At 38.9% G+C, this 72,089-nt stretch overlaps 1 protein-coding gene across 1 annotated transcript; it reads right to left on the minus strand.

Moving 5' to 3' along the window:
* Positions 1 to 24,070: 24,070 nt before the first annotated feature.
* On the minus strand, positions 24,071 to 24,520 carry LOC129494341 (oligosaccharyltransferase complex subunit OSTC-like). The gene has a single exon (XM_055301200.1). The coding sequence runs from the start codon at positions 24,518 to 24,520 to the stop codon at positions 24,071 to 24,073; it is 450 nt and encodes a 149-aa protein (XP_055157175.1).
* Positions 24,521 to 72,089: the final 47,569 nt, after the last annotated feature.

A 72,089-nucleotide genomic window follows, 5' to 3' on the forward strand; every position in this document is an offset into this window, starting at 1 on the left:
CTGGCTATCAATGAATCCAACATCAAGACACAACAGTCCTGAATGTGGATGCAGGCTGGTGGGTTCAGTCAAATTGTTTTTGGTTAGTCTATGAACTGGGTTATGGATCCCAAGAGAAGGAACTGAAATCATCAAACTAATTTCACATGATGTACTAAGAACACGGTACCACATGAAAGAGCTTAGTGATTAGTTTACCAAGCCATCTTGCTCTATGTAAATGACCTGTGATAAATGACTGGTCAGCCAAAGGACCAGAAATCATGTATTATTTCCGCAGCTTGAAGTGAAATGCCATTTGTATTTATCATTGTTCTGAAACAGCACAGTAGATTGCGTGGGACAAAACTTTCTGCAAACACATAAGTAATTTCTTAAAAAAATAACAATATAAGATTTTATCAGAATTTCTTTACTTGGATTATCAATGGTGACTTGCAGGTGGTGTTATTGTGCTGGCAACTATGTAACTCACAGAGAAATTTACAAGAGTTCTGAATGTGGAAATACTTATATAAGGTCAGGCCTGTTTTGCCTTGCATTTAGAATTTTCATTATAGATCCTGAGAGTCAAAAAGCACACCCTTAGTTCTAGCATGATACATTTCCTGATTTTGCATTCTTCTGCTTTACTTTAATTTTTCTTTTAGTTTCTCTGGATATTAGTGTAATTGAATGAATGGGGGGCACTGTCCTCACCTAAAAACTTACATGAATCTTAGGGCAGCCCTGTCTAGAGAGAATGGAAGTAACACAACATAAATGAGGCCATTTGATATAATAATTCTATAAATATTACCTAATGAATTTACCATTGAGGGCCTCAGATAGCTGCCATTTATCATTTTTTGAGCACTTGCTATGTGCAGGTGGCGTGCTGACAACTTTAGATAACATTGTCTTTCTGATAATGACAAATTTCTGTGCAGCTGGTGTTAGTATTCCTATTTTACAGGTAAAGAGACACCAGCCCCTAGAGGCTGAATAACTGGACCAGGATCACAGCGTAGTGGAGCTAGGTTGAACCTAGGTCCGTCAGACATGAACTGCTGCCCTAAGCCATTATGGTGCACTGCCCTGCACAGAGACTAAAAAACTCAAAGAAAAAGCGGTAAGGAGTTTGTGACGTGATGGGAAGAAGCACAGTAGAGTGTGAGCTAATTAAGTCTGGAACCTCATGAGGAGTGTAAGTAAATACTTCAGAGTGAGAGAAGGTTCACTGGAACTAATGAGGGAGGGTCCCTGGGCCCTGGAAAGAGCCTGGTTCCTGGAAATTTCCACACTTGAGAAACTGCCAGCTGAATGGCAAATGATTATGATTCTAACAGTCTCGGTTTGGCTTCCTGGGTTATTGGTTGATCTGGGGCTGCACTCAAGAAAGATAGAAGAGTGGAATATGAAGCGAAAACAGGGAAGAACATAAAATAGAATTCATGAAAGGAACTGAGTGTAATTCAGAGGAAAGACAGTGGCTTCAAAGTTACATCATAAAGGGAAAAAACAAGCTGATTTCAGGTTGGAACACAGATATGCTCCTCCTATGTGTACACAAAGGTACGTCTGTGAGTTTGTCTTCAAGGTTGACTATGTGTGGGTGGGTCTGTAGCAGTTCTTGTACCCTGTCCAGGTTCAATTGGCAAGGCATTATTCTCTGTCCCATAGGATTGTAATCCTCTCACTTTTTCTCACCTCATTTTATCTTATCTAGTTTGCTTTAAACCCTCTGACACAATGCTTTGCAGACTTTAATGTGCTTACGAGTCACCTGGGAAAGAACGTTAAAGTGCAGGTTCTTCTTTAGCTAGTCTGGTTTGAGGCCTGAGTTTCTGCATTTCTAACAAGCCCCCAGCAGCTGTGGATGCCCTGCGTGAGGAACCACACTCTGAGCAATGGGGTTCTAAAAAATAAAATCCTCCTAGCACAAGAGAATGAGGATGATTTCTTTCTGCCAAGAAAACACTTCTGTTTTGTCACTACACCCCATTTACTGTATGTTCTAACTTGTGGCTAAGGCTGAGGACAGGATGGACAGCAGGTGCCACACCAAATCCCAGCCTGTTCCCAGTGTCTGTTTCTCCCCTATCCTCCTCCCTTTGCTTGATCCCATCTGGATGGCTGGCCTGCCTTCCTCTCCCGAGGGAATTCCACTGGAACAGCTGCTTCCGCCTCATGTGTATCAACCAGTGTTCTTATAGAACCGTTAGAACCTAGAGCTTGGAATCGAGCATGAGAAATCAGCTGCCCTGGGCCTCGACCCTCGGCAAGTAAATGTCTGAACCATTCAAAGAGAGAGAATGGCCCATGTTCCTCACCCAAACCACCATCCTTTCTTTTGTATTTTCTTAACTGTTCACATTTTCAAACATTAGCGTGGGCCTAGTTCAGTTCGAGACTCAGTCATCAAGACCATATTTGGATTAATTTGGTTCCAGGTCAAACATTCCAATTTCACACATTTATCCCATGATTTCCTAATGCTATCAAATGACACATCGTTTTATTTTTTCCCTTTGTTTTTCTCTCTCAACTAATTTATTTAATGGGTCCAAAATGGGTGATTAGACCATAAAAACATGTGGTATCCTAATTGGATTTTGAAAATGTGTAAACATGGCCCTCCAGTGGCTTCCTATTACCATCTGGACCAAATAGAAACTTCTGACCATTGATTCCAACTCTCCTCTACCTACCCCACCCTGATGCCCCTCTCATTTGTTAACTTCTCTTCTCGGAGTCTCTCTGCTCCAGCAAGGCTGGGCTCGTTCGTTTTCAGAACCCTTTCCTCAATTTCTGCCTCAAGGCTTCTGGCTGAACTGGTCTACAGAGGAGAAACAAGTTTCTGCTGTTCATTTTCTATACCTTTCAGAAGGGTTTTCAGATGTTAGTTCAAGATCTGAACCTTTAGGAATATTTTCAAAATTAACTCCATCTATTCTTCAGTACATTGTGGTCCTTAGTTTACTTCAATGCCTTCCAATTATTTTGGGGGAAAATGTGCATTAGTCAGGTATTCTTCTGTGGCTCATTGAGTCATTAACAGACAGTTACAGCATGTTTTCTGTATTGGGGACTAATTCAGGTGGTGCAGATCACAGTGAAGAAGCAGGCAAGTTTTTGAGTATCAAAAGAGCTTACATTCAGGTTTGAGAAGGTAGATAATGAGCAGTAAGCAAATAAATGAACGATAATTTCAGATGCTAAAGAAGTACTTACTGTTGGATGTTGTGAGGCTACAGAGCAGGGAGTCAGCTTACTTCTGGTTTGAACTCTCTCTCTGAATTCATAGATATGCACATCAAAGTTTGCATGTGGGTGAAACATGTTGAACTGTCTAAAGGGGAGGTTCTTTTTGAGACCTGTTGTGCCTGGGAAAACATCACTGAGGAGACTGGCCATCAATTTTATTGGTGAAGAGTTGCCTTCCCCTAGTCTTCAGTGTAGCCGAGTTTCAGAAACATTAATGTCTCATTAGTTTCTCAAACTTAATTGGACTCATCTGGGGCACTTGTTTAAAATACATACCCAGATGTTCCAGTGCAATTGACCTTTGGACTATATAATAAAACATTATGATGCTTTAAGGGATAATCAGAACACTGAGATGGATGGATGAATGGATGGCTGGGAGGAAGAGTGACCAGAAGAAGGGATGGGTACCCAAAGATTTTTAGGCTGTAAGTTAGTAGCCAATTCACAAGAGGATTCTAAGCAAGTAGACATATGATGCAACATAGAATCCATGACTCTAACTTCATCCTGTGGCTCTGAGCCTATGATTTGAGAAGATAAGCCCAGATCCATCTCCTTCTAATTTTCATGAAGCAAACGTTTATTCTTTGAGCCTTCAGTATAAAAACCATTTTGAGAATGAATAATTAAAATAGACTGTGTGAAATGTAATCTTTCATTCAGTTGCCCCTCATATACCAAAACAATTACATTTTTAGAATCACATATTTCCTGAATAAGTCACTTGTACCAATTTTGCTGTTACAACAAGATATTTAATACCACTGGAAACAAAGATATCCCCATATTCTGACAAGACCCTCAAGCAGCCACCGTGCATTGGGAACTGATAATGTCATCCCTCAGGGTAACCATAACCAACAGGCAATAGGAAAGTCTTTTACAAAGCACCATCCTACCAGGCCCTCCATTGTCTGGGGAAGATGGCAGGAAAGAGGTGAGGTGCTTATCAAGGGCCTTGTGGGAATTGCAGTGCATATTCTCACTCCTGAGAGCCAAGGAAAAGTGTATTTCCCCTCTTGAAACAAACTGAGGGGGACTCTTGGAGAGTCATTTGTAATGAGTGGGGCATCTGCAATAATGGGACACTGACATCTCATTCTCCAAATGGAGGCTTCCTGAGCTTACAAAGTTGGCAGACCCTCCCTCAACATGTCTCCAGAAGAATAGGTGCCAGACTTTTGGGGGGAGCCTGATGTCTACCCCCGAGGTATGGCACAAGCATACAGAATTATGCAATCTGTGGCCCTCTCTCAGTCTGGAAATTTCTGAAGGCATGAATGAATATAGAACTTGGAAGTATTGTGGCAGAAATACCTGGGAAGGGTAGGGTGATCTCCAACCCACCTAGTTTTCTTTCCATCCCTGGGTGATGTGAAAGGGGACCCCAGCCTTTCACTGGCTCCACCTAAAGGAGCTCAAACATTAGTGGAGGAGTTAGAGCCATGAGTTTCCTCCAGCAGCCACCAAGTGAAGACCTGGAATATCCACAGAGGGTTGATGGCAGGAAAGGCTATTTTGGGGTGAGTGGGGCAAGCTTAAAAGCACACATATGACACCTGTGTGATACCACTAGTAGTAGACAGAACCAGGAAGATCACAGCAATGTCCAAAAGTTCCTCCCTCCCAAGGCAAGTGGACATTTAAGGAAGGATTTCTCTGAGTCCCTAGCCCTCCTTCAGTCTCCCTGAGGAGCTGGGTCTATAGGAGGGAGGGAATAGTATTGATCCAGAGCCAGATCTTGCCCCCCACCCTCTTTGTAAGCAGCCAGAGTCACAGCTCTAGCTGTAAATTGGATATGCAATTAAGGGTTTAAATTAAGCCACACTAAGTTTTAATTACCAAATGTGACCAGGAAGTTATGGAATACACCCAAGATTTTGTTAAAGGAAGAGAAAATAGTGGATTCTACATAGCACAATCGAACACAGAAACTTTAAAAAATACATACAACAATTTCATTTTTTCTTTGGATTTCAGTTGCAATTCCTTCAGGATCCCATTGTCATAAAAGCCTTTACTTCAAGCAATTTCTGTTCTCTCATGGTCAAATAATCCAAGAATGCTAATTTCCCACTTCATTTTCTTACTTTTTGCATATTTCTGGGATTGCATAATGTAGTTTCACTCATTGATCACCCCACATTAAATCTTTCATCAAAAGTTCAAAGTCAAGTATTTGGTCATTTGCAAGAGAATCTATCTGGCACTGAAGACTAGGTCTCCAGAGTGAGGGGATTAGATGATGTGCCAAAGCATTGCATCCGGTTCCCTGGGTGATATCCTAAGGCATGCACACAGCAGGAACAATACTCCAGCCAGACCCAGAGAGGAGCACATGAGTTCCCATTTGGAACACATGCTTGAGTCTACCCTTGTTTATATTTAGCCACTCTTGTATATACATAGCTTTACTCTGGATTAAGGAGGCCTTGACTTCATGTAAAATGCTTTTGGAAAAGCCCGTTCAACCAGGGCCATCTCCATAGATCAAACAGGATTGTGTAGCCTGATCAGGGCAGTAACAGTGGGTCAAGTTAGCGTACAAATCAAGAAAGGAGACCCACTCATTATTTTTGTATGATGGCTCGTGAGCCAAAACCTCTGTTTTAGTGTTACCAAAGCTAAGACAGAAAGAAAATGTATCTTAAAATAAAATAGCATTTGTGTTTCTGCTCTTTAATTTTAAAAATAAATTACGAACCTCTAAGCCTAATAATATTCTTCCGTATCAATAAAATGAAAAATTCTAGGAGCCTCCCTGAGGCCCTCTTCTTCAAATTTATATCAGCTATATAACTAATAAAGATGTGTGTTATAATAGATCCCTTCACTTCAGTGGATAATTATGTAGCTTTCAGAAATCACTTCACAATCTTAAAATAGTTATTCTTCAATCAGCCAAGATATTCAATCAATAAATGCCATTCCATGTGATCATTGCTGTGACTGCCAAACTGTGAAATCTTAAAATGTAGGGAAAAAATAAAGAACAAGAGGGGTGAATATCCAGGACAGGACCAAGAATTTTATGGCCGGAGGCCTTTCAGGTAGACTGGCCAGATTCCACATAAGTCCATTCATATCTGGAAGTCTTTATCATTGTCTTGAGCCTGGAAATCAATGGCCATCATCCCCTGGAGAGTCTGAAACCTGAAACAACCATATTTCTCTAAGCACTCTTAGAAGAGTGCTTAATTTTCCATGAGAACTCACCATTTTGACCTGGCTCCTTGAATTCAAGGAAAGGGTGGAAAGTCGAGTCCAATAAATGGATAACATTCAGGAACTTCAAACTTCATTATTTCTGATGGCAACCCAAAGCTTTTTCCATTGTAAAAAAAAAAAAAGTGAGGTATTTTGTGTTTAAGTAGCTCTTTCAAAGAAGGGAATGAGAGCATGCAGCCCTCTTTACCCTGGTGAGAGCCTCATATTCTATATCTTGTGTCTTTGTTTCGAGTCCAGCCCCTGGTTGAGGGTCAGCTAAGGAAAGACAGAATGAGGTTCAAATTCTTTAATTAGTTTTGTCAGTGATTCTCTATGGTTGGCAATAAAAGAGATACTTTCTGGGAGATCAGGTTCTCCTGCTGGAACTTTGGATAGGATAAAGCCCTTGAAAGGCCAAGATCATTTTCAGCCCATTGTTCTAGCCTGTCTCTGAACGGAGCTTTTTGCTAAAGAGCTTTAGAGCCAAAATCTTTATGTCATCTCCACAATCATGGCCTATAGGCACCAATAAGAATGTCTCCTCCAGATACTAAAGCACTGAGACCTGCCATCTTAAACAGGCTTCATAAAACTGTGTATTCCGTGAGCCAACTAGGCAAAAAAGAAAGATTTTTTTATTTGGGAATGTTGTGAATGGGGCATTGCAGTCTGGGATACCTATTTCCTGGAATGTTCAGAAGTGGAGTCCTCCGAAGAGAAAGTACTTACTTACAAAAGGGTGAGGGCAGGCTCACCGAGGATGCTGAAAGTTGCTTAGAAGTCAATATTGGAGAGGAGGGGAAAAAGAAAAAAACTTTCATAGAGGCCTCTTTGGAATGGCTGTACTCTTTCATACAACAAGTTCTATCCTCTGGTCTCTACGCAGGGTCATTTTAAGACTGACCACTTAGCCTGACAGAAAGGCAGTAACCTTAAAAATACGTAACTGCATTGATACAGTCATGTACGGAGACAGAAATTCTTCATATAACACAGGATAAAAATATGATTTCAGCTCTATCTCAGAAGTGGGACATTGCAAACTCAGGCAAAATCCACAAAGGAGAAGTGACCATGTCTTTCCAGCTTATGGAGCAGCTGGAGCATGTCTAAAAGGAACCACACCCGCTGCCTCCTCAGTGAGTCATAACGCTTCTCCTTCCTTGGGGAATACCAGCCTTACTTCCTGACAGAGGAGAAGGTTTTCTGTGGAGGCACCTTTTCTCTCCCTTCTGTGTGAGGTCATAAGGGAGGGAGAAGGTATCAAATCTTATACTGATATCTAATTTCACAAATGTTTCTCTTGGGCAATTTGATTTTCCTCTACAGGTCTATATCTAACTCAGTCACATATCAGGAGGGAAACATTCACTTTGTAAAGTTACCAAATCTCCTTTGAACTTCACTGTCCAGGAAGAAAATAATAATAACAACAACAATAATAATAATAATAAATACTCCCTGTGAGTATCAGTCTTCTGATTTCAGGCACCACATGACTCTCAAAACCATCTTGCATCCCTATCATGTTCACCAAATAAGAAACTCAAACATCAAGACAAAACAATAGCAAAGAGAGAACGTAGAAAGTAGGCATTTGTTTGCCACTTTTGAGAAATGCTCATCTATATCTTTTTCTTCCTTTGGAGATACACGTTTTTGTGTTGTAATTCAGGGCCATGTCCACTGATGTCATCGACGACAACATATCTTGGGAGCTTTCTTCCCAGTAGAAGGAAGCAGGCACTATGTTTTAGTGAGAAGAATAATGAGATATAAGTGATTTCTTTTCACACACACACATAATTTGTAGACTATTCGACTATATGGTGACTTTTCCATACTATCATTTGGCTCTTATTTCAACAACTGGGCAAATGTTCCCAGAGATCAGGGAGGATGGGAGTTGCAGTCACCAGTGGTCCCTGACTACTATCCTCTTCCACACCCTGCCATTGGACATCTTGTTCTATCTTACCCAGTTGTATTTGTGACTTTGCCCACAACGTCACCCGTTCCTGATGTCCGCACATACAGGCTGGCCAGTTATCTCCCAGCCTCCCAATTCTGCAGGAGAGTTTCAAGTTTTTGTGCTGGGTCTTTAAATGAATTCTCCCGCCCACCCTGCTTAGGATTGCTCGAAAAATAGCAAATAGCAACAATAAGCCTCTCTCTACTTTGCCAAAAAAATTGCCCGGGACTTTTCAGAAGCCACATTCAATTTGTGAATAAATGAAATGGATCTTCTGGACCAACCATGACAATAAGCACTGGCCTACATATTCAGGGCCTGCAAGAAGTGGAGGCAATGGGCCTAATGAGAAGCAGTCAGCGAATCTAATGAGAATCAGACAGAAGGCCTAATGAGACATTTAACATGCTCTGCCTCTCCCTCCTCTTTTGTTCCGTTTTCATGGGAATCTGTGTTTGGGGAGCTCAGTTGCACTGGCTACAAGCAGATACATATGGCCTTAGTGGGACAATCCAGGAAACAATACAAAGACTTGAACATGGCCAGGGACAGGGAGGGTGGAACATACCCGAAGGCCGGGATAATGTGGGGAGGTGGGTTTTTAGTTTACTTACATTTTAATTGTATCTCCACCCTTCTCAGAATACTATGTAGTCATAGAGCTATTGCTGACGATACAATAAACAGGCAGAGATTTCCATCGCATTACATCACTGCCGTGAGGGGAAATAGAGATAAGGCAAGTATGCTGTGCTGTTTCTGTGGCTGACTGTTACCATTCAGAAAGAAACGACTGGAATGCAGGTGTTGCACAAACGAGGATGGATACCTGGAATAGTCTCCTTCTGAGGCAACGTTCCTTGAACACTAGGTGTTTTCATTTGCTGACCTTGGATGGAGCTGCCAGCTAGAGAGATCGCTATCTAATTATGGACTGGGCTGGGCTGAAGGTGGGGGCAGAAACACAGACCTTACTTAGTTACAGCTCTGCATCTCAATTACCTATGATGGAGGCACGAAAAGGAAAAGATGTGTACGTCCATGCCACTGTCTGAAATCTTGTCTGACCCGTGGATTTAACAGTTTTGGAGCAGAGCTTGATTCAGAGAAAGTGGGCAAGATTTCTGTCTTATTTGTTTGCAAGCAAGCACAAGAAATTTGCATTGGCTTTTGCTGGCCTATCAAGGAGCAGTTTCTTTGGATATACGTGCTCTTTGTTTTATTTGCTTGCCCAAATATATGCTTTTTTAAATTTTTTAACTTATTTTTTTTATTGCAGTTCAATTTGCCAATATATAGCATAACACCCAGTGCTCCTCCCGTCAAGTGCCCCCCCCAGTCACCCCATTCCCTCCCACCTCCCTTTCCACCACGCCTTGTTCCAAATATATGCTTTAAATGCAACTCCATCCCTTCTCTGTCCATATATTTTTTTATTTACTTACTTACTTATTTATGACAACGCTTCTTTTGGTTATCAAGGTCCAGCTTCTGCTTGCCCACCTATATGGGAATTAAAGACCCGAAGGTAAATGAAACGGGCCTGCTCTTTGGTGGCGCCACCTAGTGGCCTCCCATGGCAACACGGTTCTTGGCTGTCAAATGACTAAGGCTGGAGATGTCCCATTATCTAGGTTGGTGTGGGGAGGATAGAGCAGAAGTGCACCAACATTTATAAGTTCCAGGTGCTAGTCTCAGAATCCACACATGTCAGCATTTTAAAAACTTAACAAAATTTCTATGGAGTAAATCTCTAAATGCTGTTATTCATATTAGCTAGAAGTCATTGAATGTTTCCTGTGGGCAGAGTACTGTGCTAGATGCTTTATGTACCATTGGCTTGTTTTTCCTAGTAATAACACTATGAAGTGCAAATTATGTGGTCCTTTGAGCCTAATTGCTAGGATCTGTAATGGGCTCTAGCCATTACTTACTGTGTGACCTTGAACAAATTACTTAATCTGTCTGTGCCTCAGTTTCCTTACCTATAATAGCAAATACATCATAAAGTAAGCACTTGTAAAGTGCTTCAAAAAGCATCTGACACAAAGTATGCATTCAGTGTTTGCCAGCTGGTAGTATTAATAATAATAGTAACCATGGGTCCTGCCCCGCTGCAGCTAAATGTTGGTGGACAAAAACCCTATTGTACTGACTGGTCTCAAATTTCATGTCCAAAATCTGAACTGGACACTCAATAGTCCCAGGCAGCTCTGCATGTATTCCCTTTTGTGTTCCCTTTTAGACTCCTTAAAAAACTATTTTCTACCCATCTCTCCTCATATCTTCTACACGATGGCGACTCTCACCCTCAGCTGATGACCTTGCCTCATTATTGAGAAAACAAGTGAGTAGCTAGGAGCTTTTTCCTCTCTCCTCCACCATATTTGCTGACCACCTGTTCTGTGCCCTCTGCCTTTTGCTCAGGGATGAAGTTCCCATTCCCATCAAATGGTAACTGTTCCAATTACACACCTGGATCTCATGCCCTCTTGTCTTTTCAAAGACTTGGCTCCATTCTTTGCTAAATCATCAAATTCTCCTTTTCTACTGGATCACTGCCATCACCATCCAAACAGGCAACCTTAAAATATTCCTACCTTGAGGTTACACCCCCTCCAGTTAACATCCCATTCCCTGCTTCTCACTGTTTTAGAGAGAATGAAAAAAAAAAATCTCATCCCATTAAGACCTCTATTCCTACCATACCCTTGAGTCTGCCTCTGTCAAGGTCACCCATGTCCTCCATGACACCACCAAATCCACTGGCGGCCTCTCTTCTCTTTCCTTCTTAGCAAGATTTAATGCATTTTGTCTGAGTTGCTGTGACACCATACTCCCCTGCTTTCATTCCTCCCTCACCAGCCTCCTCCAATTGACCGTTATATGTAGAAGTGCCCCCCTGAAAGTGCCATCCTGGCCCTCTTCTGTTCTCTCTCCTTATCTTTAACTTAGAAAATTCATCTACACACACCACTCTAAATTCACCTATAGAAAATTTGAAGAGAGGGATGCCTGGGTGGCTCAGCATTTGAGCACCTGCCTTTGGCCCAAGCCGTGATCCTGGAGTTCCAGGATTGAGTCCCACATTGGGCTTCCTGCATGGAGCCTGCTTCTCCCTCTGCCTATGTCTCTGCCTCTCTATCTGTGTGTCTTTCATGAATAATAACATCTTAGAAAAAAAAAAGAAGAAAGAAAGAAAGAAAGAAAGAAAGAAAGAAAGAAAGAAAGAAAGAAAGAAAGAAAGAAAGAAAAAGAAAACTTGAAGAGATATCCCCAGCCCTGGCTTTTCCCTGAAACTCCAGACTCAGATCCCTACTCCTGACTTACCATTTCCAAGGGGATATGTAATAGGCACTTCAAACTGCCACAACAATAATTTTGATACCATCATCAAACATATTTCTTTTTCACCTTTTTTCTTCTTAGTATGTAGCATGACTGTTCACCTAGTTGATCCTGTCAGAAGCCTTAGAGCCTCTGGTGAGGAGCCACTTTCATGCATCTTTCCCTTTCCTAACCTTAAAAATGTGTTTCACTTGTCTTTACTACTCTCCATGTGGATATTTCCCACTAGCAGGAGCCCCATCATTTCTCACCTGGCTGAAATGTGTCCCCTAACTTACTATCCTAATCCCATCTCCGATGTCTACAATCCATTAGCCACACAGCAGCTAGAGACATTACCTGAAAATGTAAATCAGATCATACTAGGTCACACCACTTCTCTCCCTTAAATCCATTGATAGTTTCCTCTCTCATTATAAGTAAATCCAAATTTCTCACCCTGTCCAACAAAACACAATATAGCATAGTGTCTTTAGGAAAAATAATAATGAAACTTTTCCTTAATTCTGAGTATTCTCCATTATCTTCCCAACAAATTCATTTTTTTTTTAACCTAAGTCAGCCAGAGTCTAACTTAGTTGCTTACAACTAAGGAGCTGTCACTATATAGACTAAGAAAGTTATTCCATTTAGTGTCAGGCTCTTTGCAGGAAGACATTCAGGATATGGATAAATTATGGATGTATCAACCAGATTGCAAACTCCTTCCATCCCAAACCAATAGATTGTTTGTGTGTGTAAAGTATAATGAGAAATACACGAGCATATGCAAACAGTGATACTTAGTAGGAACTTGTTGAGTTGCTTTAAATTCAACTTCTAATTTCTCTACCAAATCTGCCTCCTCCCAAATCTCAGAGATAAAGCACTCCTAAATTTTCCTGGAAAGGAAAAGAACTGGCAAAGAAAAAGCCTTTGCTATTAGACTATTAGGAAGGAATCAATGAAAGTAAAAGTGCTAGAAAGGCAAGCCTGAATGTCCTACTATGGCCCTGCTCCTGGAAGCTTTGCTCTCTATAATAAGTTTGAGGAAGGAGCTTCAGGAAGCAAAAAGAGAAGCTTTCCACTATATTTATTTGTTTTTATTTAACAAACACTTATATAGGATTAACTGGGTGCAGGGCACTACTCTAATTGCTTTATAATCACTAAGTCATATAATCTGTAGTTTCCTCAATGAACATGAAGCAAGTATCAAACACCTTTGCTTAACCTCTGCTGGCCTGCCTTTTCAAGGTGAATGTTCTTCAAAGACCAAAAGAAATTTGAGCACAGAATTTTTGAACTTGTAACTCCAATGTAGCAAGCATGAAATATCTGAAAAATGAAAAAAAATTAAAGCTTATAATGCTAAGGGTTGATATACCATTTAATCTTCTCAGTGATGACTGGTCTTGCTTCAAGAAGACATGAAGACTACTTTGAAAATAAAAAAATTGATTAAAACTGTGAGCAACAGGAGAGATTGTCTTTCAGGCGGCCCCCTCACCATGAAAGATGTTGGGGAGGAAAAAACTTTACCCTTTAATATTCTTCTGGCTGGTCTGAGATTTAAACTGACATGAGACAGATTAAAGAAGAGAATAAGGGGATCCCTGGGTGGCGCCGCGGTTTGGCGCCTGTCTTTGGCCCAGGGTGCGATCCTGGAGACCCGGGATCGAATCCTACATCGGGCTTCTGGTGCATGGAGCCTGCTTCTCCCTCTGCCTGTGTCTCTGCTTCTCTCTCTGTGTGTGACTATCATATAAATAAATAAAAAGAAAGTATATAAAAAAAGAAGAGAATAAAATTTAACTACATATGTACAGGGAATCGACATAAACACGAGAGATTCCAAAGAGAGGCAAAATGAAGTATATCCATCATTCTGGACTAAGGAGAAGGGGTTAGGGATTCCAGGCTTCACAGAGAGGGAAGACAATTCACAGGAAAAATGGATAGAATAAATGTTCAGTAAACAAGTGTTTGCTGAGCCATTCAGAAACATAGGACTTTTTTTTTTTTTTAATCAAACAGGCTTCATTAGGTTCCTCCCTGTACTCCATACCTAGTTCATATGATACTGTAGTTATCTATGGTGATAGCTCCCTTCCTGGAATAGGTCTTCTGTATTCTTTTAGGCAGTTAGGGGGGAAGGCAAAAATAAAAACTTTTAAAGTCTTCTGTTTTTTCAAAATAATCAGCCTGAAACGATCCACGTGTCAAAGAGACACATTTTGGGATGGCAAAGTTTGTTTCCCCATAATGTCTTCCCACCCAAGTTTATGATGGCCAATCTCCAGATTTTCTCCAAATAAAGTTTAAAGTATGTTATTTCAGCAGGTCACACACAGCAATGCCTGTCCTCCCACATTCTGTGTATACATAAGATGTGTTACATTTGCATTGGGTATATATTTATATGTGCAAGTGCCTATCAATGCTTAAATTAACTGTTAGAAAACCATAAATGTGATCCTTTTGTATTTTGTTTTCAACAAATGCCTCTCATAATGAAAGTCCAAGTTGAAGAATCATTTAAAAGTGTGCTGAAGAGAAATCACCTTAAGCTTTTGTGAAATCCACTGTCATGAAAGGAACAATGGACAAGACTCATGGCAGGTAAGCTAATGGGAAGAAGCCCATTAAAGACCAATCCTGGAGGCTCAAAAAATCACTGGAGGACTTTCTAGAAAATACCAATACTCAAGCTGTACCTGGACCAATTAAACCAGAATCTCTGGGATTGTACCCAGCCATCAGCTTTTCTAAAAGTTTCCTAGGTGATGCTGATATGCAGCCAGAATTCAGAAAAGAAACATTACTACCAACTGGGTACTAGGTCTACTAATATCTCCAAATAATGTGACCAATGCTTTATGTCTATAAGATGCTATACAGTCGTTATCTCTTCTATATAATCCTATTCCTCTCTGTCTTTATTCTGAGACAACTTTTTAATTTCAGAATAATCATATACTCAATTCACAAACCTAGTTTCAAAGTCATTGAGGAATTAAATCCTCAATGAGAAAGCTTCTCAGAACTGTAAAGAGATCACTGAGAGATCCTAAGACTGGATCCCAGAAACACTCTAGTAGTACTGATCCTATCTAGAAGTAGTGGTCCTACTTCACCGAGACACCAGGGGCAGCTCTTCACAGGACTGAATGGATGTGTAGGATGAGGGAGGGAGAGAGCACACTATAAGGAAGGAAAGATACTGGGAGAATGTTACCCTCAGGACATGAAATTTGAAATAGGTGGGACAGGCAGTTAAGATAAAGATCATGAATCACGTGAGGATTTGAGGTGCCAGCTTTTAATAGGCTGCCAGCTATGTGAATCGAGTATGGCACAGCCTTGAGTTGTTAAAATTGGATTGGACATCTGCAGAAAGTGGAAAAAAAAAAAGATCTTGCCTGTCTTCTTCACTTTCATTCTGTATTTTACTCATCACATTGACAGTTGGGATTAGTACTTTCCTAATTCAATTGTTTTTGTAAATCCCCATTCATCTGATGATTGATTACAGGTGTCTATAAACTGAGAAATGACAGAGTAGCTTGGCCTCCCTTTGCTCCTTCCCTCAGTAAACCAGAGGCCTGGAAAGTCTTGGGGCTGCCTCGGGAACAGTAACACACTCTAAATGAGGAGCTGAAGGAAGGTGGAACATTTAAATTAACCTTCAGTGGAAACCCCAACCCACTTGTTATGGTCATTCTTGGCACAAAAGGCCTCTCATGTTGGCTAAAATCCAGAAACACAAAAATGGTAAAATAGCAGGACAGAAAGTTGGCATAGACCCTGTGGTGATTTCCCTGTCCCACTGACTCCCCTGCCTTGGAATTCTGTCTAGACTTGGCTTCAAGGCACATTCTTTCAGCCTTTGGTAGGCAGAGGTGTCCGACTTCTGCAATGTGTACATGATTTAAAAAGAACTAAGAACAGTCTCTCAACAAACCACTGCTTTCTAAAGGTCAAATCTCACTGCTCCAAGTGTGACCGGGAAACACAAATATATTCCAGACCACTCAGCCCACAGGTGCAGAAGCTGAGGGCTGCAAATTTCATGTGCAGATTTGCAGGGTCCTCTCTCTGAGTCTCCAGATGCACAGGGAATGTTTTATGTACAGGAAGACAGAGGCTACGCAGGGACAGCTGGGTTTCGGAGAAAAAAGTAGGGACATGTAGTTAATTCTACCACAAATCCCCACATTCAAGCCACCAACATAGGAGGGAGAAGGGAAGCATCCAGGGGGATTTCATCCACATACTTATTCCAAAAATTCTGAGTGCTTACTACATGTCAAATATTTTCCAATGATATTTTCCTGTCTGTGACAAAATTTCTCACACTAGAGAAATATGTTCTTGCCACTCAGAAATCACTGTGCAATTCAGGGAGTTAGAACATGGACATGCCATTTGCCCCTGATTTATGATACCACCAAGAAAGTGATGGTATGATGTTCCTTTAATCTAACAATCCTAGTCGCTTTTCCTGAATGCCCTGGAGAGAAACATTCCCTGAGGAGTAGATTGCACAAAGGAAGCAACCTGCCTGAAGGAGATTGAGAAATGTTTAAATTGAAATGCAACAGTTGGACCCTTTTGTGCCCAATGGATATGTTGCCAGGAGGCTGTTGCCTTGGAGAGCCATAGGTTTTCAAATTCTCCACAAATAGAAATACAAAAAATTTTATCTGATGATGACAATAACGATGATTAAAGTAGGCTAATAAAAATATAGAAGGAGGTAAGAAGAATGAGGGGGAAAAAGCAGAAGAATAATCTAAAACTATAAGGTGAAGGAAGGATTCAGGGACATTGATATCGGGACTTCATTCATTCAGAGATATTCATTGAGCACCTATAGTTTCCAGACGGTGCTAGATGCTGAGTATATAATAGTAAATAAAGAAATCAAACTGTCATGAAACTACCATATAGTAATGAAGAGAGAATACTGAAAAAAACTATAGGATGTCATGTGCTGAGATAGAGGAGGAGGGAAAAAGAATTCAATGTGGATCTATGCCTTGGGTGGGTATTAATTTGTTTAATAGATGTCAGAGAAAGATACACCTAGAAGAAAACATTTGAGTAGAAGCCAATGGCTAAATAAAGAATCATTCTTTGGGCACAGTTGATTCTTTGACTTGCTCATCTTTTCTATTCCCAGCTCAGTATCCCAATTTCATTACTATCAGGACCATACTGTTCATGAAGTCTAAAACATCTTCTGATTATTGGACCATGTAGACCAAGACACAAGAAGAGTTTATGACCAGTGAGTCTTCCATGCCTTCCTCTGGCCAGGTCCCAGATCTCTTGCTCTGTATGCCTGGTAGTTTCTGAGTTATTCTTGCTTCTTCCAAAAACATCAAGAAGCCAATCCAGAGCATGTGCTCCAGTCTCTTCAGAATAAGGGTGAGGGATTTCTTAATTCAGATTAACGAATTAGAAAAGAATATTAGGGAGTCAGCAGGCTTCCAGAATCAGTATAACTCTTTGGCAGAGGAGAGGTATGAATACTTTCTTTGTTCTTTTCCCTCTTTACGTTGAATTTTTGGAGTATTCTCATTCTAGTATCAGCATTATGGAAGAAACCAACTCCATCCTCTTACTCAAATGTGCTTTATTAAAGCAATAAGAGCTCTTTAGCTTCAAGCTAAATTCACACTGCACACCTCCAGAGGGCCATCTATCTAGTCCACCATTTGGAGTCTTGCTTTGACTGGCTCTGTCCTGACCAGCGTCCTGATCTTGGGGGCAAGGATGACCAGCCATGGGAAACAGCATGGAACATGATAGATTTTCTGAGCAGCTTGTGTACCTTTCTCTCTCTTGTATATATAGGCCCCACTTAATGGCTTTTTAAAATCTTAGACATAATTTTATAGTTGGGCAATTGGGTAGCTAAGCTGCCTTTGAACTCTTGTCCCTGTAATTCTTCACAATTGTATAAAGTTTTCTTTGTTTTTCAAAGTTCTTCCATCTATTTTCTCACTTGTTCCTCATAATAGGGTTGTTAGGAAGCCTGTGCTATTTGATAACCTCCATTTTATAGGTGAAAAAATATGAGTCTCAGGGAGGTCAAGTTGCTTGTCCAAGAACCTGAGCAGGTAACTTCAGAGGTCTGAGAGACATGCAGTTCTTCTGAGCCTGAATCTATTGCTCTTCAATTCCATCTCAAAAGTGCAGAATCCTGGGATTGGATTCTGGCCACATGTAAAATTCTTGCCTATGGGAAACAAGTCCCCTTCCTACCTACCTTATACCCAAAGTGTAATTTGATCTTCCTGGACTCATGAAGGAAACTGCAAGTGAAGCTGTTTCCTGTGCAGTGAGATGTGAACATCCAACAATGGTGAGAATTGGTGACATTGAGAACCTTCCATTTCCTACCTTCCCTCCCCAGAAGCCCACCACCCAGGCCTTGGTCATGATTCCACCAATGCTTTCTGACTTATGAGCTCAGCTCCATTCATAAAGGAGTTTCCAGTTAAGCTACACAGGATGAGCAGGAGTGGTGGGGCATCCCCTCTGCCTGCCATAATTAAGCCTTTTCCTCTATGTAGTAGCAAACACAACACACAGAACATTGAACACATCCAGAACTGACATTGAATGGATAGTAGAGACAGCTTCTAGAGAATGAAAGTAAAGATGATGAGATCCATCCTCATTTGTGATCTAGAACTTTGCTACCTAAGTGATCCACAAACCAGCTGATCAGTATCACCAGGAGGAGGGGGCTAGTTAGAAACACAGAAGCTCAGGCCTCATCCAAGACCTCTCAACCGAGAATCTGCATTTTAACAAGATCCCCAGAGTCAGACTAGTTGCACCCCCTCTGTCTCTCACCCTCTTTCCCTCCCCACTCCTCTGTATTGTTGTGTCTTTTTCACAACACCCCAATCTCATAATACTCATGCTCTTCAATATATTACTTAAATTCTCACAACTTATAGGTATGGTTTTTCCCCCACTTTACTGGCACTGAAACTGAGGATCAGAGAGTAAGATTGCCACTAAGTATAACTGCACTTGGGATTTGAAGCCAGGTTTGGCTCATTGCAAACCTATAAACAGAACTATTCTATATAAGTCCTCAGTGGCCCCCTCTTTCCAGGGGAACTCTTTTCAGAACAGAGGAAAGGCAGGATGCCTGGGTAGCTCAGCGGTTCAAGGTCTGCAGTTCAGGTTGTGATCCTAGTCCAGGGATCAGAGTCCCACATCAGGCCCCCTGTGAGGAACCTGCTTCTCTCCCTCTGCCTATGTCTCTGCCTCTCTCTCTGTGTCTCTCATGAATAAATTTTAAAAATCTTAAAAAAAAAAAAAAAAAAAGAACAGAGGAAAGGTAATTCTTACCCGTCCTGAAGGGTCACAGAGGGAGATTTCCTCGGGCAGTTCAGGGCTCCCCTCTATGGTCACAAAATGGCTATAGGAACTTCAAGCTTCACAATTCAAAAATCATCCAGAAAAAAACAAGGTTCTTCTGATCTATCTACTTGTCCTGGCATCTCTTATCTGTTGGTTCTTGGCCCAAATGGTCTCATCCCCATTCTTGTACCCATCACAGGGGCTGAAGGTGGAAATACTGACAGAGTTAAACCTATTTGGGTGTACTCCTAGAGCTGTGAGTGGTGTCTTTCTACACAGTCACATGGTTAGGGGATCCCTGGGTGGCTCAGCAGTTTAGTGCCTGCCTTTGGCCCAGGGCATGATCCTGGAGTCCCGGGATCGAGTACCATATCGGGCTCCCTGCATGGAGCCTGCTTCTCCCTCTGCCTGTGTCTCTGTCTTTCTGTGTGTGTGTGTGTGTCTTTCATGAATAAATAAATAAAATCTTTAAAAAAATCACATGGCTAAACAGGAGGAAGAAAATATCTTCCTCCTTCACCTACAAGAGGTAAAATGAAAATGTAACATGGACAAAACAAAACAAAAAAAACCCTTACATCCCTAAAAAAAATTAAGACTGTGCTAGAAATACACTTATGGACAAGACCATGCATTAACTAGAAAAAAAAAATCAAGTCACAAAACAAATTTTTTAGCACTATTCTATGTCTTTTAAAAAAATGATTTCTCTTTAAAATAGGGTACATAAAAGAATGCTAAAAAATAATAGGCTGTAAGAAACTTTTATTCTTGATGCTTTTCTTAATATTTTGGCTTTTCTATTCAACAAACATATATCACTTATAGACTGCATATTTAAAACAGTTTTAAACATACTTTTTTCCTTTAGCATCATTATTATCCTCAATATCAATATACAGATTTTAAGACATATATATATTTCTATAGCATTGTTTAAGATGAATTTTGTTGAAACATCTCCTGTTGGTATTATTATCTCAGTAGCTTATGCCATTCTACAAGAGATCCCCTCTAGAAAAGCATATCTTCCCTAAGAAAAGTGAAACCCAGGAGTACCTGGGTGGTTCAGTCAGCTAAGCATTGGGGTTGTGATTTCAGCTCCAGTCATGATCTCATGACTCTGAGATCAGGCTCTGCATTGGGCACGTAGCCTGCTTAAGATTCTCTGTCTGCCCCTCTCTGAATAAATGAATAGATGATAGATAGATAGATAGATAGATAGATAGATAGATAGATAGATAGATAGATAATAAGAAAAATGAAACCCAGATCTTGGTAGCACTTAAAAGAGAATCTTCTCATGGGAAGAGGTCATGAGGCAATCATCCCACCTTCCTTCCCCTGGGAGTTGCCTCACCTGTTGTTCTGTGGCCTTTAACACTTCTGCCCATATTCAAAATAAACATCTTCATCTTGTTACCTCTTTGCATAGCCGAAAAAACATGTTGAACTTTTTACAAATGATATAAAAGAATTTACTAATGGATGAGGAATTAGGAAAAATAAATAAGCTTAAATGACAATGATTCCATTACGTATGCCATGTTCTTGGGGGAACATAGATGGGAGCTCAAACAAATGAAACCATCTAGAAACAAGAGGGCTGCATCCTACCTCCTAGATCCATCCCAGCTTTCTACTGGATTCCTTTTCTCTTTTCTTAATTGAACCATAATTGACATATATTTGTTTCATGTATATAACACAGTGATTCAACAGTTGTATTCTTTGCAGACTGATCGCCATAATAAATCTCATACCAACTGTCATCACACAAAGTTAATGCAATATTACTGACTGTAATTCCCATGATGTACGTACATCACATCCCCATGGCTTGCTTACTTTATACCATGGCTTACTTATTTATAAATGGAAGTTTATACTCCTTGATCCTCTTCACCTATTTCACATACCCCCAAACTCCCTCCTTTCTGGCAACCACACTCTGTTCTCGGTATCTCGGAGCCTGGGTTTTGTTTGTTTTGTTTTTATGTTCCATTCATAAGTGAATTATGTGATATTTGTCTTCCTGTGTCTGATCTGTTTCACCTAGCATAATACCCAATGGATATATCTTGACTATTATAAATAATGCTGCAATTAAGAGGTCCATGTATCTTTTCAGAGTAGTGTTTTTGTTTTCTGTGGATAGGTACCAAGACATAAACTGCTGGATCACAAAGTACTTCTATTTTTTATTTTTTGAGAAGCCCCCTTGATGTTTTCCTTACAGGCTGCTTGGTGCATTCCTACCAACAATGCATGAGTCTCTCTTTTCTCTACATCCCTACCAAGAGTTATTTTCTTATCTTTTTGATATTAGCCATTCTGACAGGTGTGAGGTGATATCTCATTGTGGTTTTGATTTGTGTTTCCTCAATGATTAATGATACTGAGCATCTTTTCAGATGCCTGTTGGCCATCTGTAGGTCTTCTTGGGGAAATTGTCTGTTCAGGTCCATTTTAAAATAAGATTTTTTTTTTATTTGAGTGCTAGAAGTTCTTTATATATTTTGGATATTGACACTTTATCTGATATTTAATTTGCAAATATCCTCTTCCATTCAGTAACTTGCCTTTTGGTTTTGTTGATGGTTTCCTTCACTGTGGAGAAGGGTTAGTCTCATGTGCTTATTTTGCCCTTTTGTTTGTTTTGTAGACCTTACCTTTGGAGTTGGATAAAGGAAAATAATTCTAAAACTGATGCTAAGGAATTTACTATCTATGTCTTCTTCTAGGAGTTTTATGGTTTCCTGTCTTACATTCAAGTCCTTAATTCATTTTGAGTTCATTTCTGTATGTGGTGTAACTTTCATTACATGCATGATATATGGTCCAGTTTCATTCTTTTGCTTATAGCTGTCAAGTTCGTCAAACACCATTTATTGAAGAGATTGTCATTTCCCCATTGTATATTCTTGCCTCCTTTCTCAAATATTAACTGATCACATAAGCATAGGTTTATTTCTGGGCTTTCTATTTTGTTCCATAAATCTGTGTGTCTTATAATATGTAGATGGGTCTTGTACCAGTACCATGCTGTTTTGATCACTACAGCTTTGTAATATATTTTGAAATCTGTCACTATGTTACCTCCAGCTTCATTCTTTCTCAGGATTGCTTGGTTGGTTGGGATCTTTTGTGGTTCTGAATAAGTTTTGGGGAGTACTTGAGTGGCTCAGTAGTTGAATATCTGCTTTTGGCTCAGATCATGATCCCAGGGTGCTGGAATCAAGAGCCCTGCATCAGACTCCGACCACAGGGAGCCTGCTTCTCCCTCTACCTATGTCTCTGTCTCTCTTTGTGTATCTCTTGTGAATAAATAAATAAAATCTTAAAAAATATATAAATAGATAAGTTTTTAGATTATATTTTCTAGTTCTGTGAAAAATAGTATTGGTATTTTGATAGGGATTGCATTAAATCTGTAGAATGCTTTAAGCAGTATGGACATTTAAACTACATTAATTATTTCCATCCATGAGACTGGTACATCTTTCCATGTGTGTAATCTTCAGTTTCTTTCTTTTTTTAATTAATTTTTTTTATTGGAGTTCAATTTGCCAACATATAGCATAACACCCAGAGCTCATCCCATCTTCAGTTTCTTTCATCAGTGTTTTATGGTTTTCAGAATGCAGGTCTTTCACCTCCTTAGTTAAGTTTATTCCTCGGTATTTTATTCTTTTTGGTGCAGTTGTGAATGGCATTGTTTTCTTAATTTATCTTTCTGCTACTTCATTAGTAGTATATAGAAATACAACAGATTTCTGTATATTAATTTTGTATGCTACAACCTTACTGAATTCATTTATTACTTCTAATAGTTTTTTTGGTGGATTCCTTAGGGTTTTCTATTCATAGTATCATGTCCTCTGCAAATACTGACAGTTTTACTTCTTCCTTACCCATTTGGATGCCTTTTATTTATTTTTTCTTCTCTGATTGTTGTAGCTAAGACTTCTAGTACTATGGTGAGTAAAAGTGGTAAGAATGAACATCCTTGACTTGTTCCTGATCTTAGAGGAAGCACCCTCAGCTTTTCACCATTGAATATGATTACCTATGAGTTTATCATATATGACCTTATCATGTTGAGGTATGTTCCCTCTAAACCTACTTTGTTGAGAGTTTTCATAAAGAATGGATGATGTTAAAAAAAAAAAAGAATGGATGATGAATTTTGTCAAATGTTTTTTCTCCATCTTATTGAGATGATCACATAATTTCTATCCTTTATTTTGTTAATGTGGTGTTAGCACATTGATTGATTTGTGGTATTGAACCATACTTGCATCCCTGGAGTAAATTCCACTTGATCATGGTGAGTGATCCTTTTAATACACTGTTGAATGCTATTTGCTAATATTTTTTTAATTAGAAAAATTATTTATTTCTGCTCCTTTCATACATCTTATTGTGCAGAAACAGTCTCACACATATCTGAATAATGTACTGTCACACTGTTTAAAGGCAAAGCACCATAGGTAAAGCTGATCAGAGTTCTCAGCTTATGGGATCTCGCTCCCTGATTTTACATTAATTTTTGAAAGTCAGAAATGTCATCTCCACAAAATGTTAAGGGGGCTGTAAGAAATAATCACTTTATTCAATATTATAGTTGTGGAAATGGGAGTATATTTTCTTTAAGAAATGAAAAACTGAGAAGAAAATACCACTAAACATCATTGGTGTGTCAGTACAGGCCAGCAGGAGAAATACTGTGGGAAGTTTGTCTCTTTGATACCAAGAAGACATTCTAGTTCAAGCTTTAATATGATTCCTATTTCTCACGAGATGCTTCTTTTCTGCTGCTTCACTCTTTTTCCATATTTCACATCAGAGGATTGGTACAGCCTTTAAAACTACATTAACAGGAGCAAATCCAATATCCACAGATTTCTTGTCAAAAGACATTTTTTAACCCATCAAGTAGCCTGGCAGTTTCATTCTCATGAATACTCTAGCCATGAAAAAACTCAATAGGACACAGACGAATCCAATGAATAGAAGAAGAAATCTATTGAGTTTTGGAATGTTTGGTGCATTCGATTGGTCCAGGATTATGAAACCTAAACCTCCCATTGTAAACAGGAAGCTGGATGCAAGTCCTTCCATAATATATTGTCCATTTACTCTGTAGGACAAGAAAGCTACTGGTCTCTGATGTCCATGTTCATCAGTCATAGAACCAACACTTGGAGGTTCAACAATAACATCATAAATTATTCCTCCGGTGATGAGGAAGTAAGACACCACCACCAGAGCGTACACCGTCATGGCCGACGGCATGTGCACCCAGGGCAGCTTCTTCAGCTTCAGGTTGGGGCATTCGAGCACTAAGAACAGGACGCGGTACGAGGTCTCCATGTTGGTGGCAGCAGGGGTTTCTCTCTCGACCTGTTTGCTAATATTTTGTTGAGGACTTTTGCATCTATGTTCACCAGGAATATTGGCCTGTAGTTTTCTTTTTTTGTAGTGTCTTTGTCTGGTTTAGGTATCACGATATTGCTGGCCTCATACAATGTGTTTGGCAGCTTTTCTTTCTCTTATTTTTTGAAATAGTTTCATACTATTATAGTTAGAAAAGATGTTTGATATGATTTCAATCTTCTTAAATTTATTGAGACTTGTTTTGTGGCCTGACATATGATCTATCCTGGAGAATGTTTCATGTGCACTTAAAAAGAGCGGGTATTCTGTTGTTTTCAGATGGAATGTTCTGTGTATGTCTAAGTTCATATGGTCTAATGTGCTGCTGGAAGACTCTGTTTCCTTATTGATTTTCTGCCTAGACGATGTATCCATTGATACAAGTTGGGTGTTAAAACCCCCTACTATTATTGTATTACTGTCAACTCTCCCTTTATGTTCATTGATATTTGTTTTATGGATTTAGGTGCTATGATGTTGGGTGCATAGATATTTACAATTGTTATTTCCTCTTGTTGGATTGCTATCTTTATCATTATATAATGTCCTTTTTGTCTCCGTTACTGTCTTTGTTTTAAGGTCTATTTTGTGACTGATACCTCAGCTTTATTTTCACTTTATTTTGCATGGAATATCTTTTTCCATTCCTTCACTTTCAGTCTGCATGTGTGTTTAGGTCTGAAATGAGTGTCTTCAGATAATATATGGATGGGTCTTGTTTTGTTGCCATTTCATCACCCTGTATCTTTTTGATTGATTTAGACTATTTACATGTAAAGTAATTGTTGATAGGTATGTACTTATTGCTACTTTGTTCATTGTTTTCTGATTGTTTTCATATTTCTTCTCTGATCCTTTCTTTATCTCTTGCTCTCCTTGCTTGTGATTGATGACTTTCTTTATTATAGGTTTTTGGGTTTGTGGTTACCATGAGATTTATATATAACATCCTAAGTATATAGCTGTACATATTAAGTTGGTGGTCACTTAATTTGAACACATTTTAAAAGAACTTCATTTGAACTGCCCCCTCCTTGTTTTATGTATATGTTTTAATATTTTACATCTTTTTATTTTGGAGTCCCTTTAACTAACTTTTTAGATACAACTGATTTTAATATTTTTGTCTTTTAACCTAGTATAAAGCTAGTATAGTTTTATACGTGTTTGCTCTACTGCCTTTACTGTATGCTTGCTCTACTCATGAAATTGTTTCCTTTCTTAATTTCTTGCTGCTAATTATGGCCTTGGCCATTAAAAGAAGTTCCTTTAAAAATTTTGTAGGGCTAGTTTAGTGGTGATTAACTCTTTTAACTTTTGTTTGTCTAGAAACTCTGTATCTCCTTTAATTCTGAATGATCACCTTACTGGGCAGAGTATTCTTTATTGGGATTTTATTTATTTATTTTAATTTATTTTAGTACTTTGAGTATGTCATGCCACTTTCTTCTGGCCTGCAAAGTTTCTGATGAAAACTCTGCTAATAGCACTGTGGTATTGCCCTTGTATGTAATAAGTTTTTTTCTCCTTTATCTTACTGCTCTTAAGATTCTCTCTTTATTAGTAACTTATAACATTTTAATTATAATGTGCCTTAGTGTGGGTCTTTTGGGATTTCCTCTGGGTTTCCTAGACCTGGATTTCTGTTTCCTTCCCCTGACTAGGGATGTTCTGAGCCAAGATTTTTTTCAAATAAGTTTCCTGCCTATTTTTCTTTCTTCTCCTTCTGGAACCCCTATAATGGGAATATTATTCCACTTTATGTTGTCCTATAGGTCCTTTATGGTATTTTCTTTAATTTTTTTCCTTTTTCTTTATTGGGATGAGTTCTATTGTTTCATTTTCCAGCTCACTAATTTGTTCTCTTTCTTCCGATTTGCTATTGAACCTGTCTAGTAAATTTTTCAGTTTAGATATTGTATTCTTCAGCTCTGTTACATCTGTTTTGTTCTTTCTTATCTTTTCTCTTTGTTGAAATTCTGTGTTCATTCTTTCTTCTCCCTAGTTTGATGAGAATCTTTATGACCATTGCTTTGAACTCTTTTGGGTAGATTACTTACCTCCATTTCATTAAGGTCTTTACTAATACTTTGTTGGTCTTTTGTTTAGAACACAAAAGTCCTCTGTCTTCTTGCTTTGCCTGTTTCTGTATGTTTGTATTAGGTGATCAATCTCTCTCTCCCAACACTGAAGGAATGGCCTTGTGTAAGAGATGACATGGGGCCCAGGATTGCAATCCTTACTACCAGAGCCAGGTGCTCCAGGGATATCCCTTGTGTGGACTGTGTATGCTAGCCAGCTGTGGGAGGGCTGTGGCTACAGGTGCAGGGGGTGGGTCACTTGCCCAGCTGTGGCACAGCTGGAGCACCAAAGAAGAAGGGTAAGGACCTTGCCCAGCCAACTGTGCTGTAGCTGGACCTTAGAGGGCTGAGGGCAATCCACCTGTGCTAATGGGTTAGATGAAAAGTCTCAAAATGGCTTCCACCAGCACTGGGATTAGAAAGGTAGAATGAAATTGCAAAGAAAACAAACAAGTGTCTAGCAGTGCTTCCATCCCTGGAGAGAATCCTAACAGGGTTTTAACTCTCTAGCCATCACTTTAAGATTAGTGACTCTACTTCACATATAGTTTAGGCAGTTTTCAAATTGCTGCTTTGGCATTGGTTCTCAGGGTGAGTTATTGTTGTAATCCTTTATGAGTGTATTCTCCATTCCTTACAGTTCTATGTTTCTCCTGGACATCATTTCTATTGGTTTTATGTTTGGAGAGGACTGTCTCTCTGACACAGGACTTAAAAGCTGGGGTCCTGGAGTGCCTAGGTGACTCAGTCAGTTAAGCAGTCAGCTCTTGGTTTCTGCTCAGGTCATGGTGTTAGGGTCATGATCACAGTGCTGTGAGATCAAGCCCCATGATGGGCTCTTCACTCAGTGTGGTTTCTGCTTGTCCTCCTCCTTCCCCTTCCCCTTCCCCTTCTGCTCCTCTCCCAGGCATTCTCTCTCTCTCTCTCAAATAAATAAAGTCTTTTTTTTTTTTAAGTTTGTTTGTGAGAAACAAACCCCCATTCCTCATGGAGTGGTTCCATATTTTTGACATTTCTCCCGATGGTGTGTTGCCACACCTGGGTAAGAGTGTTTCTCTGCCTCTCCTATTTTAATGTGGCCCTTTTATTCTTTGCTATGCAGGTGTCAGTCATTTAGTTTTTAGGACTTTTTAGAGGAAATTATTTCAAATATATCTGTAGATTTGTTGTGTCTATGGGAGAAGGGGGGTTCAGGATCTCCATACACCGCCTTCTTGAACCACCTCCTTCCTATTCTCTTTTTGAGAAAGAGATAAAGAGTTTTTACAATGTATTAATCAATATCTTGGTTATAAGAATGGTTTCTGCATAGACCCCAGATTGTCAACAGAAGTATTTATTTTATTTATGCTGGCTCCTTTTTGGGGATGATAAATAAAAGAGTAAAATCATGGTTCCTGCTCTCAGAAGCTTACCATTTCTGGTGAGATATCCAACAAATGCCTGGAATTCATGTCAGAAAACCAAAAAAGAAATATGTAAAAGCTTTCCATTTATCATTTGGCTAATAGTTGGATGGTCTACTTCCTTCACCACTGCTTCCTCAAATCATAACTGACCCTTAAAAACAAGCTGTATTGGTCACCCTCTTTCAGGAATCCTTCTCTGATCCCCTCTCCAACACCATAGAACTCCTTTTCTTCTGAACTACCAGCATATACTGTGCTTCTCCTGGTGGACATTTCACAGTTTAATACAATGATTCTTCACTGGGTTAAATAATTCTTCACTGGGCTATGCTTCCCTCCAAAAAGCATAAAATAATAGCAACAAAACAATAAATGTCCTTTATTGAGAACCTATAAACTGGACATTATAATACATCCTTTCATAGTAACTCATTTAGTGATAGTAATTATGAGTTTCAAAACGATTGTGTAGTTCATCAAAGTCACACAGGTAGTAGAAGACCCCATATTTTAAGCCATATATGTTTTATTTCAAAGGCCCTGATTTGAATTACTGATGCCTTTTGATAATTTTCAAACTATTTCCCATATCCCCTTCTCCTCCCACTCCACCAGCCTGGAATGTGACCACTTCATCATGTTCACATACTTTTGTCAACCAATGGTGAATCCTTGGGATTGGTGACAAGGTGTTAGATACATCCTTATCAGATGCTGAGGTGAAATAATATTGAGAACCGTCTTTTTGATCCTATTTATTATCTCTCCCGGATTTGTTACCCTTGTAAGAAAGAAACTATTTTCTTTATCTATCTGCTGCCTTCCCCATATAACATCAATCAGTATGTGCCCTAGAACAATGTTTTGCTTCTATCATTTCTGTATAAGTTTTTAAATAGCATTTTTGAATAAAGAATACGGAGTAGATTATATAAGTGAAAATAATACAAGATATGAGGGATGACTTTGTTTTAGGTAAAGAGGCTTCCTGGAAGGTGACATTTTTCATTTCTTTTGGCTGTGAGGACCTTGACTTAGCAGAGGTGAAGGTTAAAGGCAGTCTAGTTTAAGAGAATTGCATAATGGTCTGAAGTAAAACATTCCTTGATGCTGAAGAGAAATGACAATGCTGATAGATTTTCTACAGCTATAGAACAGATGAGCAAGAAAGCTTAATTCTGGGAATTTCTGTTTTCTATCCCAGGGATTATTCCTTGGGCCATTATCACTTCAGTGGATGAAGGTACTTGCTAAAAATAAGCTACTAATGTTTTCCTTAGAATTAAAGCACACGTCAGAAGAGACTAATGACCCAATGCTGTACTGTTTTCTTTTCATTTCAGTTGGCCTCAAACAAATAAACCTGATAAATATTATCAGAGTCACATATGCTCATTAAGGGTTATAGTCAGTGGCTATGTTTGTTTTACTGTGTAATAGATGATGAAACCATGGTGATGAGTGGACTAAACTGGAAGGGTTTTTGTTTTTTCCCATCTTAACACTGGAGACTTGCTCTTTGTTTTTTTTTTTTTTTACTTCCTTGTATTAGAAATAGAACAGCTTACTAAAACACTTATTCATTTTGACATGTCTTAAAGCAGTGCACATTCACATCTTCTGATTTAGTTCAGTGGTACATAGTAGATGTTCAAAAGTCATTCTTAAATAGAGCACTGAATGTTAAGTAAGCACTTTTAGTGGCTAGACTAGTGTGAAAGCTTTCAAATAAGAAACAGTATTCTATAATAACTTATTAACCCACTATAATTGAAGATTTTGTTGGTAATTATTTTATGGATTATAGAATAAAATTTGACTAATGCTATATAAAACTTATGTCATAAAAAGTCAAGGTACATTGTACTGGCTCACTGCTTTTTTCTTTTTAAGGTTGCAAACCAGTAAAAGAAAATAAGCACTGTATTTATTTCCTAATGAAAATACTACACATTTTCATATCAGATCTTCATGGCTTTCATATTTTTGAAGAGACTATGAAAAAACAATGAGTCTTCTCACACTTCTGTAAATTTTTGTCAAAAGACTAAAATTGTACCTGGAATCTGACTCTCTGTAAGGGCTTTTTTCCCTTCTTGCTCTAATCCATCCTCCTGTCAATAGTGATCTTTCTAAAATATAGTCTGATCACATCAACCTCCCATGTAAAAACCTTCAATGGTCCCTATTAACATGATCCAAACACACCTTCACCTGATTTGTATGACTGTTCCCATCATGACCTGTTTTAGCTCCTTTTAAAATTCTCCTTTCACTCAGCTATTACTCCCCACTTAAGCAACTCACAATCGCCCAAACTTCATATGTCCTGACACTTGCAGGCTTTTGTCTTTCAGTCTTCAAATACCCTCCTCCTTCCTTATCTTCTGGGTAAAATTGTTTTCATTATGACTACACTCAAATATAGATTCTTCTGAGATTTTTTTTTTCCAGTTTACCCCCTAACATTTGGTAGTTCTCTTTTCTGTGCATTCTCCAGGCATTCATAACACAACATTTCCATCACTCTGCATTTTTGTTATTTGTTTTAATGTCTACTCCCTCCTGTGCTGAGAATGTTGTCTTTTTTTTCCAAGTAAACTCTTAACACTGATACAATCTTTACCCCAAGCAGGTTCTCCATAAAGTTCCATTTACAACACAATTGAATAAATGTATCATGAACTGCTCCTCCTGAAGAAGGAACACACTCAGAGCTCATGACTAATAGTAGCCTAGTGCTAATTGCAGTTTCAGACAGGAGTTCCAGACTGAAGCCAATGATATGGTTCTGCAAAAGTGCCCAAGTACCTTTTACTTTCTAGTTAAAACCACATATACCCAAGAGAATATCAAGAGTGATTGCTTGAACACAACCACCCCTTGCTTTGTCCCCGTAAAAATGGTGGACACAAACGCCTTCTTGCTTGAAAGTTTCTTTGAGTCTCTGCTGAGATGTGTTCATTTAGAAGAACAAAGGGTGATTAGCATGTCACCAGCCAGACAGCAGGAATTGTATGTTTGACAGCCACTTCCACAGGGACACAGCCCTGCGTTTAGTTTCCAAACAGATTTCAGGGACCTGACTTGGCAGAGGAAGTATTTCTTTCAGAGAAAGCTGCACAAGACCAAAGAAAACAGCCTCACACCTGATAACAATAATGGTTCCACTAACATCTTCCAAATCAGCTCTGTAGTTATACACTTAATGCCATTTATAAGTGGTAGCCATTAGAGTACATTTATAAAAACAGAGAATGACACAGATGGAAGGAGCCTTCAAAGTTATTTTGTTAATACCCGTTCTTATGCAGATATGGATGTAATGGCTAAAAAACAAGTACTATTTGTGTAACTTATTTGAGATACAGGGAAAAAATTCAGGTGAAGATAATGCTTGGAGGTGGTGTTGTGATAGAATGGACAGGCCATCAATTCTGGATCAGATAAGCCCTGGTTCATCACTTATCACCTCTATGACCATAGGGAAGTTACTTAACCTCTTCATATGTTTCTTCAACTGTAAAAAAAGGGGGGGGGGATTGCTATCTTTTTTAGAGTATAAGTGGTAAAGATTATCTTATATCTTATCATATCTTATCTTATGTTGTGGTAAGGATTAGAGATTCTACATGTGGAACATATAAGTCCTCAAAAACTGATGGGTATACTACAGTGGGAATCATGTTTGGGGGAGATTTTTGTCATTTGAGGCTACAACATCCAAATGTTCTTAGTATTTGGGAAGAACCCTGAGGTAGAGGAGTAAGGCTCATCTTCCACTATAGAAGCAGTCAGCAGGAGAGTGAACACCTGGTCAAGTTCAGCCAATCAGAACTTGTTGCCTGGGGCTCTGAATATGAAAGTCACAGGCTGCAGGGACACAACCCAGAACTCTTAGCCTGCATTCTGCTACAGAATCGGGTTTGTAGTCTCCTTTGGTTCCTACATGTCCTCTGAGCCTGGCGTTTTGGGGAGCTCTCTAATATCCTCCAGAAAATTTCTTGTTTAGGTTAAATAAACTTGACTAGTTTATTTCTGACTAGTAAGACACTCATAGATACAATTCTAATAGAGACAGAAAAATATTTTCCAATCTACTCACAGTCTATTGTTAACACACTTTGAACTCTATCACTTCCTCAGTAATAACCACAGCTTAATTTCCTGTGTTCATGGAGGAAGAGTAGTCTATAAAAATGGGAAATTGTGGATGAACCACAAAGTTTACTTTAATTCACAAGATTAAGCAATTATATACACAAACCGAGGCTTGAGAGGCATCTCTGTCTACTCTGAGTTTAGGGACCTGACCCAAATCAAAGCAGTGTCAGACAGTAGAAGCCCAGAAAATCCAGGCTCACCAAGCTAATGCCAGTTAAAAAAATAAATAAATAAAAATAAAAACAAAAACAACAACAACAAAAAAGATCACCTAGGGTAGGCATGACTTTATGTTCAGTAACCAGTGATTTTTTGATGTTTTTAAATTGGAGGGAAATACATGACAGATGTGTTGGTTCTAGAAAGAATAAAAACAGCTAGAATCATCTAGGGGGTCAAGGGGAGAGAAGGTACTACAATACAGAATTAAATCAGAAGGGAGTGGGCAGGACTGTTATGGTTGAGGGTAGCAAGGGGATGATGTGCTCAGCAGCAGAAAACAAGGTGGGGGTGAGGAGGCATTAGACTACAAACATCAACCAAAGCCGAAAACTGCCCTGAACTCCACTCTAAAGGAATACAATACAACCAGAGGAATAAAATGCTAACAAAAACTCAAATGGTGTAATAACATTAAAGCATATTCACATAAATTTAATAAAACAAAGAAAAGGAAATATTGAATCAGTAGCCTGTGCAGAGTTCCATCAGAGCAGTGGTTCTAAACATTTTGTGTACATTATCTGTGTCTCTTAAAAAACACAGATCCCTGGACCACTTGCCCAATAGGTGCTGCTATGCTTTTTGTGTGGAGCCAGAAGTGTGCATTTTTTTTGACTGGTTTGAAGGTGCTTCTAAAGCAAGCATCACTCAGTATACTGCAGAAGAGTCCAGCAAGGTTTTTTAGTTTTGATAGGTATAATGCCAATTTGTGTTGTCCTAAAACAATATGCTTGAGACTAAGACATTTGACATCACAGTTATGAATAATCAGGAGGAATTGAACTCATTTATGAAAATTCTAACTTCCTATGTAGACTTGTTACCTGATGATGTGTACAACCCAGTGATAGGAATAGACATCATGTATTGAGCCCTCACTGTAGGCCTGATACTGCTAAGTGCTTATTAATATGCATTAAATAGTTTGTTCTTCAAAGTAACTCTATAAGGTTTGTTTTATTACCATCCCTATTTTACAGATAAGAAACTGATTAACAGAGGGGCATCTGGGTGGCTCAGTGGTTAAGCATCTGCCTTTGGCTCAGGTTGGATCCTGGGATCAAGTCCAGCATCAGGCTCCCATGGGGAGCCTGCTTCTCCCTCTGCCTATGTCTCTGTTTCTCTCTCTGTGTCTCTTATGAATATAAATAAATAAATAAATAAATAAAATCTTTTAAAAAAGAAAGAAACTTCTTTCTTTTATAAAAGATCAACAGAAAGGATGAGAATCTGAGATATCACATCCTTGTGATGGTTATTTTTGTGTCAACTTGACTAGGCTATGAGGCATCCAGACATTTGGTCACAGGTTATTCTGGGTGTGTCTGGATGAGATGAACCTTTAAATTGGTAAATTGAGTAAAGCATACCTTTTTGGATGTGGGTGAGCCTTATCCAATCAATTAACCTGAATACAACAAAAAGGCTGGTAAGAGGAAACTCTGCCTGACTACGTGAGCTAAGACATTGACATTTCTTGGTCTTGGACTGGAAGACCAAAACTATACAACACTTGCATCCCTGGCTTTCCTTGTTCTCAAGACACTGAAGTCAGATTGGATTTTACACCATCAACCCTCATCTGGGTGGCCAACTTGCTGACTGCAGATCTTCAGACCTTCAGCCTCCTGGAGGGAAGATGATCCTTTATATAAAGTGGCAAAGAACTTGACCAAATTGTGTTTTAGTGTTTTGTGGAAGGTAGAACTTGCAAGTGATGAAATTGATTATTTAGCTGAGGAGATTTCTAAGTGAAGTATTGGAGTGGTTTGGTTCCTTCTGACCTTTCAAAGAAAAAAGAAGAGAGTCAATTGAAGAAACAATTCTAAGCACCAAGGAACCAGAACTTGAAAGTTTGGAAAATTCTCAATAACACTGAAAAAAAAAAAAAAAGAAAAAACTTTTGAACAGAATATTAAGGGTGTGGCTCAACAACCATATGACAGGAGATCCTTAATTCTACTTATAAGCTTAATCTGCTACCTCAACAGAAGGGAGAATAGAAATGGGATTATATCAGCTGACAAACTGCTAGTTTAAGCTAAGCGGGTGGTGGGGGCAGAAAGGGTGGAACAGAATCAAGGAAGGCTGTTGGACTTGAATTTTACAGAATGGGACCACAGAGCTATTCAACTGCACTATCTTCCAAAAGCAGTTCAGAGATTGTCACAACTGCCACTCCTGGGTGGGATACCTGTGACATTCCTCCAGGAAGCTCCCAACTGTCTTAATGTTAATCCTTTACTAGAGGGAAAAACAACCTTAACTTGATAATGGCAAGGCCTCCAGTATCTTGAAGGTTCTCTTTAGCATCAAAAGTTCTTTTGAAAACCTCCCTTTTTCCTTACCTCCTCTAACCCCTTAGGATATAATCAGTTGCTCCTCACAACCCTGGTGCAGATCTTTCTGCCCACAGGTCCTACCCAGTGCTTTAATAAAATCACCTTTTTGCACCAAAGACACCTCAAGAATTCTTTCTTGGCCATCTGTTCCAGACCTCACCTGTATTCCAAAACTACATCACCTTGACTATACAACAGTTTCAGTAAAACTTTTGTCCCCAAAAGATCTCTAGACAGCTAGCTTTATCCTTCAAGTATGATTCAGTCTTTCACATTCCCCTTACACCAATGGGATAGATAAAAATGTGACTTGACTGAAGGTTCCAGGTGCTTGGATTTATTCTTCCTTCTTAAAATGTCTTTGGGTAGAGGGACAGAAATTTCTCCATTCCTCCCTTCATGAAGCTGTGTAGACAGGCCACCAAGGGAAGGAGCAACTGATTCTCTCATTTCTACATGACATGACCATGTCACCAACACCTGTGTTGAAATGAAGTTTCACCAGATGCAGCCTGGCCCCTGAGGGGACTGCACAGCCGCAGCATCTCCAGGAGGGCCCATTGATGACACACACTCCAAGCAGCTCATCAGACCACCGTGTGCTGACCTTCTGCGGTCTGGAAAGAATGGAGCACTTGGAAAAAATACAAACACATATTTAGTACTGACATAAAGGTAAATGCAACAGCATTTCTGGTCTTTAGCTTAACACATACAATGTATGGAGTTCACAGGTAGTTTGAGGTCAGGTTTGAATCTTGGTAAAGAGTTAGTGATTGGTTATAAAGTGACATGAATCACACTTTTTTCACAAGTGGGAAAAAGGGTCCCAAGGACATTTGCTTATGGATGTCTTGGAGCTTGAAAACGAGAAATGCTAATGACGAAGGACAGTTGGAAGAAAGGCAGGCTGGGATGAGGGGTCCCTGCCCTAAGAGGAAACTACCCGTAAAAGGATTTTACACTGCCCTGGAAGGAGCCCTCTACCCTTTCCCACGTGATAGTTGACAAAACCTGATTGGGTGACAGGCACATGGAGGGTTAATTAGATTAAAACAGCCCACCAACAAGCTCATAAAACCCTTAGACTTAGAAACTCCAGTGGCTACTCTCTCCAGTCCCCTACCTCTTCAGGAGCTTTGTACTCAATAAACTTTACTACCACTCAATAAACTTTGCTCTGCTGCCCACCACTCTTTGTCTAGTCTACCTCTTCATTCTTCAAAGCAGGGTGACCAAGAATTGTGGTCACCAAAAGAAACAATCCTGTAATGTGAAGAGGGAAACCCAGTTTAAAAAGGTCCCCTTGTAGATGTGGGGTTTAGTATTTTGTGAAGACATAGGCAAATGGCCATGATGAAAAAGGCATGGGGATAAGGGACTCTAATTGTGTGGAGTCCACTGCCCTTATACTTAGGGAGGTTCAGCCTGGGAGGTTCATCATACAGCTACACAAGGCAGAAAATACAACATACTACAACTAGAGCTATCAGCCTTGCAATCTTCATGAATCTGAAACCAAACCATGACATTACCCTGCTTAAAGCCTTTTAATCTCTTCCACTACATGAAGAAAACTGCTGAAAAGCCTTAATCTGGACTGTGATCGTCTGTTTTGTGCACATTCCAATAACCTAATTCCATGCCTTCTCTCCTTTGCTAGCTATGTTCCCTCACAGCCCTTGGTTCCTGGCATGTGTCTGTCCTTTTTTGCCTTGTAGACTTGACACATGAAGGGTTTCTTTCAGATCAGACTGCTCATCCTCTTGACCTTGGCTGTCTTATCCTTCTTGGTATTATTACTTCTCCAATCCAAGTCTCACTCCCTCATTGATGTTATTTTCATTAACTTCCTTAGCACTGTATATTATGAAATTACTTTGTGGTCCACCTAGACTATGAGGGCCATGAGCACCAGGACCATGTCTGTGCTCCACCACCTTATATGTGCCTGGAATTTGGGAGATGTTTAATAAGTATTTGTTGAATAAATGAATGAGTTTAAAGTCTCTGTAACAAGAGCTGAGCTGTCCCTGTCCATGCCAAGATGTTACAGTTGCCTGATGCAGAAGCCAAAGGAGCCTGGAGAATGAGCACTGACTGACTGACCCTGTGGTCAACCTTTTTGTGACACCAGCAAAAAGAAAGGTGAAAGGTGTTGCCACCAACGAGGCCCACAGCGTGTATCTGTGTGAGGGTGGAGGGGTACACCTGGAGGCTGAGTAAAAGCCTGAACTTTACACGTACCCTGGTTCAGCTGCTTCAGTCCACAGAGGGATGCTTTCCAGTTGGTCTGCCAAAAGCAGGGAGCCTGGTATTCATACAAAGAAGCAGTAGGGGCTACCCAGAACCCTGCTGATAACTCAAAAGAGTACAGACTTGCAAGCCAGTGGTGACCAGAAAACTTGAGTCTCAGGCCCAGGGTGGCTGAAGTTTACAGGTCAGGTAGCCAGCCCATTGGACCACAGAGGCAGCCTTTGGATCAAGAAGGACATCAGCCAGATCCAACACTAAAGGCTCCATCAAGAGCAGGAGTTGGTGGCACTTAGACAATATCTGCCTAAGAAGAGATGTACTGGTCACTTTAATGCAGTGTGGCCCGACTTAGTTGGGAGGGAAAAGCAAACACCAGGGGAACCAGAAAAATAAGACAAAGCAGAATAACCTTGTCCTATTTCTTTATCAAACACCAACATTCCCATGGGAAAGAGTGGTTTCCATTTCTGGTCAAAGCAGCAGTTTTATAAGTTTATGTCTACTTCCTTCCCCATCAATCCCTTGCAGACTGTCACCAAAGAATCCCTTGAAAAATGTCAAAGCCCTGATTCCTTCATTCTCCTTTTCCCATGGAATGCAGATAGACCTGAGTAAAATGAGATAGCACATGCAAGTTGCTTTATGAATTTGCAAAGACTCATGACAGACTTTAAAAATCTACCCCAAGGGAAAACTGAGAGGATGGAGAAATTGAAGATGCTATTGCCATTCTCTTTAGTAGTAGGAGCCCTGTCCTGTCCCTTTAATTTTGTAACTAGCATAGTGTGGAAGTCAGATCAGTAGCTGTCTTTTGCAGATGGTCTATTGCATTTGCTATTGACATTACAACCTGTTCCCTTTTCTCTCCCTTCCAGCAGCAGCCAAAGCCTCAACCAAAGGCTCTTGAAAGAAGAAACATATTCAAAGCCATTAGTCTGTGGTTGCGTGTGTGTTTGGGCCTCCAACTCGCATTCACTCCATCCTGATAAGTTTCTGTTTCTGAGGTGGATCAACCTGTTGCTGAAAGATTTATCATCAGGGAACTGTGAGAAAGGAGAAGGTCTTTGCTTGAACCAAAATTGGTCATTCAGAGTTCACACTGTAACTTGATCATTTATTTATATTTTATGCATCTTCCACCAAGGAGGAGAGGGTACATGTGGGACCATTACCTCACTGAATGTAGTATGGTCAAGTGACTATCTCATTGGACAGCATTAGAGAGACATGATTGTGCAGCTCATGTGAATATTGTTTTTAAGTCTTTGGGTGCTGTGTGATCTCCAGTGAGCAGGCTGAAATCAGATTTTGCCTTCACTATTCACATCCAAGGCAGATGGGATCAAGAGATATGGCTCCTGTTTCCAGCAGATAAGTGCCCCATATACATACATATATCTCTTCACCCACTCATGAAAGAGAACATGGCTGAGAAGAGGTGACAACAGGTCTGAAAAAAATCTAAGGATAGGCTGTAGAAGACTCTTTATTATTAATTGTATAATTAATTGTAATTAATTATAATATTAATTGCCTATATTCATAAGATGTTCAGTCACATGAAACTAATCCATGACCAGAAAAGGCAGGGACATCTTGGCACTGCTCTATAAACATAGTAACACCTATAAATGCATGCCTACATCCCTGTCGGACAGTACTTATTCCATTTTCTCACTTAATTTGTGAATATTTTCATTTTTTAAAAAAAATTTATTTATATATTTATTTGAGACAGAAAGAGAGAGATCACAAGCAGGGGGAAGGGGCGGAAGGAGAAGCAGATCCCCAGGACCCTGGGATCATGACCTGAGCCGAAGGGAGACACCTAACTGAGTCCCCCAGACACCCCTGGATATTTCTATTCTTCACAGATGAGGTGATGAAAGTCTAAGGGATGATTTGCCCAAAGTCATGGCCCAGAACTCGAATTCAAGCCCACCTTTGGATGCTTAGACCAAAGATTTATTCTCCAAGTTCTCTAAAACCACTTCTAAAGGTTAGATATATGAGCCCACATTTGAACTACCCAACCCTCACCCTCATTTAGCAGACCCCCAATCCTGATTGGTTCACATATGAAGGGACACCTGGTGATCCTGGGTTGGCCATTCAGATTGGAACAAAGTAACACAGACTTGAGCCTCCATGGAGTTAAGTTAAATGGGCCTGTAAGAGGAATGCCCATAATCTCTTGTTGCTGAACACTCAGAAGCTACTTTTCTTTCTACCTCTAATTCTTATTTGGGATTCTCCAAAATCTTCCTCTTCTTACTTAAAGATACACAAGATTGGTTCATTCAATACATATTCTTAACCAAGTTCTTCTTTTCCTTCCTCTTGTCTTTGCATGTAGGGGTAGCTGTACAATGTAGTTCTGGCCAAGAAGACATAGGCACAATTCCTTGGGATTGATTATGGGTTCAAAAATTAAAAGGCAAAGATGTGCCCTTCCCATTTCTTACTGACTAGAAAGCAGATGTTATGCCTGAAGGGGCAGAAGCCATCTGAAAATATTTTAAAAAACAAAACAACAGAGCTAAGAGATCATTGAATCAGGATATCAGCCCTGGACAGTCTACCTCTAGACTTCGTAACAACTATGAAAAGAAAAATACAGCTGTTGATTCAGCCTCTGTGAATTGAGTATTCTGGTATTTCCAAACAGAAGAGGCAACCTGAGCTTAGAACTAGTAGAATATTGAAGTGTAATATAGAAGAGGCAGTTCTTGAGCATAGAACTAGAATATTGCATGCCTTTGAAGCATATGAAACTGATTGAAATGATTTGAACATCTCAGCTATGATGGGGGGGCAGGAAAGCCATCCACACATAGAGATCCTGAGGACTACACTGTACGTGTAAGAGGAATGGTCTTTGAGATGCCCACTTCTAAATCTTCCACCTTTCCAGATTAGAACTGAATGAAGATACCCTGGTCAGGCTTCTTTAGGTTATTTGAAGAAAAATAAATAGAAAACTTTGGGTAAAGATGGCTATTGCAAAGACAGAAGAAAGTGGAATAATCTGGAATATTGGGGATCCCTGGGTGGCGCAGCGGTTTGGTGCCTGCCTTTGGTCCAGGGTGCGATCCTGGAGACCCGGGATCAAATCCCACATCGGGCTCCCGGTGCATGGAGCCTGCTTCTCCCTCTGCCTATGTCTCTGCCTCTCTCTCTCTCTCTCTCTCTCTCTCTCTCTCTCTCTGACTATCATAAATAAATAAAAATTAAAAAAAATTAAAAAAAATAATCTGGAATATTGACCAGACACCATAGTAGTTCAGATTCCATTTATTACTAATCTATTCATTCATTTACTAATTATGCAACAAAATGTTTATGAGCACCAATAATAATAGCAGATGCACATATCCATGGTAAATATGATTTATCTGCTTTCAGGAAATTTTAATATGGGTCTCAAGGCATACGATTCAGCAAGCACTTCCTATAAAGTCGATGAACATCTGGAGAGTTGGGATCTGCATAAGTTTCACAGAAAATTGGAACAATAGCTCACATAGCTAAGGACAAAAATAATAATAATCTGCTCTGTTGTTGTTCACCGAGCATTTGTACTTTCCCAAGAAATGATTTAAGAGGATTAGTCTGAGACCAGTTAGGATGAATACCTACTTGACAAGTCATCTCAAAAGGTGATTGGATTTCCTCCTGCCCAGTTATAGTGGCTGCTGCTGGAGGGTTTTCATGACTGTTAGTTTGCTGAGGCTGCAATGGCAAAATACCACAGACTATGTGGCTTCAGCAACAGAAATATATATTTCTCACAGCTGTGAAGGCTAGAAGTCCCGGGTCAGGGACTGGGATGGTCTGTTTCTGGTGAGAACTCCCTTTCTGGATTGCAGACAGCCGCCTCCTTGCTGTTTTCACACAGTGGCGAGAGAAATCTTGGATATCTCTCTTCTAAAGGCACCAAACCTTTATGATTAGGGCTCCACCTTTATGACCTCGTTTACCATTCATTATGTCCTCTCAGGCCCTATCTCCAAATGCAGTCACAATGGGGGTTAGAGCTTTAATATATGAATTTTAGAGAAGAGAGAAACACGAATGTCCAGTCCGTAACAGCGACTGGTCCTGCCACCTAGAGACACTCTTTATGAACATTAATGCACATCAGGAAGAAAATTAGGGACACTTCCCTTCTAATTTATCTCTTCAGACACTTTGGATTCTCCATCAAATGTTCCAGTAGAAAAAGACATGCTTCTATGAGATGGGGACAAAAATATTACACCTGGAGGGTGTAGTAGTCAGGATCTCCCTGTGCAGGCCACCCAGCTTGTTCACTTCAAGGAGGCACCATATCTGGCCAACAGGTAATCCATTTCAACTGATCTGTTTCTAGGGCCCCAAACCACTGGCCCCAGCCACTACCAGGATGCATGCACAGCAGTCCTGTCCTATGGGAGGCCTTGATCTAAAAACAAATCTTTCATATTTATTTAGCCCTCTGATGGTTCAGTCTTGCCTTTAACACTGTTAGCTGCTGCTCAAGGGTCCTCTCCTGATGTTTTCCTATATATTAAAGACAACATACCTGAAAACAAGAGACTAAAACTTTCAACATTAAAATTCAGATTGGCATAAGCCAAGAGCCTCCAGGGAAGGATAGTAAAAAAGTCAGAATTGCATGTTTCCACATCTGTTTTCAATGAGACTTATGTCAAATAATTGTATTCTTTGACAAAAGCAATCCAAAAAGTTACTTAGTTTTTTCAGAATGCCTTGAAATGTCATTAAAATTCACCTACTAGCACACAGATACAACATACCACCTGTCCATTGTGTTAGATCAAATAAAAGACAGGGGCCTAGACCTCCTGAATAGGAAGAGACTTGACCTGCAGCAGAAGTGGAGACTATGCTGTGCTTAGCATTCCTGTTCCTGCCAACCTGGGACATGTGATCTATTTTCAGCTTGGCACCAATCAGGAAATGGCTCTGCTACAATACCCTCCCATTAATGCAAATGAGACATATCCCTGGAAAAGAACACCAACAGGGCTATGAGTACTCAGATGAGATAAGTCATTTCTGCTAGCAAAGTAATAGCAATAATCATTTTACAGAACACAGTTGAGAAAGTCAACGTGCAAGTTTCTAAAAGATGATTTGGTTTTGGTCACATGTATGGAAAGTCTTCTTTTTTTTAATAAATTTATTTTTTATTGGTGTTCAATTTGCCAACATATAGAATAACACCCAGTGCTCATCCCATCAAGTGCCCCCTCAGTGCCCGTCACCCAGTCATGCCCACCCCCTGCCCACCTCCCCTGCCACGACCCCTAGTTCATTTCCCAGAGTTAGGAGTCTCTCATGTTCTGTCTCCCTTTCTGATATTTCCCACTCATTTTTTCTCCTTTCCTCTTCTTTTTTTTTAGTTCATGAGAGACACAGAAAGAAAGACAGAGACATAGGCAGAGCCTGATGTGGAAGTCTATCCCAGGACCCTGGGATCATGCCCTGAGCTGAAGGCAGATGCTCAACCATTGAGGCACCCAGGCATCCCTGGAAAGTCTATTAACAGTGCCAACACTTTGGGGGAGTGATTTAAGTCCTTTGAGTTTACCCAAAGGTTATTTAAAAATATATGGGCAAGATATGTATTATTAGAAGAGCCCTTCGCGGTTCTCTTGTGCTCCTACACATCTTGCTGTGTATGCCAAGAGGACAACAGCTACCACTCTATCCAGTCCATTTCTCAGGCTTGTGATTAAGGCAGATGACCTTTAAGGATGAGGTAATGTCTCCTGGGGCAAAGAGCAGCCTTTCTTACTGCAGGAATAGAAGTGGATTGCCTAAACTCGTGTACACAGCATCCATCTGGGTCGATGGAATTGCTGCTGTGGGGTTTGGGGGCCAGGAGAACCAGTGCATAGGATGATGCCCAGAAGTTTTGTGTCTTTTGCTGGCATCCATAGCATGGTACTTAGCTTATTTCTGTGCCGGCAAATAGGATAAAATCAATCCCAAACCTGAAACTTAAAGCAGCATTGTTTAGTAAAAATAATGAAACTAAGTGGCCTCCAAAGAGAATTGATTAAATATGGTACAAACATAGAAAAAGTATGGTGCAGACATTTCAGACTACTTCAGTTTGTATCTTTATTGACATGGAGACAATGTTAACAGTATATTTTTGAGTAAAGAAAAAAATCAGGTAACTAAGATGTGTATAGAAGACCTACCTTTATATAAATACATATTTCAGTCATATGCATAAAATTTCTGGTTGGTTCTATACAAAAGAAATGTCAACTGCAGCTTTCTCTAGATGGTAGACTTAAGAATGAGTTTTACTTTCTTACATGTATGGTTTACTATTTTCTGTAGTGAACATGAATTACTTGTGTAACAAAATAATATTAATTGAAAGAAATGAACAGCTAGACAAAAAAGAATGTGATAAAATACTTGTTCTTGAAACAAACTGTGAACAAGTAATATGCAAATACAGAGGAAAAGTGCAAATAGAAGTAGGGCTCCTGAGAGGACACAGCTTTTCATGTGGTACAGATGATAATCCACAGAGCCTGAAAGAGGAGAAATACCTTTATTAGACACTAAATCTACCTAGGGACTCCTGGGTGGCTCAGTGGTTGAGCATCTGCCTTCAGCTCAAGGCCTGGTCCCGAAGTCTGAGGATTGAGTCCTGCATTGGGCTCCCCAAGGAGCCCTCTTCTCCTTCTGGCTGTCTCTGCCTCTCTCTCTATGTCTCTCATGAATAAATAAATAAAATCTTTTTTTAAACAAAATAAAGTCTACCTAACTATGCCTAGTGTTTTAATGGGTATTGAGACAATCTGTCTTAGCTATTGTGAATAATGTTACAATCAACATGGGATTGGAAACATCTTATCAATATCCTGTTTTCATTTCCTTTGGATAAATACCCAGAAGTGGGATTGCTTGATCATATGGTAGTTCTCATTTAATTTTTTTGAGGAACCTCCATACTGCTTTTCATGGTGGTTGTACCAATTCATACTCCTACTAATGGTACATGAGGGTTATCTTTTCCACATCCTCACCAACACTTGTTATCTCCTCTTTTTGGTAACAACCATTCTAACAAGTGTCAGGTGATATCTCATTATGGTTTTGATTTACATTTCCCTGATGATTAGTGATATTGAGTACCCTTTAATGTACCTATTGATCATCAGTTTTTTTTAAATGCCTATTTAGCTCCTCTGCCCATTTTTAAATTGGATTTTTGAATTTTTGCTGTTGAGTTGTATAAGTTCTTATCCCTTTTTATAATATTTTAGATATTAACTCCTTATCAGATAATATGATTTTCAAATATTTTCTCCTGTCCTGTAGGTTACCTTTTCATTTTGTTGAGTTTCCTTTGTTGTCCAGAAACTTTGATGTTTATTCTGGCATTATTCATGATAGCTAAGATGTGGAAACAACATGAGTGTCCCTCAATGGATAAATGGATAAAGATGTGATATATGTATACAACGGAGTATTATTCAACCATGAGAAAGAAGGAAATCCTGCTATTTGAGACAACATGGATAGAATTTGAGGGCATTATACTAAGTAAAATAAACTAGAGAAAAACAAATACTTCATGGTATCACTTACATGTAGAATCCTGTAAAAGTCAAAAGAAACAGAATAGAAGGTAGAAGAGTGATTGCTAGGGGCTAAGGTGAAGAATGGGGGAAATATCGAGGGATTGGTAAAAGACTACAAATTTTTAGCTATAAAATGAATAAAGTCTAAGGATTTAATGTAAAATGATGAATACACTTGATAACAATGCATTGTATAATTGAAATTTATTATGAAAGTAGACCTTAAATGTTTTCACCAAAAGAAGGGGAAAGGGGGAGGGGAATGATAGATATTTTAATTAGGTAGGAGGAGTCCTTTCAGAATGTACACAAATCACCAAGGTATACACTTTAAATATCTTACAATTTTATATGTCGATTACACCTCAACAAAGCTGAAATTTAACAAAAAGACAATCTGTCACATCTATGAGTTGGACCATAATTTATACCCAAAGTTTGAGGTCAGCCCTCAATCTCATTGATTCATCTCCATACGTATACGTTTTGAATCTCATAGGTCCCTCCATTCCCCCTTTTCTCTCTGCTCCAGGCTGAATATCAGTCCTCCTCATTATTTTTCTGGATATCACCATAATCTTTGAACTGATCTTTGAACAGATTTCACATCTCTCTGGACTATCTGTAACGGCTGACACATGATTAAGACAACGTATCAGAGAATGTCACTCCTTTGCCTCAAATGCTTCCATGCCTCTCAAATACCAACAAAATGGTCCAGCAGACAAGGCCCACAGTAATTTACTCCAGCTGGTTCACCCACCATTCTTTCCTGTCCTCTTTGCCCAACTCTCCAGACTCATTTATTTCTTGCCCCTTCCTTACTGAATGCCCTCACCCTGATCCTGTCAGGCAAATGCTTGTTTGAGGATTCAGCTGTTGTAGGAAGTGTGTCATAACCACTTCCCCAAGTTGAATTCCCTCCATGGAGTCCCAACTAGATCATATGCAAATTAGTCAGGTACCTGCCATCCTTTGCCTTTGTTTCATACTTTTCTTTCCCATTGGTTTGTGAGCTCTTTGAGCGAAGAGTATATCTTAATTACATTTATATTATCAACATCTAGTCCTATATCTGACACAAAAGAGAGTATCTATGCATAAACTAAAAACTTAAGAGTTTGACTTCAGTCATACTCAGAAAACCTTTATTCTGAAAGTTCCAAGTTAAGAACCCCTCATGACGGACTCTGAATGTGTTGCCATCAATATTTTGCTGTCCCGAAAGGAATAAAGTGGATGGATGATTCCTACCTGCAAAGAATGTTGCTTTGAGAACAGTCATGTCTGTCGGTCATAGGGAAGCCCCTTCTGCTGCCACTGGAGAGAGAACATCTTGGGAATGTCCACATCTCTGGGAAGAGAGCCAGCAGGAAGAACTGACACTGCAAAGCATATGCCATTTATAAGATTATCATGGGGAACTGAACATATTAAAATACTTCAAGCTTTTCCTATAATTTATTAATAAAAAATTCAAGAACAGAAACAGATGTGAACTTCGGCAAATCAAAGCAGACATAGAAAAAACAAATAAAAGCCTTTAGACATGACTGATCTAATAGGATGTGGGACTGAATCTGGATATCAGGTTTCTATATTCAATTTAAAATTTCTCACTTCCACTAGGACTCTGAAAGACCAAATGTGAATTTAGAATTTTCTTTATTTCTTCAGTAAGATTCCTTACCTTAATCAGGGCATAATAAAGTGTTTACTGCAAGGTCAAAATGTTGAGACAGACCCTATAACATGGTAGGATTTGATAAGCCATTTCTAACATGAATATTTTTGCCAAGAAAGGCTCTGGAACAACCAGCAATGGTGGAGTTTACAGAGCTATTTCTTAAATCACAAGCAGGACAAGCCATCCTTTCATTAAGGTTCTTTCTCCTCCTGATACTCCTAGTAACCTGAGTTGGCCTCATTCAGCTGGTTAGAGGAGTTAGAACAAAAGCATAACCTAGTGTCTTCTGGAAGAGACTGGGCCTTGGGAGCTCACCCAGCATCATCCACTTAGCTAAAAGCAGGCCTTCTGTACACTTGGGTCACAGGGGCTCAGGAGGAGGGCTCTGAAAGGTCTATAGGAAAGGACATGACTTGCAGTAAGAGTCAGCACATGTCCTGCAGTAGGCCTACCCTAGACCTCTACAAATGTAGCCTTAGCCTTTTTGTTGCTTGAGGCTCTGCTTCAGAGAACTCTTTTGCTCCTCTTCCTTTTTTTCTTTTTTTCAGCAACTCTATACATTACTCAGTGCTCATCAAGATAAGTGTACTCTATATCATCCATCCCCCCACCCATCACCCCTCTAACAATCACCAGTTTGTTCTCTGTATTTGAGAGTGTTTTTCTTTTTTCTTTTTCATTTGGCTGTTTTTCCTTTGTTTTGTTGTTGTTATTCTTTGTTTTATCTCTTAAATTTCACATATGCCTAAAATCATACGGTATTTGTCTTACTCTGACTTAGTTCACTTACCGTTATACCCTCTAGGTCCATCCATGTTGCCACACATGGCAATATCTCATTCTTTTACGGTGGGTGGTATTTCATTGTGTGTGTGTACATCTCTATATATCTCTATATGTCACATCTTCTTTATCTATTCCTCTATCAGTGGACATTGGAAGTGCTTCCATACCCTGGACACTATAAACAATGCGGCAATAAACATAAACATGCATATATTTTTTGCAATTCATATTTTCATTTTCTTTGTGCAAATACCCAGTAGTACGTATCTTTAAATTTTTATTTATTTATTTATTTATTTATAGTTTATTTATATTTTTATTTTTAATTTTTTGAGGAAACTCTACTGTTTTCCACAGTGGCCACACAGGTTTGCATTCTGCTAACAGTGCATGAGGGTTAATTTTTCTCTGTCTCCTCATCAACACTTGTTATTTCTTGTATTTTTTATTTTAGCCATTCTGACAGGTGTAAGATGACATCTCATTGTGGTTTTGATTTGCATTTCCCTGATGATTAGTGATGTTGAGCATCTTTTCATATGTCTGTTGGTCACATTTATGTCCTCTTTAGAAAAATATCTAGTTGAGTCCTCTCCCCTTTTTTAAGCAGATTATTTGGAGTCTTTCAGTGTTGAATTCATAAGTTATTTAAATATTTTGGATACCTTTATTGAATATATCATTTGCAAATATCTTCTCCCATTCAGTAGACTGCTTTTGATTACTCCATCTTGTCTTATTAATCACTAAGCCCTATGTCCTCTCCATACCCTTAGCCAACCCAGGCTTTTTTGTCTTGTGATCAGCATGACTTCTTTTTCCACAGTCCCAAGAGAACTTCGTGTTATTTGATGTCTCTTCTGGCTTCAGAAGCTGACTCTCACCTCTGAACTGTCAGATCAAGGTTGGAAATTAATATGTGGAAACCACATTGCATCAGTTTCTCTGCTCCCCAGGGCTAGAACCACCCACCAAATTACATACATAGAGGAAGCATAATAAACTGATGGTGATTTATTCTGCCCAGCCCAAGTCTAAGTTTAGCCCTGATAATAGGATGAGGTTGTCTTGAAGTAGTTCTCACAGTTGACTAGGCAAATGCAGTTCTATTATTCAATTCAAAGTCATGAGTATGGTTCAGTCTGTGACTTAGTCTATGGATTTTGTAAATGGTGTGTTGTATAAAGGGATTATTTCCTAAATATTTCAGAGATATTTAGATCATCTCATTTCATTCTTTCTAGTTTTGCAAAAGTATGTAAATAAGACTCAAATATATGGACAAAAGAAGGAATTTGTTCCAATCCTTATCATGGAATGATAGAAAGAGTATGTTTTTCATTTGGAAATTTCCTTAGGTTCGTGAAAGAAGAAAAGAAAAATGGGCAGGTTACATAGAAACTTATTAAATATCAGGATACCTGTGTGGCTCAGTGGTTAAGTATTTGCCTTTGGCTCAGGGCGTGATCCTGGAATCCCAGCATCGAGTCCCATATCAGTTTCCCTGCATGGAGCCTGCTTCTCCCTCTGCCTGCATCTCTGCCTCTCTCTCTGTCTTTCATTAATAAAATCTTAAAAAAGAAACTTATTAAGTATCATCTGTTATTAAAATTATGCTCTACAGTTTGGAAATATCCATCATGTTTAGTTTTTCTTCATTGATTTCAGTATTAGGCTCTATATTAGGGAAGAAATAGTGAAAGAGTGACTTTTGGTGGTTATTGTATGTACTTCTATATAAGAAATCACTGTTTTATTCCCAGTAATTCCTAGAATTTGAGAAAGGATGTTCAAAGCTACTTAGCCAGAATTTAAACAAGTACATAATCAACATCATTTTGATTGAGGGTGAGAGTATGTGAGATTGGGAAATGGGAGGGAGGTTATTTTATTTTAATTGCTTGGGTGTGGGACGATCTGGTTATCAGTTTCCTATGAAATGTACTCTGTGCTGAGGGGTTCTATGCTCATCTTCGTCAGTAAATCAAGATTCTGTGATTCTCTCATTACTTACACATGAACTTAGTGACTTACAATAACACTTCGTGATCCAATCTCAACTTACTCTTTCCCAGCTGTGACAAGGATAACATCCCTGCCCCAAGGAGCCTGGCGGCACCTTTCCCACACCAGTGAGATTGTACTCTGGCCCATACAGAAGCAGCAGCTATTGGGCAGCACAGGATTCTGTAGTAATGGGAGAGAAAGCACATGGCATGTCAGTTCCCACCCCATCTGGGCAACAGAAGGGATCTTCTGAGTAACTCCTAGGTTGTGCTTTATAGATACTGAGGTCAGAGAAGGATGTGTTTGGTCATGTCCCAGGGTCATATGCTGGTAATCATCAAATATACATCTCTCTGAATAGGGCACAAGGAGCTAATTTAAACAGCCTCTAGAACAATTTCACATACTTCCTCTCCAAGCTCTTTCAACCAAACTGAATCTTTTTCACATCTATTGCTCTATGTTTAGCCAAGATTTTAATCACACCTTAATAGAGTTCTTAACTTCCAAAAAGGCATAATAGGACAATCCACAACCAGAAAGAGAATATTGCTATCATCACTAATTTATATTTTTGTTTGTGTTTTAGATTTTATTTATTTACTCATGAGAAACACAAAGACAGAGACATAGGCAGAGGGAGAAACAGGCTCCCTGGGGGAAGCCTGATGTGGGACTCTAACCACAGGACCCCGAGATCATGACCTGAGCCAAAGGCAGGTAGATGTTCAACCACTGAGCCACCCAGGTGCCTCAGGATCACTAATATATGTTTAGAAGGTAATGCAAAGCAGGTTTGTTTATTAGTTTTCAATTTTCCCATTATTGTAGAATCCTTCTCTTGAGTCCTCTCTTTCCTGGTCTCCCTTCATCATCTTTTTTCCTACTTACCTCCTCCCAGAACCCTGACTCCCAACCAGTTGTCCCATTTAGTTTAACCACCTCTAGAAGCTCTATCAAATCTATAGAGTCCTGTTTATCCTTGGAAGTAGCTTTAGGTTCCTCATAATTAAAATGCACATGACAAAACTTTGTCTTGATAATATTATCTACTTATTACACTGCCTTGTTCTTCTGTGTAAACCTGATTTCTATTCTCTGAGTAATTTAAAAAAGAAATTTCCTGACTGGGAGATGGATGGAGCAGAAAAGAAGAGAGTTATGGGGGAAAAGACAATGGAGAAGAATCTTGTGTTGTGGTATTAAAAATTAGGCCATTACCATGACTAAAGTCTCACAACTTTTCGGATTTTCAACCAACTGTCTTCTTTCAGTCATGGTATCTGCAAATTAGTGAGGTTCAGCTAATGTAAATAACTTACATTTTTATTTGCAATTATCCATTTTAAAATGAAGGATTCAATCTCTGGTAGTAGCTGCATAGGTCGATTCTCTGTCAGTTTTTCCAAAAGGGGCTAAATTATATTTCAGAAATAGAAGTGACAAATTCTTGGAACTTAAATCAATCAAAACACAAAAGTACTTTTTATTTTGTTTAATTTATTTTCGCATGAATATATACTTTAAAAGAAACACCATACGCAACTAATTAATATGATTCATAGAGTTGTCATTAGAAATTGGTCAATGATCATGATGAAGTAAAACAACCTTTATTTTGAAAATTATCAAACATTGCTCTTTTTATTGTTATTATTTTCTGCCTCTTTTCTCAGATTAATTGATGTTGGTAAGATTAAAATGAATGAATTAATGAAGAAATAAAAAAAGAAAAGAAGGGAGAATGATTAAAGAAAGTAAATACACAGGCCATATAAGCTTACATAGTTGCAAACATTAAATTTGGTTCTAAGTCTTCTGGCAACCAAAGTGAAACAAGGGAAATATGGACTATTACACAGTTCTTATTATTAGATAAGAAGAAACACGCTAGTTCCTTAGAAAAGCAAATGTACTTTTTATGTTAATTTCTCAAGGAAATCACACTGATGGGGCCTCCTACAGGAAACACTGATTGACGGCACATAGTATATTCAACTGGAGTTCTTTAGGGAAGGACACCACAGGGAGCCTCCCTTAAAAATCCAGGGCACAAAGTAAAAGGCCACTTAAATTAGGCAAATTTTAAGTCCAAATGTGAAGATATCTGAGAGTCCAGCTTGACTCGAGGCATGAATAGAGTACTTAACTTTTAGACAACTCTTTTGTTGTCCTTGAGACAAGGTTAAGAAGACATTTCCTATCTTCAAAACAACAAAGAATACTAGATAGAATATGAAAACTTTTCTGAAAACTCCTCTAATACCATTTGTTCAATTCAGTATTCAGAGGGCTGAGAGGCATCTCAGGTAAAGGATAAACAGTTGCTCTTGACAAGTCCAAGATAGGTCTCCTGTTGATGGTCTTAATCAGGCTAGATAAGGAAGTCAGCTTCCTGAAAATGCACAATCGAAACCTACATTCAACATCTTTTCAAAGGATCAAAATGTTGCTATGTTTGACCTTCTATCTTGATTTGGAACTGTTTCTAGATCATCTAGATGTGAATGCCCTGCCAGAATCAAGAGAAAAAGCACACAGTGATGGTTCTTTATAACAAAGTGACTAGGATATTGATGTATGTAAGTGTAAGTAAAATACTGATTATGTAAGTAATGTTTCCCCATATTTATTCCATAGAGAGTCATTTAACATTATTAAATTTGTATGCAAATAACTTTGGAAAGAAGCATTTTATTTAATTTAACACAGCTCTTCTTAAGGAGTGCAACATGAAAACATTCTTCCTAGTACAAATTGGCTCCAGGTAAGGTATGAAAACATATCCTGCTGTTCAGGTTTCTGGAGACAATTATTTTCATTCCTAAAAGCATAGAAATGAAATTGGTGTTAAAAAGCTATCTAACTGGGGTCTAATATCCAAGCAAACAATGCATTAGTTGCATTGGGAAGAGTAAAAATCAGAAAACATCTCTGTCTCATTGGAAAGCAGATTTGGGATAAGATATGTTCTTGTTCAGTGAGCTGAGGAGCTTGGTGACAGTCTCCACTTGGGCAGCCAACAATACTTTTAATCTGCCAAAAATGTCTCTTACTTCTGGGTAAAAAAAGCAAAATATTTGAAAATAAAATCAGCATAATGCATACACATGGGAATAATTCACATAATATTTAGGTAAATTTTGAAATGGTATAATTCAGAAGAGAGAACTTGTGAAAGCACAGTTGGATCTGTGCTGTATCCCTATTTATTGAAATTCCCAGGAAAGGTACAGTTGATGCTTAAAACACAGTCCCTTTGGTTTGGTCAGCTTTTTCTTTGCCCTCATTCTAAGGGCAGGGTACTAGAAATACACTCATCTCCAGATGATACACCTGGAAACCAGCCTAAAAGAGAGATACATAGATTTGAAAATAAACAGGCTGGGGCTGATTAGGATAGAAAAGTTTCCAGAAGCTGATCCACGACACTCCTATCTAATAAGCACATTGGATTCTGCTGTATTCCTTATCAAAAGTCAACTTAGAGCCATTGTGTGATCAGTCCAGGAAAGGCAAAATAAACCACCTATTTCCCATTGAATTGCATGCTATTTTCATGACATTGATGAGGACTTTTCAACTTAGAATTCTTTACTAGTACTGCCAGTGTGCTGCCAGTGTGCTGGCAGTTTTGCCTAGGCAAAACTCACTATTTTCTTGAGTTAGTTTTTGTTGTTGTAATTGTTGTGTATGATTTGTTTTTGAAGGGATTCCTATAGTAGGGGTTGAGAATCTTGGAGAGTCTATTGAACTATTTATATCACTCAATCTGATACATATAGAGACATAAATTGTCCACTTGAGGAAAGGAGACAGCAAGCACCTTACCTCTGCTCTATCTTAGGCTTTGATTCCATTTGAAGCAAATAAAGAAAAAATGGATTTTCTGAGTTCTTCCCTCCCTCTTCAGCAATAAAAGGTGGGAGATAAAGTCCAATCCAACAGAATCCAAGGCCATGGAGTGGAGTGACTGATAACAAAGAAGATAAGAAAGAAACAGATGACAGAGTCCTGGAAACATCATGGAGTCCTCAATGAAGGAGTCTTTGGTTTCACTCCCTCACTCCTTTGAGGGCGTAGGGTAGGTTTCTGTGTGTGAACCCATCTGTCTCAGTGCCTTCTCTTGGAGAGTGCCCATGTGTAGACAAGAAGTTCAGCCTTCAATAAACAATTAACTTGGACTTGGTAAACTTTACTGCAGTTTGAAATCATCCAAGATTATTCAAGTATTTCAAAATATATTGAATTAACTATGTAATTTAAAGTGATCTGCTATGGGTGGGGAAGAGGAGAATTCACATCCAGTTATAGTCAGTCATGATAGTGTTATTTCATATCATCTGTGTGTATACAGCATTTTTCCCCTTCTTAAGAGAGTATCCCAATCTTTCAAGAATAAAAATTTGACTTCAAAAATCCTTATGGTAATACTTTTCAGATATGTCTGTTCAGATAAGTTATCATATCACCAGTGACATGTGGGGTTGCTGTTGAACACTCACTGCCACATATATATGTTTGTGGACTGATGTATTAAAGTTCTGGAAGAGAAGTAATATGCTGGTATGCTAGGATATATTACAAAAACATAAAATGACATGTAGTACTAAAGATTCTATTTGAAAAAAAGATATCTAGAGTCATGAGAAAGGTTGGAAGAAGAAAAAGTGAAAAAGATACTTGAAACTTTTCCACATTGACATACCATATATTTGTCATGTCATATTTCTCTCTAGAAATATATTTTTAGTGCCACTAAAGTGCAGGTCTCTGAATTTCCAACATCTTTTAGATTCATGGAGCATTCAAAAGTATTTACAGTTTCTGGAATGCTTATATATTGTGCAAAATCTACTCTGGTTTCAAATGTTCTTGTTTGGACTTGGAAGCAAAATGGAGCATCCTTCTAATGGCACTAATGGGACTCTCTTTGCAAATACTGATGTCATTTATGTTCAGTGACGGCTGCAAGAATAAACCTGTGTGGGAACAAAAGACTGACATGAATGCAAGATATATATTTGTCAAGTCTCAGTTTCAAAAAATAACTGCAGAGACCACTATGAGAAACAACTTTGAAGCATGAAATGCAAATGATGTGCTATGCCCTTTTGTGGGTAGTTGTTCTTTTCCACTTCACAAAGGGCTCTGAATCTAATGTTCATCATTGGCAGTTGAGCAATGTAGCATCAAAGGTTTCTGGGGGAGCAGGGTTATTGCCAGATTTGACACTAAATCTGTTTGTGGGTTACATTTCAGTGCAAGTTACATGAATCATGGAATGCTGGAGAAAGTCGTCTATTAAATGTTGCTTTAGTAATCTATCTTGCATCCACTTTGGAACACAACCACAGGTCGCAAATTATTTTTTTTTAAGAGATAGCTGTGCTAGTATTTTCATGCATAGAGGAAATGGCATGACTATAACAAATAGATAACTAAGCTGTAAAAATTATTTTCTGTCATTCTGCTACTTTTGCAATGATATAGTACATGAGAGCCTCCAAGACAGCTATGAAGTTTCTTTGTAGAAGCAAACCAGCCTAAGGGTATGTCTTGTGTTTTGCTAAACACAGAATAATAGAGCATTAGTCATTTCTTTGTTGTCTTCAAAATGGCAATGGAGACTTCATTAGCTAAAGGAGAGAGGCTGTCCTGCTGCATACTGGATAGGACAAAGGCTCAAGCATTTCTGCTGATAATCTGTGATTTCACCAAGAAACTGCTGACTGAACTTGAGGCTCTGAACAAGCAATAAAGGAAGGCTAAAGCAAAATTGTAAACTGCCTACTTGAGAGTTGATTGACAACATCTCTCAAGGCATATAGAGAAGCCCTTGGCAAAGAATGATAAACAGGCATTTAAGATTTAAGGAACTTTCTTTCTAGTAATTAGTGGACTGTTAACCTAATTGTGCAGAAAATTCAGTATCCACACATGACAAAGAATATAGGCTTTCTATAATTAGTTTAGGAAAACCATTAACAACATCAAGAACAATAACAAAGGGACACCTGGGTGCCTCAGTGGTTGAACACCTCCCTTCAGCCTAGCCTGTGATCCTGGAATCCCAGGATTGAGTCCCACATCCGGGTCCCTGTTTGGAGCCTGCTTCTCCCTCTGCCTGTGTCTCTGTATCTCTCTGTATCTCTCATGAATAAATAAACAAAATATTTTTTTAAAAAGAACAATAACAAAAAATAGCAATAACAAATTCTGTGAAGGGGATAGAATTAGACTTCCAGAGTTGATACATTATATTATTTAAAAAGTCCATTTTTCAACAAAAATTATGAGATATTCAAAGAAATTAGGTATAGCTCATCCACAGGAACAGAAGTCATCAGTGGAACTTGTGAGGAAGCACAGACATTGAACTTACTAGAAAAGGGCTTTAAATGAGATAATTTAAGTATGCTCTTACAACTAAAGGAAATCATGTCTAAAAAAATAAAAGTATGAGAATGATGTCTCATCAACTATAAAATATCAATGAAGATAGAAACTATAAAAATAACCAAATAGAAATTTTGGAGTTGAAAAGTACAATAACTGAAAGGAAAAATTACTAGAAGGGAGCAGCAACAGATTTGAGCCAGTAACAGGAAGAATTAGCAAACTTGAAGATAGGTTAGCTGAGATATCAAATCTGTAGGACAGAAAGAAGAAAGAGTGAAGAAAAACAGAATCTCAAGAGACCTATCAGATAGCATCAAGATGGTAGAATGACAGTCTCAGAAGGAGAGGAGAGAAAGGGGTAGAAAGAATATTTGAAGATATAATTTATGAAAACTTTCCAAATTTGATGCAAAGTGTTAATTTACATATCCATGAAATTCCAAATAGGATAAATTCAGAGATCTGATCAAAATACATCATAATCAAACTGGCAAAAGCCCAAAACAAAAAGAAAATCTTGAAAGTAGCAAGAAAGAAGCAATATATCCTATACTAGGAAGAATCATGAATGATATTAATAGCTAATTTCTCATTAAAAACCATGAAGACTAGAAGATATTGGGATAACATTCCCAAAGCACAGAAAGAAGATGAGGGTTCTATATCTAGCAGATTTTGTTCTTAAAAATAATATTAAAGAAGAAATGAAGACATTTCCAGATAAACAAAGCTGAAAGAATGTCTCACTAGCAAATCTGCCTTACAAGAGATACTAAACAGAACTTTTTAGGATAAAATAAAAGGACACTAGAGAATAAGTCAAATTCACATGAAGTAAAGAATCCTAGTAAGGATAAGCATGTAGGTGAATATAGAAGATAGTACAAATGTATTTTTTATTTATAACACTTTTTTCTCCTTTCTTATTTAAAAGAAAATTACATAAAGAATATAAGTCTTTATTTATATCAGATGATATATACAGATTTAATTTTAGAAGAATAATAAAAGGAGGAGAGGAGGAGGAATGTTCTTGTATATTATTTGAGTTAGTTGGTATTTATCCAAATGAGACTGTGAAAAATTAAAATGTTAATGATAATCCCAAACACTGAGACAATAACTAAAAGAAAATAGCAAAATAAATGACAAGACAATTAAAATGATACATTAGATCATGTTTAACACAAAAGAAGGCATTAATGGAGGAATAGAGAAACCAAAAAGATATCAGATGTATAAAAACAAAAAGCAAAACAGCAGATGTACCTTATTGGCAATTATACTAAATGTAAATGGATTGTGCTTGCTTCAGCAGCACATATACTAAATGTAAATGGATTAATCACTCCAATCAAAGGCAAAGATTTGAAAAGGAAAGTCTAACTATATGCTGTCTACAAAACACACTTTAATAAACCAAATTGAATAAAAGTAAAAGGCTAGAAAAAGATATATTAGCCAAACAGTAATCAGAAGAGAACTATAATAGATATTCTAATAACAGAAAAAATAAACTCTAAGAAAAAATTTCTGCTAGAGACAAAGAATGAAACTTTTATAATGATAAAAGGACCAATTTATCAAGGAGGCATAATTGTTATAAACATATGTGTACCTAATATCAGAGCCCTAGAATACATGAAGCAAAAACTTACAGAAATGGCAGAAAAAATATGCAATTCAACACTAAGGATTGGGGACTTTAATACAGCTCTTTCAATGATGGTTAGAACAGCTACAAAGAATAATGAGAAAATAGAATATTTTGTAACACTATAAACTGACTAGATCAACAGACATGTATAGACTCCACCTAACAACAGCAGAATGCACATTACTCTCAAATGTACATAGATAATTCTCCAGAATGGATGATTTGAGGCCATATAATGAGTATCAAAAATGTAATATAATTGAAATGATACAAAAGAATATTCCATACAGTGATATGAAATTAGAAATAAATAGCAGAAAGAAATTTGGAAAATGTATGAATATGTGAAAATCAAATGAATGATCAATAGGTCAAAAGAAGGAAATCACAGAGGAAATTAGAGATACTTTTTAGATGAATAGGGGGCACCTGGGTGACTCAGTCAGTTAAGTGTCCAACTTTTAATTTCAGCTCAGGTCATAATCTCAGGGTCATGAGATCAAGCCCTGCTTGGACTGGGCATGGAGCCTGCTCAAGATTATCTCTCCCTCTCCTTCTATTCCCCCACCTGGCACTTGTGCATACCCGTACACACACATACACTCTCTCTCTAAAAAAATAACAAAAACAAAAAAAGAAAGAAAATACTTTGAGATGAATGAAAACCAAAACACAGGATTCCAGTTATGGAATGAATAAATCACAGGAATACAAGGCACAGCATATGGAATATAGTCAATGATATTGTAACAGTGTTGAATGGTGACAGATGGTAGCTACACTTGTGGTGAGCATAGCATAACATTAAAGAAGTTGAATCCTTATTTTGTATACCTGAAACTAATGTAGAACTGTGTGTCAATTATACTGAAATAATTTTTTAAAAAATACATGTCAAAATATATGAGGTGCAGCTAAAGCTGTATAGAAGGGAAATGTATGGCTCTAAAATACATATATTAAAAAGGAAGAAAGTCTCACATTAATAACCTTATATTCCATCTTAAGAAACTAGGAAAATAAGAGCAAACTAAGCTAAAACAAGAAAGAGAAAAAAATAATAAAGATTAGAAATTAAATAAATGAAATAGAGAATAGAAGAACATTAGAGAAAGCCAATGAAACCAAAAAAGTTGGCTCTTTGAAAAAGATCGACAATTATAATAAATCTTTAGCTAGAGTTCAAATTATTAAAATCAGGAATGAAAGAAGATACAGTAAAAATGATCTTAGAGAAATAAAAAATGATTTTAAGGGAACACTGTAAACAATTGTATGCCAACATGTAAGATCACCTACATAAAATGAGCAAATTTCTAAAAAGATATAAACTACCAAAACTAACTCAAGAAGAAAGAAAATCTGACTATACCTATAACAAGTTAGGAGATTGAATTAGTAATAAAAAATCTTACCACAAAAAAAAAGTCCAGACACAAATTGCTTCAGTGGTGAATTCTATGAAAATTTAAAGAATTAGGGATGCCTGGGTGGCTCAGCGGTTGAACCTCTGCCTTTGATTCAGGTCGTGATCCCAGAGTCCTGGGATAAAGTCCAGCATCGGGCTCCCTGCATGGAGGGAGCCTTCTCCCTCTGCCTATGTCTCTGCCTCTCTCTCTCTCTCTCTCTCTCTATCTCTATCTCTATCTCTATCTCTATCTCTATCTCTGTGTCTCTCATGAATAAATAAACAAAATCGTTTTTAAAATTTAAAGAATTAATAATACTTCACAAACTCTTTGAAAAAATAGAGGACAAGAGAAGATTTAACAACTTAGTCTATGAGGCCAGCATTCCTGTTTCCAAACTCACGCAGACATCACAAGAAAGGAAAACACTCTAGTACTACTCCTTATAAATATAGATGCAAAAATCTTAAAGAAAATATCAGTAACCCCAATGTAGTAACATGTAGAATGAATTATACATCATGACCAAGTGGAATTTGTCCCAAGAACACAAAGTTGGTTAAACATACAGAATTTAATCCATGCATTGTACCATATGAATAAAATAAAGGACAAAAAACATATGATCATTTCTATAGTAAAGGCATTTGACAAAATCCAACATCTTCTATGATTAAAAAACACTCAACTAAGAATAGAAGTGAAGTTCCTATCCTGATAAATGGCATCTATGAAAAAATCCACAAGACTGAAAGCTTTCAGGCTAATTTTAGGATTAAGAAAGGATGTCTGCTTTTTACCCTTCTATTCTACAACATACTGGAGACTTAGTCAAGGAAGTTAAGGAAGCAAAATAAATAAAAGACATCTAGATTGGAAAGGAAGGAGTAAAACTATTTCTACTTGTATATGACATGATCTTCTGTATAGAAACCCTATGGAATCCACACATACAGAAAAAGGGCTAGTATTAATAAACAAGTTTAACAAGTTTGCAGGACAGGACAATATACAAAATTAATTGTATTTCTGTACATTATTTTCCTGTCAAAAAATATATTTCCCACATAGAGAGTTTGCACAAGATCTCCTCAGCCACAAGGTCTAAACAATTATACTTTCAGGCACTGTAGAGACAATCAGGTTTGCAAGAGACCCAGAAGCTCTATTGAAATGAATCAATCCTGCCACACTGCTGAATTGCTGTATGAGTTCTAGCAATCTTGGGATGGAGTCGTTTGAGTTTTCTACGTACGGTATCATGTCATCTGTGAAAAGGGAGAGTTTGACTTCTTCTTTGCCAATTTGAATGCCTTTTATTTCTTTTTGTTGCTTGATTGCTGAGGCCAGGACTCCTAGTACTATGTTGAATAGCAGTGGTGAGAGTGGACATCCCTGTTGTGTCCCTGATCTTAGGGGAAAGGCTCCCAGTGTCTCCCCATTGAGAATGATATTTGCTGTGGGCTTTTCATAGATGGCTTTTAAGATACTGAGGAATGTTCCCTCTATCCCTACACTCTGAAGAGTTTTGATCAGGAATGGCTGCTGTATTTTGTCAAATGCTTTCTCTGTATCTACTGAGAGGATCATATGGTTCTTTTTCTCTTGTTGATGTGATCTATCACATTGATTGTTTTATGAGTGTTGAACCAACCTTGCATCCCAGGAATAAATCCCACTTAGTCATAGTGAATAATCTTCTTAATGTATTGTTGGATCCTATTGGCTAGTATCTTGGTGAGAATTTTTGCATCCATGTTCTTCAGGGATATTGGTCTATAATTCTCCTTTTTGGTTGGGCCTTTGCCTGGTTTTGGAATCAAGGTGATACTGGCCTCATAAAATGAGTTTGGAAGTATTCCATCCCTTTCTATCCTTTGGAACAGCTTTAGTAGAATAGGTATTATTTCTCCTTTAAACCTTTGATAGAATTCCCCAGGGAGGCCATCTGGCCCTGGAGTTTTGTGTCTTGGGAGGTTTTTGATGACTGCTTCAATTTCCTCACTGGTTATTGGTCTGTTCAAGTTTTCTATTTCTTCCTGTTCCAGTTTTGGTAATTTGTGGTTTTCCAGAACTCATACAGCAATTCGGCAATGTGACAGGATACAAAATCAATGCACAGAAATCAGTGGCATTTCTATACAATAAAAATGGGCCTGAAGAAAGAGAAATTAAGGAGTCAATCCCATTTTACAATTGCACCCAAAAGCATAAGATACCTAGGAATAAACCTAACACCAAAGAGGTAAAGGATCTATACCCTGAAAACTACAGAACACTTCTGAAAGAAATTGAGGAAGACACAAAGAGATGGAAAAATATTCCATGCTCATGGATTGGAAGAATTAATATTGTGAAAATGTCCATGCTGCCCAGGGCAATTTACACACTCAATGCAATCCCTATCAAAATACCACGGACTTTCTTCAGAGAGTTGGAACAAAAAAATCTTAAGATTTGTGTGGAATCAGAAAAGACCCTGAATAGCCAGGGGAATATTGAAAAAGAAAACCAGAGCCAGGGGCATCACAATGCTGGATTTCAGGTTGTACTACAAAGCTGTGGTCATCAAGACAGTGTGGTACCGGCACAAAAACAGACACATAGATCGATGGAACAGAATAGAGAACCTAGAAATGGGCCCTCAACTCTATGGCCAACTAATATTCAACAAAGCAGGAAAGACTATCCACTGGAAAAAGGACATTTTCTTCAATAAATGGTGCTGGGAAAATTGGACAACCACATGCAGAAGAATGAAACTAGACCATCCTCTTACACCAGACACAAAGATAAACTCAAAATGGATGAAATATCTAAATGTGAGACAAGATTCCATCAAAATCCTAGAGGAGAACACAGGCAACACCGTTTTTTAACTTGGCCACAGCAACTTCTTGCAAGATACATCCATGAAGGCAAGGGAAACAAAAGCAAAAATGAGCTATTGGGACTTCATGAAGATAAAAAGCTTCTGCACAGCAAAAGAAACAGTCAACAAAACTCAAAGACAACCTACAGAATGGGAGAAGATATTTGCAAATGACGAATCAGATAAAGGGCTAGTTTCCAACATCTATAAAGAACTTATTAAACTCAACAGCAAAGAAACAAACAATCCAATCATGAAATGGGCAAAAGACACAAACAGAAATTCTACCAAATAAGGCATAGACATGGCCAACAAGCACATGAGAAAATGCTCCACATCACTTGCCATCAGGGAAATACAAATCAAAACCACAATGAGATACCACCTCATACCAGTGAGAAAAGTGAAAATTAACAAGGCAGGAAACCACAAATGTTGGAGAGGATGTGGAGAAAGGGGAACCCTCTTGCACTGTTGGTGGGAATGTGAACTGGAGCAGCCACTCTGGAAAACTGTGTGGAGGATCTTCAAAGAGTTAAAAATAGATCTGCCCTGTGACCCAGCAATTGCACTGCTGGGATTTACCCCAAAGATACAGAAGCAGTGAAACAGCAGGACACCTGCACCCCAATGTTCATAGCAGCAATTTCCACAATAGCCAAACTGTGGAAGGAGCCTCGGTGTCCTTCGACAGATGGATGGATAAAGAAAATGTGGTCTATGCATACAATGGAATATTACTCAGGTATCAGAAACGACGAATACCCACCATTTGCTTCAACGTGGATAGAACTGGAGGGTATTATGCTGAGTGCAGTAAGTCAATCAGAGAAGGACAATCTTTATATAGTCTCACTTATACAGGGAATATAAGAAAAATGAAACGGATTATAGAGGAAAGGAGGGAAAATGAGTGGGAAATATCAGAGAGGGTGACAGCACATGAGAGACTCAAACTCTGGGAAACAAACAAAGGGTAGTGGAAGGGGAGGTTGGTGGGGGGATGGGGTGACTGGGTGGCTGGGTGACAGGCACTGAGGGGGGCACTTGGCAGGATGAGCACTGGGTGCTATACTATATGTTGGCAAATCGAACTTCAATAAAAATTTTTTTAAAAAAAATGAATCAATCTTCACTACTTGACATTGAGCTCATTTTAGCATTTGGTTTCAACAGAGAGACAAACAAAAACAAAACCAGAGTGTATTAACCTGTTCAGGCTGCCATAACAAAATAATATAGACTGTCTGCCTTAATAAAACAGAAATTTGTTTCTCACAGTTCTAAAGCTGTGAAATTCAAGATCAAGGTGCCAGCCAACTCATTTCCTGGAAAGAGCTCTCTTCCTGGCTGGTAGATGGTCACCTTCTCACCATGTCTTCACACAGTAGAGAGAAAATCATCAAGCTTTCTTGTGTCTATTCATATAAGGGCACTAATCTCATCATGAGGGCTCTACCCTCTGACCTCATCTAACTCTATGTCCTATATGCCCTCTCTCCAAATGTCATCACATTGAGGGTTAGGGCCTCAACACATGAATTTGGGGGGAGGTGACAAACATTCAGTCCATAACACAAACTACTTCAATCTAGAAACTCTTTGATTACCTTTATCCCAAGTTTTCATCTTTTTCCCCTTACCATCCTTCTGGTTTCCATCAGCAATTTCATGAAATCACCTGATCTAGTATCCATGAAGAGCCCATTTATCCTTGAGGAAAGGGATTTTGTGCATGTTTGGCTAAGTAACACCAAACAAACTGTCCAAGACAAAGACAGTATTACTCAATTCTCAAGAGCATTTTTCTATTGATAACATTTCCATTATAAACTAAGAAATATAAGGCTCAAGAGTCTATTTTTAAAACAGTGAGTAACATGCATGGTCCTGTTTAGAAAGTATTAAACCGTATTAGATAATATTAGAATGAGCATTGGGGTGGAAAATTTAAAGTGACAGTTGGTCCAATGTTCACTTTGTTGGGCTTGACTGTTGGGCTCTATAAATTTTGTACATCAAATAAACCACCAAAGTTGCACTGTGAAGGTACCATTTTCAAGGGGATAGGGAACTGTCCAATTTCCTTATCTGGACCTCTGGTTCAGCTACTTCCTCCTCTCCCCTCTGACCTAGAGGTTCTTGAGTACTTTGCAAAGCCCAAGCCCAAATGAACTATCCTTTGCAGTAAATTTTGGAGCTCTGAAGGGCTTTGCAAAATAGAGACTGGTAACAATGTAAATGGTGCTAATATCACAAAAAAGTTGAAAGTATGCTATGGTTTTTCACAATGGTTATTTCTGGGAAGGTAATATATATCTCACTCAGATAACTGAGGGAGGTGAGTGCACTGTGATTGCATTCTACTGCAGGTGCTAAAGACAAGTCAGACAAAACTCATTCCATTCCCTGAAGGGATTCAAATTGAAGGCATCATGCAGAAACCAGTCTTTACATGGGGGAAATACCACATTGGGTCATCCAATAAGAGGCCATTCTCAATGTGAATGTTGACATTTGGTTATTGTCAGAAAACTTTACAAATTCGAATAAGAGTAAAAAGTCAACATTCACTCAAGAAAAAGTAAAATTAAAAAAAAGAAAAAATAAAATTATTCCAAGAGGTAAATCAAGGGCTCCCTCTTATAACCCAGAGACATGACTAAGTTTGCAAACTGTGGCCTGCTACAGTTCTCTTCCTTCTGGAAACACAGACCACAATGTCTTCTGGGTATAAACACTAAACTTAGAGAAACTTACATATGATGCACTAGGAGCCATGTACACAAATCTTCATAGCAGTGTCATTAACCCATGTGACTGGAAAATGGATAAATTATGATATTACCATGGCATATTATATAGCAGTAAAAATAAGTATAGTTGCACACAACAACTTGAAAGAATCTTAGCATGTGAGTGAAGAAAAAAGTACACTTTGACTTTACTACAATATTGATGATGCTGAATGAATAATTAACAGGCATCACCATCTATGTTTCCTTCCTCTGTTCTCACCACCTAAATAAATTATCAATTTCTTGGGCATGTGGACTATGCTTTATGCATGGCTGTATATTTAGCCCCAGAAGTGGTACCTCTCCCTGTTCAAGTGTGCCCTGTACTGGGTACCTAGATAAAGCAGAGAACTGAGCTCTTCAGACCCAAGCTGATGGTTGATGGGCCAGTCCTCCAATCTACTGGGCAATCTTCCTATACAGTTTAAACAGAAAACTGAAAGAACTAAGCTACCTTAGTTGAAGGGCAAATGAAGAAGTTCCTCCCCTGCAAGGAAAAGTCTCCATTCATGGTTCAGAGATTGAAGACTCAAGAATGACTCAACTGACATTGAAGAAGTAAAGTCTGGGAGAGTGACAAGGACTCACTTAGAGAAGTAGAGAAGATAACTCAGAATGAGAGCAGCAACAGCAAGGAGGCAAGCAATGATGAACTGGAGACAATTGCAGATTTAGAGAATAGATTGGTGGCCCCAGAGAAGAACTTTAACCAACCAATGCTTGTACCTTGGAGAAGGACAGACTGAGGGGCCTGTGTATTTTTAATCAAGTTAGAAATTATGGCAACTATTTTCTACCTCTTTAAAGTAAAATTACTGGCTTCATTTGCACTAATGATTATCACATAATTATTGAGTGATAACTCTGGCTAAATATAAATGTGTAAATGAGCTCTGAATGAATGAATGGTTCTAGTATCGCAATTTGAGTTAGATTTCTAGTTAAAACTTTTTATGACCTTGATCTGATTCTCAAAGGGCATTTTTCCCACCAAATATCTCTTGCATGTAGTATCCTCAACATACAAAGTGGATTATTCTGTGGTGCCCCCTGGTAAGGTAAGTTTTTTTGCCAAGCAAGTATGGTTTTTAAAACCAGGCAAGAGATCAGGATCCTAGATGGAAGCCCCGCAGGATGCACACTCTAGAACATTATTTGTCTTCTATTTCTTCTCCTTCACATTTACAGACTAAGGGATCTCCTTAGACTCTTACATTATCTTACAGAGACTCCAACTGAATCTCTAATGTGTTTGCCCGACATCTACCTCTTGACCCCAGCTCCGCTTTCTAACTTTCCCTGGAGCACTTATGGATTGTTCTTGTACCAGAGTGCCTGCTCTGGGTCTGTCTGGTAGAGGAGAGCCAGCCACTAATCTCCCACTGATAATTATTCATGTCGTGCCTGGTTTTGTCAAGTAGCCAAAAGCAGTAAATGCCACTGGGCACAGAGGAGATAAGGTAGAGGACTAATAAAGAAACTTGTTTGGGGCAAGTCAGTGACTTGTGACATTTACTACAAGGTAAATTCCATTCACCATTATCCTAAAGTTGCTAATTCCAATTTGAGGTAAGAGCCAAGGGCACCTGTTTATTAACTCAAAGCTCCCTAGATGTTTCCTTGAATACTGCTCATTTGTGAATGAAAGGAAATACACTGGTAGGTCTTTTTCCCAGAGAAGATACAGTCATGGTGGACCTGTCTACTCCGTGAGGAGTACTCCGTTGATTTTGTTTTTTGCTTCCTTTCAAGCATGCGGGCGATTTCAGTTTTGCCTGAGGCTGCTATCTTTGGCTCCTTGGCAAGGACCAAGAACCCTGCCCTGTGAGTCAGGGTCTGTCTGACTCCTGAGGCATGAACTCTAAGGTGGGTTGCGAGAGCCACCTGACGGAGAACAAAGGTGTTCTTTTCAGATGTGCCCAACTCTTAGCAGGCACAAAGGGCTGAAGGTTTTACGCACCACTCTTCCTAATGATATCTTTCCTTGTGAATCAGGACTGAGCTCTGGTGCCTCCTCCACCAGGGAGGCCAGGTGGGATGCTTTCTCCCCTAGTCAATTCTACAGAAACACTGGAGTATGTGACAATCATTTTACTAAGTCCAAAAAAGGTCCCTGGGAGACCAATTCACAATCCAATTCAGAGAAACAGTTATCGTATCGTCCATGGGCCTCTCATCCCTGGAAACCCTGACAAAAAAATCAATGTCTCCCTTCACAGGTATGGATAACCCTGAGGAAACAATCAAGGTGATAAGATTTTTTTTTTCTTCTTAACATATCTGAACTAATTAATATAGGAATACCTTGAGTCTTTTTTGAATCGCATCTTAACTGACTCTAAAATGATTTATATTAGTATTTTGAATATATGTAACTTTTCCAGGTGGGAGTGAAAAAGATGGTAATATTATATTGCAATGTTCTAAATAAGCAGCTGGGCCTGCCACCTCCTTATCGTGACATTATCCTTTAGTGTGTCAAGAGTCTTCCCTTGCATGATAATCACACACACAGGCCCACACACACAATTTTTCAGGGCACAGTGGACAACTTCGCTTTCCAGCTGGAACCCATGAGAGACTGGAGAATACAACTACCACTCCCAGAAGCTTGTAGTTTGGGAAGCAGAAAAGGCCTCTGCAGCAGGCTGGGAAATGTGAAGGCATCTGCTGGTGCCACTCCTGCCTGGGCCCTTCTCCACTGGAGAAAGTCTATAGCCATACCTGTGCTGGAGGTGAGGAGGTTGCTGCCCACACCAAACCTAGTCTCTCGGAGCCCATCTCTTCTCCTTGAGGCCTTGAACCTGAACCCTGCCAAGCCTCAGAACAATTGTTCACCCCAATAGAAAGTTCCATCTACCCCGGCCTCTCTCTAGTCCCATTGATAATCTATTTCAGAGACCTTATAAGTCTCTGAAATAGAGACTTCACCAGGACCTTTCCACCCAGAGGACTTTCAACAACTTTAAACTTTAAAAATCTAAAATTCAGGGACTCAATCTCCCTGCCTTTAGGAAGCCCCTGTAGTCCATGTGTAAATTTACCCACCACTCTTCTTAACATTGTCTTCTCTTGTAAAAAAATAAAAATTTCACTTTGCCAGCATTGCTGAAGTAAGTCTTAAAATACCTATTTTCTGCTTACGTTAGTGCATTTCCTTCTGTCTCTCTAGAGAAGGGGCAATTGTGGAAGGTGTCGGTAATGCCCAACCTGCAATGGGATACATGGGCACAGAGGCTGGACCCAAGGTCACCAACCCAGAAACATTACCCTGGAGGTCAGCACCAATCTATCTACTTCTAACCTGGGCTCATTCCTTAAAGGGGGCTCAGAGCAGGTGTACAACAGGGCTATAATTCCATAACCATCCAAATAGACATGTTTTGCATTTTTAAAAAATTATCTTACAAGGCTTTCAGATAACAAAGGTACTAAGTACTTAAGTCTGAAAGCCACTTATTTTCATTTACATCTTGGCCACATCCTCTCATAGTATTTATCCTTCTGTGTCTGATAACATCTAAGAAGTTATTCTTTCTCTTTCATTTGGGAATCTGGGGACATCCTGAGACCAAACAAGATTTGCCAGTTAACAGTCTGGGGTGCCAATTTTCCAGCAGGGCAAGCATGGTGGAGGAGAAGAAATCAAACTAACTAAAGACAAGGAAAAGAAAGCCCAATTCACATTCAAACATCTGACATAAGCACCTGCAGTCACAAAGTTGCTACCAGGTAAGCTGAGTGAGAGTGTCCTTCCAGCCATTCATAAAGGAAAAGTCCTATCCTCTCCTTCATCCCTTTCTGTTTGGCAATATCAGTAGATACAGGGCAGGTGGCAACAAATGTGGAGCTTTCCAATACTTCTCATGATATTCTGGTTAATCTTGTTCACAGTTATCACTTATCCTGCACATGGCATAGTTTCCTCACAGATGAGGCCAAATCAAAGAAATATTTGTTACAGCAAGGTATATACCAGATGTGGGTCCTTAGGAAGTAAGAGTGACCAATACATCATTCTTCCATCAGAGAACATAACAGTCTAGCAGGTGCGCTAGACATATAAACATTTTCAATGCTAGGTCATAGTGGATGAATTCTAGAATGTATAGAAGACTGAGCTACACAGGGGACCTGTAACCCAGGAGAGGAGGTGAGAGAAGATAGTCAAGGAAGACTTCCTACAGAAGGTGATGAGTTATAGGCTGTTATAAAGGACAAATAGGGGACTCTGTAAGAAAAATTGTGGATAGGGACACCTGGGTGGCTTAGCAGTTGAGCATCTGCCTTTGATTCAAAGGCGTGATCCTGGGGTTCCAGGATCAAGTCCCACATTGAGCTCCTCTGGAGAGCTTGCTTCTCCCTCTGCCAGTGTCTCTGCCTTTTTCTCTCTCTGTCTGTCATGAATAAATAGATAAAATCTTTTGTAAAAATTGTGGTTTAAGAGAGAGGCATGAGCAAAACTAATTAGTTAGCAAGATGTGTTCTGGGAATTGAGGTGATGCTAGAACAAAAAGTGCATAGGGACCGATAGAAAAGCTATGGGAGATGAGCTCAGAGAACCAGGGGAAGCCAGGTTGTGGAGGGTCTGAATGCCTCCACAGGTGTAGGACTTTGTGAGTTACACAACAGGGAGTTACTGAAAAGTTTTGCACAAGGGAGTGAAGAACCTTCTAGCAACACTCTGGAAAATGAATTTGGGGGAATGGGTGGTATAGAAGGAGAAAACTCTAATAAGATGTGTCAATCAGTTATTAAAATACTTAAGGCTAAGAGATCATAAAAATTGAATTAAAAATGCTAAGGATGGGGTTATTTGTGAGGTAAAAACTGAAGGACTTCCTGAGTGACTTAATGGAAAATGGAGGAGACAGAGATTCACAATTAACTTCCAGGTGTCTCTGACTGGAGTGACTCAGTTGGCAACCGCACCAACAAATAACATGGAAGATGCAGGAGGAAACTTACTTTGAGAGAAATAAGAGTGTTAGGGGGGTTGAGTTGGAACTGTCTGTGGGGCATGTAGGTGGAGATGTCTGGTAGGCGTTGGGTGGGCATATGAGTATGGAGCTTGAAGAGAGGTCATAGTTACAGAAATAAGTGTGTGAGTCATCTATACCTAAAAGGTGGGTAAACGTATGTGATTCAATGAGCTCATTCAGCAATGAGGAGCGAGGAAAGACAAAACTCTGGAAAACCCCAACAGTTAAAGTGGGTGGCTCTCCATTCCTATGAAGTAAATCAGAGTGTTTAGGATAACCTTTCTCACAGCTCCATTTTTGGGGGGACTTTTGTTGTTGTTCAGAGTTCCCCCAGGCACCAGATCATTTCCCACAGGCCAATGACAAACCTTGGAATCAAACAATAGCAGAAGAATTTAAGCATTACCTCTCTTGTGAAATTTAGACTCTAAGGGACTCCAGCTACTTCAGTAGTTTAATACCAAGGAAAGAATTGCTAAAATGAAATTTCAGGCATAAACAAAGATTTTTGAAGCCAGGATGGACATCATGGAGTTCATTCTCTCTTTTCTTCATTTTTGCTCCATCTTTTTATTCCAATCATCCCCATCAAGGATTCTGGTCTCATTCAGTGGGTGCTATGCAGTTCACCCTGCAGAATAGTTATAAAGCATGATAAGTGAAAATGTCTCTAAAACAAGTAAATTATCATCATGCTAATTTGGTCTCCTCATATAAGCATAGCCTTTTTGCTTTAATAGGTTAATAGAGTTTCCATATTTTCCCCCTTTCTCACTAAACATTTCAGGGGATGGAGTATGTGGTAAAGACTTTTTTCCCCACCAATTTCATTCTCCTCTCTCCAGCTCATTTCCCACTTCTACTTGCAATCACCATCTGACTAACCTCTCTCCAACAGAAAGAATTTCTGTTTCTCAGTCATAGGATAGGTACTTTCTACATCTCTGAAATCCTTTAATGACCATCTTTGCACTGCCCCAGAGCAATATGAAACAATGGTTGAGGTAAGAAAACTCATCTGGCTCTTGGGCAGTGGCCATGTGTGCCACATGTGGGTGATCATTCTCTCTGTCATATAGGAAACATAACAGGAAATGCTTGGCAATGATATGAAAATAAGTTTGCCCCATATTCTAATATCTTCTGATATGGTTCCTACTTGCCTGGTTTGGTTTGCATTAATTAGCCTTTGATTGGTAAAGAATAAGCCTTTCCAACCCTGGAAATATCCAGATCACCTAATTCTCAGCTTTCTTATTCTACAGGTTTCATGCAAAAGGGCAACTTTCAACAGAATTGTACTTTTCTTCCTCTGATTTCAGATGTGCCAGCTTTGACCTATGCTAGTTTAATTCTGCTGGGACCTTTATTATCTGTTTTAAAGGTCCACAAAAAAGTGATTCACATGTTCCAATATCGTGAATTTCTCCTACCAAATTCCCTAATGCAGTGGCATTTGCAGGCATATGGTGTAAGGTCTAAGATACAGTAGTTTGGGACATGGCTACACCAATCGGTAACTTGACTCACCAACTTCTAAGCTGTAAATAGTTCTCAGTGCCTTCCACTCTACTCCCTTAGCTTAGCATTTTCATAATTTAGGGTCAACTACTATATACAGTCCTGGTAATGATTTATGTGTAAGTCAAGATCCTATGTGCTTGATTTCCTAAATATGAGGTATCAAGTATACATACTAATTGACTCACAAAACTTAAGAGTCCAGAAGCAGACCTTATTTTGCATGTGACTTTAAAAAACAAAGTGAGAGTCCTTGCCCCAGTAGTTAGCAGCCTTGTCCAAAATACATTAATTACTGTTGCAAGGGGGAGGCAATTTGCTCTTTGGGTGGTATACTACACTTGTGGGAGGAGGGCGGAACTCCACCCAGACATTCACAACTGAAAGTGAAAATCCTTAGACAAAAATGGGTATGTAGGAAAAGCAATGTTGCCCGAGTAAACTCAAGAATAAGCAATAACAACAATACTGAAAAAAAAGTCTCTACTGAACAGCTCTTTTAGTCTCTTTTTCAAATGCTGTATTTTTTGTAATAGTTTGGATTATTATTAAGCAAATATTTATTTCTTCCCCTTTCCTGTGTGGGGGAAGTTTGTCTTCCAGACCCACTGATGCTCAGTTTAGCCATATGATTTTCTATAGCTGATGGAGTATTAGTGGACATGACATGAAGTGGCCTTACATGAGTCTGTGCATTTTGACTTGGCTCTTGTGCTTTGGTAATCTGCCATAATGAAGAGCCTACTGTAGGTAGAGCTGCGCCATCAGCCTGGGTTCTAGAATGGACACATATACAGCAGATCTGAATCCAATCCACAACCTTGAGCAAAGCCACCTGGATGAGTCCATTCTAGATGAGCTGCAGGCATCATGCATAACTGTAAAAGAACACAAATGGTTGTTTTGTAAGCTACTGAGCTTTGAGATTGTCACCCAGCATTATTTTGGCAACAGCTTATTAAGACATTTTTGCCATGGATGCTCCAGAATTTATTTCTAAATACAGAATTTCTTTCTCAATGCAAGAATACAGAACAAGGGAAATTATCTTGAGTTGCATTTACACAGCAAGGACATTATTTTTATTTAGAAGTTGTGTTTACCTTGGGTGGGCGAATAGAGATTTGGGGGATGGTGTGATGTTCTCACTTCTAAGAGATGCCTTTCTCCACTCTAACACTTCTGTCCCAGGATGTGGTATTAAATCAATGTGCATGAGGCCTCATAGTGGATGCTAATTTCTCCATTTCCTCTGCCCCACCCTTGGTCAGGTGTTCTTTAAAGATAGACTCAGT

The sequence above is a fragment of the Nyctereutes procyonoides genome, unplaced genomic scaffold (genome assembly GCF_905146905.1).
Source record: "Nyctereutes procyonoides isolate TBG_1078 unplaced genomic scaffold, NYPRO_anot_genome, whole genome shotgun sequence".
NCBI classification, from domain to species: domain Eukaryota; kingdom Metazoa; phylum Chordata; class Mammalia; order Carnivora; family Canidae; genus Nyctereutes; species Nyctereutes procyonoides.

Bases quoted from the DNA above. Each gene is read 5' to 3' on its own strand.
- LOC129494341 (XM_055301200.1), bottom strand. From the start codon at position 24,520: ATGGAGACCTCGTACCGCGTCCTGTTCTTAGTGCTCGAATGCCCCAAC.